This window comes from Pleurodeles waltl, chromosome 5, assembly GCF_031143425.1.
Source record: "Pleurodeles waltl isolate 20211129_DDA chromosome 5, aPleWal1.hap1.20221129, whole genome shotgun sequence".
Taxonomy (NCBI): domain Eukaryota; kingdom Metazoa; phylum Chordata; class Amphibia; order Caudata; family Salamandridae; genus Pleurodeles; species Pleurodeles waltl.
Window position 1 is genome coordinate 970937385 of NC_090444.1, and position 72089 is coordinate 971009473.

Consider the following 72089-nt stretch of genomic DNA (forward strand, 5'->3'; position numbering starts at 1 on the left):
CGAGTAAGACAGAGCATATTATTATTATCATCTGACCACTTGTAAAATATTTGTGCACAAATACTACTCTACTCCATTGTAACACAGTTGGGAACTTCCATTAGGATCTATCAGGAGCAAGGAGATCCAAAGTCAATAAGTCATGTTGTTACAGGCGCTTAGCCATCTGTGATTATTTTGCTGTTACAATGCTGTTCACATAGGAACAAAGCGAGATATATAACTTTCAACTTCATATCTATCTCAGAACGCAATCTCTGATACCTAGGTTTTAGAAGTTTCGAGCAATTGTTTAACAACTGTTCAAGTCCCTCACAAATAGGCTGACACATTATACAAGATGTCCTCCCTATCTACTCTGTTACATAATGCAATTGCGTCTTTCATACTAACTGCCTCATATAGCTCAAAGAGAAGGTAGAGCCACTTAGTTCAAGTTGTGGAATATTTTGTGCAAAACAATAGCAGGTGAGTGATAGTGTTCCCCCCCAACAAAGCAGCTACATAATGATTCCTTCTCTCTTACTCTCATTACGAGCTTGGCGGTCGGACCACCATGCTGGCGGTCCTAAAAAGACTGCCATGTTGGCGGTCTTTCAGACCACCCTATTACAGGTTATACAGGCAGGACCACTGACCACCAACCAAAAGAGGCAGACCGCACCGGCACGGAGGCACGGAAGTAGGTGGTCCGACCTCCAGCCTCAACAGCACAGAGACCAACCACTGACCGTATTACAAGTCCAGAGTCGCAGTGGCGGGCACCCATGGTAGTCAGCCAACAGTGGTCCAAACCACAGTGATCCACGGTCACCAAAGTAATACATGACGGCACATTGGATGGATTTGTAAACAACACTTCTGGCACACATTGCCACACTGAACACATCCACAAAGAACACTATAAAACACACCCCATCACACACCACAATCCTTTGCATTACCAACACAACACACAGAAGCCAGAGCTAATTATTCAACACAGCAGCACAGATATTAAGCACCACTTTCTTCTCACGATCTCTTTTCACACCAGCACACACCTTTGTTCAGTCACACCCTTTTGCACTCCGCCTCTTTAGTAAGTCACTGTCACATTTCTTTTCAAATTCCACCATGTCACGTTCTAAAAATCCACATTTTTCTGAGGATGAGTTAAGGGTCATGGTGGATGAAATCATAAGATTAAAGCTACAATTGTTTGGCACACAAGTCCTGCATATTCCTTTCAGTAGGAAAATGGAAATGTGGAATAGGATAGTCAACAGAGCCAATGCTGTTGGCACCACTATGCATACCATGGAGGACATCAGGAAGAGGTGGAATCACCTCAGGGGCAGGTCCGTTCCCCGATCTCCAGGCACTAGGTGCAAGCCAAGAAGACTGGCAGTGGTCTACCCCGGGCCCCATTTCATCTCTTTCCCTGGGAGGAGAAGGTCTTGGCCATTCTTCATCCTGAGGGCTTGATGGGAATACCTGGGGGAGTGGAGTCTGTCAAGTTACAACACTAAAAATGTCACCAAAATGCAATGTCATACATGCCCTGAGCTCACCTTTTGCCACCTTTACCGTCACTTTACTTACTGACCTAGCGTACACTTGTCCAAAGACCCATGTTTGGTAACTCACAATTGAAGTGTACTCACCTGGGGGGAGAACATTTGTGCATAGTGTGTGTACTACAGGGAGTTACATGAATACAACTCCCAGCAGGCACTGTTTTACAACTCCAAACACCAGACCAGTGTTTCCTTCTCCAAATACCCTTGTTTGTTAACTCCCAATTGAAGTGTACTCACCTGGGAGGAAAACATGTTTATAGTGTGTGTTGTATAGGGACTTACAACTCCCAGCAGGCACTGTTACTGTTACTCAAACCACCAGCACAGTGTTTCCTTCTCCAAATACCCTTGTTTGTTAACTCTCAATTGAAGTTTACACACCTTGGAGGATAGCATTTGTATAGTGTGTGTACTAGAGTGACTTGCCCATATACCCCTGTTTGTCAACTCACAAATGAAGTATGATCACCAGGGAAGATACCATTTGTATAGTGTGTGTAGTACAGGGAGTTACATGACTGCTAAAGCCAGGAGGAACTGTTAAAGTTACTCCACTCAGCCAGACCCGTGTCGTCTTCTCCAAAGACCCCTGTGTGGTAACTCACTCAAGAAGTATACTCTCCTCAGAGGATAACATCTGTATAGTGTGTGTAGTAGAGAGAGTGACATGACTGCATCTCACAGAAGGATCTGTTAGTGTCACTCCAAACAACAGTTCAGTGTTCTCTTCTCCAAATACCCTGGTTTGGTAACTCACAAATGAGGTGTGCTCACCTGGGGAGGATAACATTTATCAAGAGTGTGAAGTACAGAGAGTGACATGACTGCTAAGGCCAGGGGGCACTGTTTGAGTAACCCCAAACACTTCCACAGTGTTCTCTTTTCCAAATACCCGTTCGACATCTCACAAATGAAGTTTACTCACCGAGGGGATAACATTTGACAGGTATTGGGGAGTAGTGAGAGTGACCTGACTGCAACTCCCAGGAGGCACTGTGTCTCCACCTCCAACCACCTGACCAGTGTCCACTTGTCCAAAAACCCTTTTTTGGTAACTCTCAATTGAAGTGTACTCATCTGAGAGGATACCATTCGTATAATGTGTGTAGCAGAGGGAGTGATCTGACTGCAACTCCCAAGAGGCCCTGTTTTACCAACTCCAAAGAACAGTCCAGTGTTCAATTCTCCAAATACCCTCCTTTATGAACTCACCAATCAAGTGTACTCACCTGTGGGATGACAGTTATTAAGTGTATGAAGTAAAGCGAGTAACAACTGCTAACGCCAAGAGGCTCGGTCTCTCCACTCCAAACACAAGCCCAGTGTTCTCATGCCAAAATACCCCTGTGTCTTAACTCTCATATAAAGTTTACTCATCTGGGAGGATAACATCTGTAAGGTGGTTGGAAGTAGAGGGAGGAGTGACTGGAATGCAAAACCCAGTAGGCCCTGTGTCCCTAACTCCAAACACAAAAACAATGTTCACTTGCCCAATTCCATCTATTTATGAAATCTCAATTGAAGTTCACTCACCTGGGAGGATACCATCCGTCAAGTGTGTGTAGTGTGGAGAGTGACATGACTGCATCTCCCAGGAAGTACTCTTTCAGTAACTCCAAACACCACATCAGTGGTCCCTTGTCCAAATACCCTTGCCTGCTAACTCTCAATTGATATTTACTCACCTGGAAAGGACCACAATACAAATCATGCTCATCTCAGAGATGTGTCTCGCCACCTAACTCCATCTTGACTTGTTAACCCAAGATGAAACTAGTGAGGACAGGAAGGACACCTTACCTAGTGTGCAAATCAATGATCCCAAAGGCCTCAAGATGCATCACCAAAATGTTATCAACAGCAGACACATTCACAATGCACTGACCACATGATGACTACAATCATATATACAACAAAGTCATGGGTCTGCCTGTATAACAATCAACTAGGCCTCAAAATGGCCAAGGACATATCTTGACTAGCAACTGTTTTGCCAGCACTTGTGGCAAGCTGCCCTTCTCAGGCCATCTTCCCAAGGGCTAATGATCAGCACATTCCAGCAGCTGCTTGACTTAAATGGAATTGCCATGCTTCACAAATGTCAGGTCTATACAACAAATAGCATTGGTACCTGTCACAATCGGATAACCTGCAAATCAACTATCTACAAGGTCTCTTTGAAATGTCACTGTAAACATTTGGAGGAAGATGTCACAATACAACCAGTAACATTGTATTTTTCACAGCAAAAGGTCGAGCTGTCACTGGCCACACAGAGCCCACAGAAGAGACTGCCACTACCACCGTGTATGAAGCCCTCAGTGACGATGATACTCCTGGATGTCTGGATGTGGAGATGGCTCTGGCCCATCTGGACAACCTGGACAGACACCAACAGTGGGTCTCACTGTGGCCACTGCATCACCTCCCAGCCCGGTTGCCTCCACATCACAGGCAGCCCTTCGCCCCCCAACCTGTGTCCCTAGGACAGTGGCAATCATCTTGTGCCCCCAGTCCAGGATCCTGAGTGACAGCACTACACCTCTAACAATGATGGTCCAGGAACCAGAGCAAGGGGGTACCCTATGGCAAGGGCACAAGGTAGTGGGGGCAGGGTGCGTGGAAGGGATGCTGTGGGCCAGCGAGGTGAGGCCACTGGGGATGCTCCTGGCCAGGACACAATCAGCCATGTCTTGGGGGTCTATCAGGAGTCCCTACAGAGATCTTTTCAGGCTCTGGCCTCCACCTCCTTCTTTCCAGTCCAAATCCCCCTTCCTCTACTTAACGAAATCACACAGACATATCCACATGCATCCAAATCAACACACAAGAGCAGCACACACAAACACCACAAAACACCCTGGCACGCAAGCAAACAATAGGCACCCACAGGCACAGCAACAGTCACCACTTCCCCAGACACCCCCCACCACACCCAGCATCACACACGCAACTTCAAGCATACCCACAGGCAACACACCAACAGTCAGTGACACACCCACCATACCCATCATACCCACAGACACCACCCCACGAGACCCCCCAGACATCCACCACAAGCACCATACCTGCAGACACCACAACAGACACACATACATTCACCACTCTATCCCCCAGTACCTCCACCTCCCAGACACCCAAGGCACACAAACGCACTCACTCACCCACCCAACATAAGGCAACCAAACACAAGAATACATCCCAGAAGCTCACACCCACAACATCCACACCAACACAGCAGACACCCACTCCCTTGACCTCCAAATCCCAACCCTCTTCTGCTGACCGTCCCCATCTCCCTTTTTTGTTAGAGCATAACCTTTCCCCTGTTCCCTCCACCCCGTCCCAAACCCAAGAGGCCCCCACCCACCTCCCAGCCCCTCCCTTCTGCCTCCAAGGCCTCCCATGCCCCCCTGAACACACCCATACCTCTCCCCCCAAGAAGAAGCCCACCACTCACAAAAAGCAGACCACCCCTTCCAAACCCAAGACCAAACACCTCCTCCCAAATCTGCCCTCCCCTCCCAAGGATGATCCCTGATGTGCCTGCCTGCCCACTTGAAGTCCCTTTGTGTGGAGGATCCCTGGCTGTTAGGAATCAAGTGTTGGCACAATACTGTGCAATGTGGACTAATATATGGCCTTGGACTATTTGAATTTGGTTTTGAAATGAACCCAAACAGTTGTCTTGTGTGCCTAGAGTTGTGTGTTTCAGCCTGCTTGCTGATCCATTTGCTGTTGTTTGCAGTATCTGACTTTGTGGGCAGTGCTGGTGTCCCCCAAGACAAGGGCATATGTTGAGTGTATGGATATGTGGTTGTAAATGCAATGGTGGTGTCATAGCATTGTGTTGTGTTTGGTATGGTATGTATTTTATCTTGTGTTGTCCAATGTGGGTGTGTATGGTGTTAGACGTGTCCCCCTGATATGGATTATATATTCATCTAATGTGTGTCAGCTTCAGTTTTGTTTGTGCAGACATGAAGTGTTTTCAGTTGTGATACCTTGGTTTGCATTTGACTGTGCATGTGCCCATTTAGGTGTGTGTACCTTGCAGCTAGTTTCTGTAGAGGTCTGTCCCATGCAGTTGGAGTTGTATGTTCTTTGTTGACTTGCATTTCCACATTGTGCAGATAGGCATGTCATTTGGGTCTAGTATTGTTTGTCCCAGAGATACCAGAGGAGCCAGTTCCTGTGCAATATTCATTTTATGGGCAGTTGCAAGGTGATATGTGTCCCAGTGCAGCCTCATTCCCTGAGTGCTCCTGCTGGCCCCATCCCTATTGTGCAGGTATTGTTTGCATAGTGATATTTGTATATTTGGCTCTCTGTCTTTTCGGCATCCCATTGTCCTTCCATTGTGTTCCAATGTGTGTGATGTGCATGTGCATTGCAGGGCTGTTCACTGGGTGTGTTGTATGTGTTCCATGCCATATCCATACATATGTGTGTTGAATGTGACAATAGTAAATGGCATGTGAGGAATGTAAGGGTGTGAGCGGTATTTGTATATGTGACGTTGGTGGGTTCTTGGTGTTGTGTGAGACAATGTTGTGTACCCTTCACTGTCCCTGTGCCTGAGATGGGCAGACATGTGGTATTGTGTAGTGTTGCAATGCAGTGTAAGTGACCTGCCCAAAGGGGGTGATTTCTGACTGTGCATGTGTCCTTCTTTATGTATAATTCCGACTGTGTACACAATTACACGTGTACTCAGTGGGCGTAGCGTGATCCCCATATCTTGTGGATGATGGTGCAACAATCTGTTGTTATGATTAATGACACAGGTAGGTGTGTGTATTTAAGGTTGGTTGTGTCTACGTTATCATTGATTTTTTTGAACCTTCGATGAGCAGGAGCAGCGGCAGGATGTGTGTGATGGGCTCCATGGAGGCACCAGACGTGTGAGGCTGGCTGCCTGCAGGTCAGTGTCACCCTTTATACTGTTCGTTTCCACCTGCTGGGACGTGGTGGTTGGACCTCCATGGTCACATTGGCAGTGCAACCTCTTAATGTGTCCAGCGGAAACACAGGCTCCGCTGGCCTGTTTGTGCTGCCTCGGGCTGTAGCGGTCTGTGCTGCCTAGAGGTAGCGGTGGGACAGCAGCGGTCTTTGCTCCATAGGACAGCTTGACTCGCAATCTGGCAGTCCGACCGAAATGGCAGTCGACGGACCGCCAATCTCGTAATGAGGCCCTTAGTTTATTTGTTTTAACAAGATCTGATCTTGTTGGAAAGATACCTAATCTAAACAGGATATGTGTCCTAGACCTAAGATATCTATCTGTTATGCTGCCAGCTCACGCATTCCCAACTTTGTTGTCCCTTACTAATGTGCAATACCGTTCTTTGACTAAATTTATGGTATCTGGTCCCATCTGTCCTGGATCTTCCAAGAGAGTCCTTAGACCCCTGGGTACAAGCCATTTCTTTATATGTGCAGTCCAAGAGCATACCCCCTTAATGGTGATTTTGCTCACTTCCTCTACAGCTTTTCAATAACTTGTGGCCTTTATATTCCTAATTAGCTTGATCCAATGTAGGACGGCTTGATTCTTGCTTGATATATTTCCAGTTCCATAAAGATGGGGCTCTTTGGGACACCACGGCCTATAAGCAACAGTGAGCCTATAAAGTTGTTCTCAGCTACCTGGAGTTCCTCTAGTTTTTCAAATATCCATATCTTGCAACGTATAAGGCGGCTGGTACCGCCTTCTGTTTGTAAATTTACAGAATAGCACTAAGGTGCTGTGAGTCTGCCTTATGCCTAAACTTGTGGACTGCCCGGCTAGATTGCTGCAGGATGATAGTTGCCTTAGTTACATGATCTCTCCAATTTAATGTTGTTCAATCAGATACCTAGATAATCATAATATCTGACCACCTCTATCCTCTTCTCATTGACCATTACCTTTCTTTTAAGTTATGGTGATGGTTGCATTGCCATTATCATGGTTTTACTAATACTGATGGCCAGGCCCTTGATACTACAGTACTCCACAAACCTGGCCACCAACTTAAGCATGGCATTCTTGTCCAGGTAATTAGAACAGCTTCATCCGCAATGAGTAGGATGGGGGCCTTACTGCCAGCAATTTTTGGGATATTGAGGGGGATCTCCAGAACACATTTGACTACATCATTCAGGAACAAGCTAAAAGGAAGTGGAGCTAATATGCACCCCTGTCTTATCCCCTTTCCAATCAGTAATGGTAGGGTGCATTCTCCCATTTCCCCATAACGTACTAGGGTGGTAGTTTCCTTATGTAGGCCTTTTATCACATGAAGTAATGGTTCTTCAACCCCTAGCCACTCATGTGCCTGCCATAATTTTGGGTGATTGACCAAATCAAAGGCTGATTTCAGGAATGTAAAGGTTAGATACTGTGAGGTTTTGTAATAACTGTATTTACAACACACTAGGTATAATCGAGATATCTGCTTAACTCTCCCAACCTTTGATCTGAAGCCTGCCTGTAAATTGGTCAAAATGTTTCCAGACTCAACCTTACCTTGTAGACTATTAAGTAGCACCTTGCCCAATATGTTCCCTATTCCATCCAGAAGGAAGATGGGGCAGTAATTTGATGGATTCCCTAGGCTATCTTTTTTGTGACTGGGGATTAGAATTGTTGTGTGCCAAGGTTTGGGCATAAAGACACTATTTATGGCAGAATTGAAGACCCTAGTCAGAACCCAGGACCAGTAGTTTGGCTCCATCTGTAAAATGTCTACCGAAACTGCATCGGAACCAGGCACTTTATTGTTTTTTTCATAGACAGGAGTGCTTTCTCAACATTTGGTCTTAAAATGTTTATTTGGACAGCCTCACTTCTAGTGCTATTCCTACATGTGTGTCCATGTTCTAATAACTGTGCATTTTTCCCCTCTATTCCCTCTCCATACAGACTTTGGGCCGATATGATGATTTAAATGGTTGATGGTTCACCTTTCAACATTGCTGACTACCCTCCAAAAGTGCTTTGTATTCTTCTCGTCTATAGTCTCCTTCAGTTCCTCCCATAGTAAGCGTTAGCAACTAGCTTCTTTAGTTTTTAATAATAACTTGTAGGACCACCTGCATGTCTGAAAATGTATTTTACTCTGCCACTCAAAGTGACAATGGATAAGCGATTGAGAAACAAGCCTTTTTAGGTGGAGAATAGCAGCGCGCAAGCGCTACTTTTCCGACATGTTGTTATCTATTTGGTCTTTTAACAATGTCCACTGCAAGCCCATCACTATCGCTCGTTCATAGACATGCCCTTCAAAAATCCTTTGTTATCATTGGTAAATGCTTTACGTTTGTACCTTCTTGGGGCGGTTTGGTTACCACCTTGGACATCGACCCTGTTACATGGATAATTGCACTTTGCCAATATGTTTGACTGCATGCAAACTTCTTTTTCCTTTTGTGTGTTTCCTTCACACTCATGGCAGTTGTGGCCCTTTGAATCGCCTCGCTTATGTGAAACTGTTTATTTTTCATTTTCAATTTATGTGGCAAGAAAAGTCCGGTTAGTATTCTTCATCATACCAGGCAAGTATGGGCTTATTGACTTGCCTTCGGTTAGTATAATTGACCGGGCATGTCTATATTGATTCAATCTCTGATAGCAATGCCTGAAATGTGTCTAGTATAATTTAATTTGCTACGCCCTGCTCAGTGGAAAAAAAACGCTCCCACCCTGTCTATGAGGGCTTCTAGCTGCAGTATCTCATATAGATATTTCAGGCTTCCAGCGGATAGTTAGTTGGTTAATATGTTATCGAAAATATGTCTGTGTCAAATTACTACTGGAGCTGTATTCACTTGTGCTAGCATACAGGGCAGCGCATTTGTCTAAAAACCAATCAACTCTGTTTTTTCAAAAAATACTACTGAAGCCCAAAGCAAAGCTTACTGGGATGGTGTCATGATCACTTTTGACCAGTCTCACTATGAGCATGTTATTTACATTAGCCTAGTTCTTGAGGTTAATGAGGACATAATCTATAAGTGAGCTCCTAGCACCAGTTCTCTATGCATTTTCTGCTGTACTGCCAAAGGTGGTACAGCCGTTTAGAGATCACAAGTCCTGCTCTTATAGCAGTTTAACAAATGCCTCACCCTTCCTAAATGGCTTGCCCCAGGCAATATTGTGTTCTGGTATGTCAAAACAGCGTTCCTCCATCAAGATCTCAGTGTTAGCCAATTCATCCAATGGGCGGACATTAAAATCCCCACAAATCAGGAACAGATGTTTACCTCTCACAGCCATTGCCTACCCCGAATTATTAGGGGTTAGGCTTTTTATTGACTCTAAGTACGTCAACAAATTATGCCTTACATCCTCAGCCTCCCCTGGTGAAATATATATGTTAATTATATCCATAAAATAACTTCCTCGCTTGGTTTAACAATTTTACATGCAATATATTAGCACACGCTGCTATGGTAGAACAATGAACTACCTCACAATTAAAATTACATGCAACACAGTTTCCAGCCCTTCACATGCACTGCCCCTTTTTTGCCAAACCGCCGGGTTGCTATACTCATGATAGCACTCAAATCCATTTTCGGTCAATGACCATGATTCTTGAAAACAACAAATTGTGTTATTACTTACAAACTGCACCCATTCTCTATCTTCCATTTCTTCCCCCAGTCTTAGGGATGTTCCATGACAACATGTTCATATAAACCAGTTCCATGTTGTTTTCTATAGATGCTTGCTCATTTATCCAATATTCTGGATCAATCTTTTCATGGGTGTCTCCCTGTGGTATAGTTTAATTTCTCCCAATCAAGCACTTGCCTGTGGATCCACCACCCAATACCAGGCTTAGCCTTCCCCAGTCTTCATTGTTGCTTGTCGCTTGCTCCTTAATCACTATACTCACAATTGGGTGGCGTATCAATCTTGAGTTTTTGTGGTTCATTATGAACAGATTTTTGAATCCTTCAGCTACAATCTGTTTATCGTTAGTTGGTATTCCCATAGGCTTACAATTCTCTCTCCCAGATTGCCACTTTATCACTTCTGCTTTGCGAGTAAGACTGTTAAATAGCTTTACAACTTCTTTTGAGTTATTGGTGTTGTTAAGCAGGAGCACGTCCATACCCATCACATGGAGATCACCCATATGTTGCAGTAATAATCTACCAATGTTGCTGGACGTGAATTCAACCCCTGAGGTTATGATGTTTTTGGCCTCGCCATAACCTTCCTTATTCTCTAGTTGCACTCTCTTGATGACACTTGGGTGGTCATTACAACCCTGGTGGACGGTGTTAAAGCGGCGGTAAGACCGTCAACAGGCCGGCGGGAAAAATTTAGCAATTACGACCGTGGCGGAAACCGCCAACAAAGACAGCCACTTTAACACTCCGACCGCCACGGCGGTACAAACAAACAGCACGGCGGTCACTGCCAACAGACAGGCGGAGGACAATGTACCGCCCACACTATTATGACAGGCCAATCCGCCACCTTTTCCTGGGCGGATACACCGCGGATAAAAACACGGCGGAAACAGGCATTTCGAATGAAAAACGCTCACCTCTACCCACTCCACGAGGAAGGAGGGCACCATGGAGCCAGAACTCTATATTTTTCCTGCGATAGTCTTCCTGCTCCTGTACCAGGAGCACCAACGCCGGTGGCGAAGACCACGGTGAGTACTGCACCTATGACACAGGGGAGAGGGGAAGGCAAAAAACAGGGACACACACACGCAACACCCCCACACCCACTACAACACACACACCAATGCATATCTATACATCACAGTTACACCCCCCAACCCCCCCGGAAGAATGCAAAGACAAAAGGAAATGAGTGTAACTATTGTAATATATCAAAATTCAGAATGCAAAAATATACATATATACACTATTAACAAAATATACACCACGATTAGTAGTCCAGGTATTGCACCATTTATAGTCCGTGGACCACTGGGCCCAAAATGCATGGGCGAGGCCCACACACGATACCAGATCAAAACAGAGAGAACACTGCTGGGGCATCAGATAGAAATACAATAGGCACCTCAGGGGGAAGGGAAGGGGGCGCACCTCAGCCAGATCCACAAGGGGGCTCCATGCCCATTGATGTATCCTGGGGAGTGCAAAGCCATAGTCTCTCAAGTCTCTACAGTGGGTGGTTTGCCCACTGTTCAATCCTGAGGAGTGCAAAGCCACAGTCTATCAAGTCTCTACAGTGGGTGGGTTGCCCACTGTTCAATCCTGGGGAGTGCAAAGCCACAGTCTCTCAAGTCTCTACAGTGGGTGGGTTGCCCACTGTTCAATCCTGGGGACAGCAAAGCCGCCGTCTCTCAAGTCTCTACAGTGGGTGGGTTGCCCACTGTTCAATCCTGGGGAGTGCAAAGCCACAGTCTCACAAGTCTCTACAGTGGGTGGGTTGCCCACTGTTCAATCCTGGGGAGTGCAAAGCCACAGTCTCTCAAGTCTCTACAGTGGGTGGGTTGCCCACTGTTCAATCCTGGGGAGTGCAAAGCCACAGTCTCTCAAGTCTCTACAGTGGGTGGTTTGCCCACTGTTCAATCCTGGGGAGTGCAAAGCCACAGTCTCACAAGTCTCTACAGTGGGTGGTTTGCCCACTGCATTATCCTGGGGAGTGCAAAGCCACAGTCTCTCAAGTGGATAACAGTCTCCACTGGTTCTGGAGGGGGACTGGTGCCCAGAGTGCTTCATCCTGCCAAGGACTGAGGTAGTGGATGCATGTCTCCACTGGTTCAGGAGGGGGACTGGTGCCCAGAGTGCTTCATCCTGTGCAGGACAGAGGTAGTGGATGGATCTCTCCACTGGTTCTGGAGGGGGACTGGTGCCCAGAGTGCTTCATCCTGCCAAGGACTGAGGTAGTGGATGCATGTCTCCACTGGTTCTGGCGGGGGACTGGTGCCCAGAGTGCTTCATCCTGCCAAGGACTGAGGTAGTGGATGCATGTCTCCACTGGTTCTGGAGGGGGACTGGTGCCCCGAGTGCTTCATCCTGTGCAGGACAAAGGTATTGGATGGATCTCTCCACTGGTTCTGGAGGGGGACTGGTGCCCAGAGTCCATCACTCACCCCGTGACGGTCCCTGTTGCGTCAGTGCCCCTGCCGCTCAGGGGCTAGCGGTGCTTGACTTGGCGGTGCTTGCCCTGTTCAGCGGTGCTTGACTTGGCGGCCCTTGCCCTGTTCAGCGGTGCTTGACTTGGCGGTCCTTGCCCTGTTCAGCGGTGCTTGACTTGGCGGTCCTTGCCCTGCTCAGCGGTCCTTGCCCTGTTCAGCGGTGCTTGACTTGGCGGTCCTTGCCCTGTTCAGCGGTCCTTGCCCTGTTCAGCGGTGCTTGACTTGGCGGTCCTTGCCCTGTTCAGCGGTGCTTGACTTGGCGGTCCTTGCCCTGTTCAGCGGTCCTTGCCCTGTTCAGCGGTGCTTGACTTGGCGGTCCTTGCCCTGTTCAGCGGTGCTTGACTTGGCGGTCCTTGCCCTATTCAGCGGTGCTTGCCCTGTTCAGCGGTGCTTGACTTGGCGGCCCTTGCCCTGTTCAGCGGTGCTTGACTTGGCGGTCCTTGCCCTGTTCAGCGGTGCTTGACTTGGCGGTCCTTGCCCTGTTCACGGTCCTTGCCCTGTTCAGCGGTGCTTGACTTGGCGGTCCTTGCCCTGTTCAGCGGTGCTTGACTTGGCGGTCCTTGCCCTGTTCAGCGGTGCTTGCCCTGTTCAGCGGTGCTTGACTTGGCGGCCCTTGCCCTGTTCAGTGGTGCTTGACTTGGCGGTCCTTGCCCTGTTCAGCGGTGCTTGACTTGGCGGTCCTTGCCCTGTTCAGCGGTCCTTGCCCTGTTCAGCGGTGCTTGACTTGGCGGTCCTTGCCCTGTTCAGCGGTCCTTGCCCTGTTCAGCGGTGCTTGACTTGGCGGTCCTTGCCCTGTTCAGCAGTGCTTGACTTGGCGGTCCTTTCCTGTTCAGCGGTCCTTGCCCTGTTCAGCGGTGCCTGTTCAGCGGTGCTTGACTTGGCGGTCCTTGCCCTGTTCAGCGGTCCTTGCCCTGTTCAGCGGTGCTTGACTTAGCGGTCCTTGCCCTGTTCAGCGGTGCTTGACTTGGCGGTCCTTCATTGCCCAGCTGGGCTGGGGCTGTAGGTCCTTCATTGCCCAGCTGGGCTGGGGCTGGCGGTCCTTCATTGGGCAGCTGGGCTGTGGCTGGCGGGGTCCTCCTGGGCAGCTGGGCTGTGGCTGGCGGGGCCCTCCTGGGTAGCTGGGCTGTGGCAGGCGGGGCCCTCCTGGGTAGCTGGGTTGTGGCTGGCAGGGCCCTCCTGGGCAGCTGGGCTGTGGCTGGCGGGGCCCTCCTGGGTAGCTGGGCTGTGGCTGGCGGGCCCTCCTGGGCAGCTGGGCTGTGGCTGGCAGGGCCCTCCTGGGCAGCTGGGCTGTGGCTGGCGAGGCCCTCCTGGGCAGCTGGGCTGTGGCTGGCGGGGCCCTCCTGGGCAGCTGGGCTGAGGCTGGCGTGGCCCTCCTGGGCAGCTGGGCTGAGGCTGGCGGGGCCCTCCTGGGCAGCTGGGCTGAGGCTGGCGGGGCCCTCCTGGGCAGCGACGATGGGGCTGGCGGTGGCCTCCTGGGCAGCGATGATGGGGCTGGCGGTGGCCTCCTGGGCAGCGACGATGGGGCTGGTGGTGGCCTCCTGGCCAGCGGGGATGGGGCTGGCGGTGGCCTCCTGGCCAGCGGGGATGATGGCGGTCCTCTCCGCCGTGCTGCTCCTCCCAGACTTTACGGGTTTCTTCTGCCCCTTCCCCACCTTGGGAGGAGTCACAGCTGAGTCCACACTCCCCCCGGGACCCCTGTGAGCGGCTTGGGTGGCTGGAGTCTTCCCCCTCTCCCGCCGGGCACTGGCCAACTTCTGGTGCTTCACAGGGGGGGGACTGGCTGTGCTCTGGCTCCGTGCCACACTGGCTGTCCTGGTGGCCGGTGCACTCAACATACCTGTGACAACAGGTACCACTGGTCCTGTTGTTTTGGTGGCTGAGGTGCTAGATCGGGACCTATGAGTTGGACGGGGGCGGGGTGGTGGGAAATAGGTTAAGGGTGGACAAGAGAAGTTGTTTGGAGACACTGGGACAGGTAGCTGGAGGGGGTTTGGGAGTGGAGGAAGAGGTGGTGGTTGGAGGAGGTGTATGTTTCGTGGCTTTGGGTGCAGGTGCATGTGCTGGAGGCTGTTGTGAGGTGGATGGCTGTTGGGTGGGTGTGTGCCTGCGTTTGTGTATCTTGGGAGGGGCGCCACAGACACACTGGGAGAGGACACAGGGGACGTGTGAATGGTAGTGGGGGTGGTGACTGCACGTGAGCGGGGTGTGCTGGTGGGTGTGCTGGTGCGGGACGTAGTGGCTGTAGTGGTAGTGCATGCAGTTGTGAGTGTAGACGAGACTGGGAGGGATGAGGGAGACGAGGAGGAGGGGGACACAGTGGAGGCAGTGGATGTTGGTGTGTCTGTATGTGTGTGATGCTTGCGTGAGTGCCTGTGGGATGTGTGGTGCTTATGTTTGCCTGAGCTTCCCTTGTGTGGTGAGGTGTGTGCAGGCTGGTCTGATGGTGTGCTTGGGATAGGCAGAGTTACAGGGGATTGGGTCTGGGTGGAGGAAGTTGGAGGGGGGAGGCTAGACACAGGGACAATGGCTGCCATCAGTGCTGAGGCCAGAGTTTGAAAGGTTCGATGAAGGGCTGCCTGACCAGAATGAATGCCCTCCAGGAATGCATTTGTTTGTTGCAACTCCCTTTCTACACCCTGGATGGCATTCAAAATGGTAGACTGCCCAACAGTGAGGGACCTGAGGAGGTCAATGGCTCCTCACTGAGGGCAGCAGAGGTGACAGGGGCAGGGGCTGAGGTGCCTGGGGCGAAGGTGATGCCCACCCTCCTGGGTGAGTGGGCACAGGGCACACGATGAGGGGCTGCTGGGAGGGCGGTGCTGGTAGGGGGTGGTGGCGGCTGTACCTGTAGTAGTGGGGGGCACAGATGTTGCCGCCACCACAAGGGAGCTCCCATCGGAGGACGAGTCTGTGTCGCTGGTTTCAGCTCCTGTCCCCGCCGTGGTGCTAGCCTCGCCCTCTGTCCCACTGGTGTATTCAGAGTCCATAGTGTGGCTCTCCATGGCCATGTGGGATGTAGCTCCCTCGTGCTCCGGTGCCACTGCTCCTCCGCCTGATGATGCTAATGCACACAAGAACATGGAGACTGCAAAAAAAGGGGGGGAACAGAAGAAAGACATGTTGAGTGCTTGGCATACCGCTACCGTTGGCGGACAAGACAGACACAGCAGCCCCCTGCACTACGTCGCGCTGTTAGGCTCTACAGTGCAATTCCTGGGAAATGGCCTACAAGGCTATGGACGACATCTGCACACATAGATGACACAGGTGCATGAATAGCTGTACTTGGCACTCTACAGAGGTGGGGTGGGGGGCCACAGGGCCATGGCTTACGAAGGGGCCTAGCCTCCGGAACTCACCCTGGCCTAGGGAAACCCACAGCCCTCCTCCCCCAACCAGACCCCTCCACTGCGCGCTAAGTCAGCTGAATGAGAGTGTACTCACCCCCTTGTGTCTGCTGTGATGCCCTCAAGCGCCCATCCAACTCCGGGTAGGCCACCGCCAGGATCCGGAACATCAGGGGGGTCATGGTTCGACGGGCACCCCTCCCACGTTGGGAGGCCATCCCCAGCTGAGCCTCCGCCGTCTTCTTGCTCCAGCGGCGAATGTCCTCCTATCTTTTACGGCAGTGGGTGCTCCGTCTGTGGTGGACCCCCAGGGTCCGGGCATCCGTGGTGATGGCACGCCAAATATCCTTCTTCTGGTGGGCGCTGACCTACATGAAATGTACAGGGGAAGAAGAGAAGTCATTACCCCCTGCGCTGTCAAAGTGAGTGGCCCCCATCCCTACCCTTGCCATGTGGCACATGCACCCACCGTCTTTCATGCACTCAGAACTCTGCCCCCTTCCTTCTTACAACCAGCCCTCTCCACACAGGCATAGCCCATACAGCATGCTCCCTGTGTACTTACCTGTTGGTCTGGAGGACCGTATAGTAGCGTGTACTGGGGGAGGACCCCATCGACGAGCTTCACCAACTCCTCCGATGTGAAGGCAGGGGCCCTTTCCCCAGACGCACGAGCCATTGTCTCTTCCAAACCGAGGTCACAGCAGCACTTGCAGTGTAGGTCCTCTCCTGTCGAAGATCAGGTATCGAGTGATTCAACAGATAGAAAATGGCAGTCACGTCCGCGGCGGTGTGTACCATCACCGCTGGCGTACATCGTCATTGGCTCCTGGGACCCATAGGGTCCAATGTTAACCAATGCAGCATTGCGCTGCGGTCTTCGACCGCCTACCGCGACGGTGTACATCGCCAGCGCAGTTACCTCATATCCCATTGTCCCACTTTACAGGTCAGGCAGCCGCCATTTCAGGGGCCCACATGGCTCTAATTTTAACTGCGTCACACATACCTAGGCCTTGCCTCAACACTCATACAGGGCAAATTTCGGAATAGGATTCATGTTCTGTGTAAGCTGTGGGTACATACCTCAGAGTTGTTTGACTCTGTGCTCGCTGTTGTCCTTCATAGGCACTGGGACATGTGAGGAGATGACGGAATCCTCCGGTGTACCGACCGCTGGTGGACCTGTCGACAATGGAGGAAAGAAATTTGATAATCACCTACAGGTTTGACCGTGCCACAATCCAGGAACTGTGTACCCAGTTGGAGCCAGACCTGATGTCAGCAATCCGCCATCCCACAGGAATCCCCCCTCAAGTGCAGGTGCTATCAGTGCTCCATTTCCTTGCAAGTGGGTCATTTCAAACAACTGTGGCCATGGCATCAGGGATGTCCCAGCATATGTTTTCCAACGTATTGTCCAGAGTGTTGTCTGCCCTTCGGAAACACATGCAGAGCTACATCGTTTTCCCTCAGGTGGAGGATTTGCCTACAGTGAAAGGTGACTTCTATGCCCTTGGACATTTCCCCAACATCATAGGTGCCATTGATGGGACACATGTGGCATTGGTACCCCCCCGCAGGAGTGAACAGGAACCGGAAGAGTTATCATTCTATGAATGTACAGATGGTATGTTTGGCAGACCAGTACATCTCCCATGTGAATGCCATGTTCCCTGGCTCAGTGCATGACACTTACATCATGCGGAATAGCAGCATCCCTTATGTGATGGGTCAACCCCAGAGGCACCGTGTGTGGCTATTAGGTGACTCTGGTTACCCCAACCTGTCATGGCTACTGACCCCAGTGAGGAATCCCAGGACAAGGGCAGAGGAACGCTACAATGAGGCCCATGGGCGAACTAGGAGGGTGATCGAGCGGACCTTCGGCCTCCTGAAGGCAAGGTTCCGGTGCCTCCATATGACAGGTGGATCCCTATTCTACTCACCAAAGAAGGTGTGCCAGATCATCATGGCCTGCTGTATGCTTCACAACTTGGCTTTGCGACGACAGGTGCCTTTTCTGCAGGAGGATGGTCCAGATGGCAGTGTTGTGGCAGCTGTGGAGCCTGTGGACAGTGATGAGGAGGAGGCAGAGGAAGAAGACATGGACAACATGGACTCAGTCATCCAGCAATATTTCCAGTGAAACACAGGTGAGATTACATTCCTGCCTACTACATGTACTTTTACACTTCTACCTCTATCCTGTCTGTCTACTTCACCCAGTGTATGGTCACTGAGTTGTCACTTTCCCTTACGGTTTTACAGGTGTGGGTCCCAACATGTGTCATCCGCTTAGATTCCTCATGGACTAGAGCTGTGTGACATAGGTATGTTGACATTACTATTTCAATAACATTTTGTCACTGTAATTGCAAATACACTAAATCGAAATCACAGACTCCAGATCTTTTGGTGCTTTACGTGTGTTTATTTAAATACAAAATATTGGAGGGGTAAGTTAAATGGTGAGGGGAGATGGCGGAGGAGTGTCCATTGCAGAGTCCAGTCTATTAGTCTCACAGGTGCATTGCCCATATGGGCATAGGAAGTGGAGCTGGGGCAGTTACAAAATGGACAGGGTGACAAAGTGGGACAGTGGGATGACAATCAGGGTGGTCTAATTTCTTGACAGGGCTCTTGGCATCATGCTCTGTCTTGTTCCTGGATCTCAGGGACCGTTTGCGGGGTGGTTCTCCGTCTGTAGGGGGTGGGGTGCTGGTGTGGTGGTCCTGTGGCGGGGCGTCCTGTCCACTAGCGCCGGCGGAGGTGGTGGGCAGTTCATCGTCCATGCTAGTGTCAGGGGCCCCTTGTAGTGCCACAGTGTCCCTCATGGTGTTGAGTATTTCCTTCAGCACCCCTACGATGGTGCCCAGGGCGGAGCTGATGGTTCTGAGTTCCTCCCTGAACCCCAAATACTGTTCCTCCTGCATGCGCTGGGTCTCCTGAAACTTGGCCAGGACCGTTGCCATCGTCTCCTGGGAGTGGTGGTATGCTCCCATGATGGAGGAGAGGGCCTCGTGGAGAGTGGGTTCCCTTGGCCTGTCCGCCCCCTATCGCACAGCAGCCCTCCCAGTTCTCCTGTGTTCCTGTGCCTCCGTCCTCTGGACCGTGTGCCCACTGCCACTGCCCCCAGGTCCCTGTTGTTGGGGTGGTGGGTTATCCTGGGTTCCCTGTAGTGGTGGACACACAGCTGATTGACGTGTCCTGGGGACAGAGGTATGGGCCCGCTGGGTCGGTGCTGTGCTGATGTTACCAGAGGGGGGAAGGTCTGTGGTGGCCTGTGCCTGTGTGAGGGGAACCGACTGTCCCGAGGCCCACGATGGTCCGGGCTGGTCATCTAGATCCAGGTGGACAGAGGTGCTGTCATCACTGTGGGCCTCTTCTGTGGGTGGAGAGGAGATGTCTGGACCCTCCTGTCTGGTGACGTTGGGTAGTGGTCCTGCAGGGGTGGAAAAGCATGATTATTGCACCTGTGTGTGTCATGGTGTGCAATGGGTGGGTGAGCATGTACCCCAGTGCTGGCATTCCTGTGTGGGGGCTTGTGTGTTGATGGTTTAGGGGGGTGTATGGGTATGTGCAGTGGGCATGCTTTAGTGATGGGTGTCCATGCGTTGATGTTGCATGCAGGGCTTGGTGTTGGGATGGGTGGTTTGTGATATTGGTACATATGTGAGGAGTTGGACTGTTGGGGGTGAGGGTGGGGGCATGTGCTGGCATGCAGGTAGGGTGGGGGATATAATAGTTAAGATTTGTCTTACCAGAGTCCATTCCTCCACCTACGAGGCCCTCAGGATGCAGAATCGCCAAGACCTGCTCCTCCCATGTTGTTAGTTGTGGGGGAGGAGGTGGTGGTCCGCCGCCAGTCCGCTGAACCGCCTGGTGGTGTCTTGAGACCACGGAACGCACCTTCCCCCGTAGGTCGTTCCACCTCTTCCTGATGTCCTCCCGATTTCTTGGGTGTTGTCCCACTGCGTTGACCCTGTCGACTATTCTTCGCCATAGCTCCATCTTCCTTGCAATTGAGGTGTGCTGCACCTGTGCTCCAAATATCTGTGGCTCTACCCGGACGATTTCCTCCACCATGACCCTGAGCTCCTCTTCCGAGAACCTGGGGTGTCTTTGCCGTACCATGGGGTGGTGTAGGTGATGTTTGGGGTGGTGTGTGGGGTGATAAGTATGGTGATATGTAGTGGTGTGTGGTGTTTTGTGGGAGAAAGTTGTGCGGGTGATGGTGTTGTGTGCCTCTGGATGCTAGTTTGTGGATGGTGGTGTCTCTCTCTGACCTTCTCTCTGTAATACTGGTCGTAGGGGTTTGTGGGTGATGTGGGTGTGTGTTTTATATTGTAATGGGTGTGTGAGAGTGGTGTGTGTATGTGTATCAGGTGTGTGTATTTCAAATTGTTTAATGTGGCCGTGTTTTGTAGAAGTGTGTGCATTTTGAGCGCGGCGGTGTGTACCGCCAATGGAATACCGCGGTTGAAAGACCGCTGCGTGGATTCGTGTGTTGTGATAGTGTGGGCGTATTTCTGTTGGCGTGACGGTGGAGGACAGTTTATCACTGACAGTTCATCACTGACCTTTGGTGTGGCGGACTTGTGTGGGTGTCTGAATTTTGTCGGATTCCGAGATGTGGATCATAATAGCTGTGGCGGAATTCCGCGGCGGTGTGTTGGCAGTCTTTTGCACGGTGGTAAGCGGCTTTTACCGCCAATGTTGTAATGACCGCCTTGATGTGATAAATTGCAATGCAGGAATAATGTGAAAGAGATTTTGGGCCATATTTATACTTTTTGACGCAAATCTGCGCCGACGCAGTTTTGCGTAAAAAATCTTACAGCTGGCTAACGCCATTTCTTTGCGTCGTGCGGGCGTCAAATTTATACTTTGGACGCACGGCGGCGCAAACCACAGGTGTGAGTCATTTATTTTGACTCAAACCAGTGCATCACGTCGTAAAGAAAAACAACGTTAACGCAGCAAAAATGACTGTGAGCTGGTTTACGACTTCTCAAACCGGAAACGCGCCGCTTTTTTGACGCAATAGCGTCAAAAAGCAGCGCAAAGACAGCAAAATGTGCTAAGGAGAGCCAAAATGGATCCCAGATGCCTGCACAGACCCCAGGAAGATGACAACAGACCAGGAACCAGCCAGGAGGACCCACACAAGACCCAGGACAGGGAAAGGAGAAAATAAAGTGTCGCTTCAGTGCAGAGGAGCAGGAAATTCTGGTGAAAGAGGTGACGGAACACCAGCACCAACTGTTTGTCACCTCAAAGTTGCCAATCAGTAGGAGAGAGCCAATATGGCAACAAATTGTTGACAAGATAAACAGTGTGGCAGAAGTACAGAGAACAGTCATTGAGTGCAAGAAACGCTGGCATGACTGCAAGCGCAGGACCAAGGAAAAGATGGCCAGGAACAGGAAGGCAGGCCTGCAGACTGGAGGCGTTAGCCAGCACCGCAGGAGGCCCTGAACCACATGGAGGAGATGGTGGCAGCCGTCATCCCTGAGGAGATCGTCACAGGGATTCAAGGACAGGACAGCGCAGACTACCAGGAGACAACACAGATGCCGGGTAAGTTGCATGGGGAACTAAAATGCCTAATTGTTAAATGCAACTGGGGGGGACCTACCTACTACACAATGCATGGAAGTCATTATTTTCAGGGAGTGGCATGGGTAAAGGGGCAGGGTACGGGGGCATGGCCCGTTCAGAGGAAACCTGGGGCACAGTACTACACTACATCAACAATCTTTGCATGGGGGTATGCTGCCATGCCAAGGATGTTGGAAAGGTAAAGCCAGGCCAGGAGGGTAGGGTACAACGTTAAATTGGCATGCTGTCACAGGTCAACCAGTATTCTCCCTACATGAACTAGGGCCCAATTAAAAATCTCAGGCCATATCTGCAATTGAATTTAACATTGACAACAATTGCCACTACCACCTCTGCTGCATGCGCAGGTCAAGTAGCTAATGGCAGTAACGTCCCCATGGATCAAACACACCCAAATTAGAGGGTTCAGAATGACAACGTTATCAATCCCCTGAAATCAATACAAATGTGCTAATCCTGTCAAATGTGATTGTCCATAGTTGCTACAAACATCAGCCATTGTCATAAACATTATGAGGTACACAGCACCAGTCATACCCATGCTGCATATGTCAGGGTCCACCCTATGCCAGGCTCACAATAGCTCCAATGACACCATGCAACATCCCAAATGTCATATTGCTCAGACAACAGCATTGGGGGGGGGGGCATATGTAACTAGCTACAGAAATGCACCTGCACAGTCAGAGGAGGAAATGGAACACTGCTGGTACCATCAGTGCAATCAAATGTATCACACATTCCCCAACATCAACATTACACACTACCAATGCTGACATATGTAGTGTGCCATGCCAATGCTATACATAGTTATGCTGGGTCTCAGCAGCATATAGCTGGATGTGAAATATCAGAGACTGGGGTAATTCCAGATTGTTAAGTGTGGTGCAAGTGCCATCAGAACACCCACAGCCAGTGCAAGGCCTCACCATGAGAATGGAAGTAGACGGAGGGTTGAGTAGGACAAAGAAGGTGGAACTTCACAAATAGGCCAGAACCAACACCTAGAGAATGTGATGCTGACAAGTCCCCAAACTGCCCACACTACATGTGACATGCAGGTGGGGCATAGGCCTGGGAGAATGCTATAATGAAAGACTGGAACAATGAACAGGAACCAAGATCACAATGTGAAACTAATAGGAAGGCAGGCACGTAACATTACAAATCCCACAACACAGACACACTAATTGTACCATATCTCATTGAAGAGGACGATGGCTCTCCTGCGGATATGCCTGTCCAGGACTACCCTGATGGCATGGATGACGAGCTGACAAACATCAGCCAGCAGACCCTCCAAGATGTCCTTGGGACCCTCCAGACCCCACCTTCAGTCACAAGGAGGAGCACTGAACTAGAAGCCATCACAGAGGACCCACCCACCACCCCAGTTGTACGACCTGCCAGCTCCAACCCAGCTGAGGACTCTGACGACACTGGCACCAGCTTTGAGAGAACTGTAGTTGGAGCTGGCCAATGAGGTGCGGGTGGGGATGGAAAATATGGCAGCCAGCCTAGAGGGGGTGCATTTGTGCATGATGTCAACTGCAGAACAGGCAGCAGCTATGCAAGGGCGAACATCAATCTTGCAGGAACTTGAAAAAAGGTTGAAGGAAATCAGCACAGCTGTAAGAGAGTTGGCACAACACCTACAACAACAATCCTGTCAACGCGTGCACAAATGTGATATTGAACCCCTCAGGGCCGACCTGACTGCCTACCACAGTGATGTGGCTGCTATACTTAAGAACCAGCAGCTCCTCCTTGCTGCAGTACTGCCCTTCATAGCCCCACAGTTGTCAGCTTCCGGGATGTCTGACTCCACGTCTTCAAACACTGAGGTGTGTGTTGCCCCTTCACAACCACTACCACCAAGGGCAGAGGAGACAACACACACATCAGAAGATGAAGACTTGGAACAGATCACCTTCACCCGTAAGAGTACCCGGTAGCACTAGTCCCTGCCACCTGCCCACCTATAACCAAGGTCTTGTGCTTTGTAACATGCCAGTCTTGCAACAGCTGCCCTCAAGCACTATTCTTCAGCTCGCTGTTTATCTTGTCACCCTGCCCTGTGATTGTCTCTCACTAATTAATTGGCAAATCCTTACCCTCTGCACTGTCTGACAATTCACCCCAGCATGTCCAATGACATGTCCTTTTGGACTTGTGTAGGATCACCCCCCACCACATCTTCAACAAAGCCGACTCTATCATCGCTCCCCAACTCCGCAAGATCATCAACGCCTCCTTCGAAACAGGCACCTTCCCGGAAAGCTGGAAGCACGCAGACATCAAGGCCCTCCTCAAGAAACCCAAAGCCGACCCCAAGGACCTCAAGAACTTCCGCCCAATCTCCCTCCTCCCCTACCCAGCAAAAGTCGCAGAAAAGATCGTCAACCTTCAACTGACACGCCACATCGAAGACAACAACATCCTCGACCCCTCACAAACCGGATTCAGACGCAACCACAGCACCGAGACCGCCCTCATCGCCGCCACAGATGACATCAGACGCCAACTCGACCACGGCGAAACCTCCGCCCTCATCCTCCTAGACCTCTCAGCGGCCTTCGACACAGTCTGCCACCGCACCCTACTATCACGCCTCCAAAAAGCCGGAATACAGGAAAAAGCCCTAGCCTGGACCTCATCCTTCCTCTCCGGCAGAACACAGTCCGTCCGCCTCCCACCCTTCCGCTCAGTAGCCAACAACATCATCTGCAGCGTCCCCCAGGGCTACTCCCTGAGCCCGACGCTGTTCAACATTTACATGGCCCCCCTCGCACAAGTGGCCCGCCACCACGACCTCAACATCATCACCTATGCCGACGACACCCAGCTCATCCTCTCCCTCACCAACGACCCCGCCACCGGCACAGCCAACCTCCACAAAGGAATGAAAGCAGTCGCCGACTGGATGAGAAATAGCCTCCTGAAACTGAACACCGACAAGACAGAAATCCTCATCCTTGGGACATCCCCCTCTGCCTGGGACGACTCGTGGTGTCCCACCACCCTTGGAACAGCTCCAACGCCCACCGACCATGCCCGCAACTTGGGATTCATCCTCGACTCCGCACTCTCTATGGACAGACAAGTCAGCGCCGTCACCTCCTCCTGCTACAACACCCTCCGCACCCTCCGCAGGATCTACAAGTGGATCCAGACCGACACCAGGAAGACAGTGACCCACGCCCTCGTCAGCAGCAGATTGGACTACGGCAACGCACTCTATGCAGGTATCCCTGCAAAACACCTCCAACGACTTCAACGCATCCAAAACGCCTCTGCCCGACTCATCACCAACGCACCCCACCACAGCCACATCACCCCCACCTCAAAAAGCTCCACTGGCTTCCCGTCGACAAGAGGGTTACCTTCAAGCTCCTCATCCACGCACACAAAGCACTCCACAACGCCGGCCCCACCTACCTCAACAACAGACTCGATTTCTACACACCGACCCGCCAACTGCGATCCGCGAGTCTCGCCCTCGCCACCATCCCCCGCGTCCAGCGAACCACCTCCGGCGGCAGATCCTTCTCCTACCTCGCCGCCAAGACCTGGAACACACTCCCTACCTACCTCTGACAGACTCAAGACCTACTCGCCTTCAGAAGAGTCCTCAAGACCTGGCTTTTTGAGCAGTAGCAGTCATCCCCCCCCCAGCGCCTTGGAACCCTAACGGGTAAGTAGCGCGCTCTATAAATGTCTGTGATTGATTGATTGATTGATTGAAGGTGTCACACTAATGGACTCACAATCATGGACAATGTACATATTGCACTACAGCACTTTCAAATAAATAGCACTTACACAACAACTTTGTCTCTGTGTAATGAGACACATCAACTGTGAGGGGGATCAGTGATGTTTACCTCAGGTCAATGAGTATAGATTGTCAATACACCTGACCTGAAAGAATGTTGGCTGATAACTATGCACAGTGATCTGGGTCGTACCATCATCTGCCCTTCCTAAGGGTTAATTCTGAGGAAAATATAAACTATACACCATAATGCTGTGTTGGAAAGAATAACGCTTCCTCAAGGGATGTCTAAGCAACAAATTATTGCCTTCAACTTTTTCTTCAAGCCAAAACTTAAGTATGTGACATTTGCCCCAAATTTGAGCTAACGCACACCATACTGCATGAATCGATGTGTATGAGTTTACGTACAAATATGTAACTGGGCTGAACATTGTAACAAATGATAGGTGTGGGTTATGTCTACCATACTACATGAGAGCATACTACCACTCACCTCATAAGGATTTGCTTGGACATCCGGCTGCAGGCAGACTTAACACAGTGTCCTCAAATCCAATTATGGTAGCAAAGTATGTGGCTTTGAAAACATACATCAAAAATTAACAACACTTTGGGATCCATAGTGACCTTGAGTGGTGGGTGCAATGGATGGCAGAATCTTAGCAAAGTAGCTTTGGTGTATCTGACAATGTAACAACTCAGTTGTGATTTGGTTGCAGGATGGGACACAAAAGCTATTACTAAAGAGACACTGTTCACTCATGCCAAGGCCCTGACCCCCAAGCCTGTGACACATACTGTAAAGGGTGACCTAAATATTTATTAAACAGTAAATGCAGAAGCTAAAAGAAGGGTAAACACCTTACCTAACCTAACCTATCCTAACTACACATGACTCACAACTGGCCCTAACTATCACAACTGGCCCTAACTAACCTTACTTATCACATTTAACGAAACAATCTAAACATCAACTCCCCACCCCCCTTATAAGACGGGACACATGGAGGACAACATATACTAACCTAAACACATACTATCTTATACTAAACAAATATATATATTTTTTTTCTTCTTTTTTTATATATATATATATATTTATTTTTTTTTAAACACCAAAACCCCAACATCATCCCCCACCCACATAATAAAAAACAGATATAAAAATGATCATACCCCCACCCCTCCACCCACTACTACTAACTAAACTAACAGCCTATACTAACCTAACACTAAGCCCCCTAAACCCACTAATTAAAAGAACCAGAAAATCGGAGGGAGGGGAGGGAATCATGGCTGAGGGTATATTGTCTACAAGTTCACCCTCCGGGGGGTCTTTTTTATGGCAAGCACCCTCCGATTTACTTGTGCCATCTCCTGCTGCAGCCTGGTCATTTTCTGCAACATACGGACCAAGTTCCGTTGCATCTGTTGAAAAGCTGCTGGGTCAATGACTGCAGCAGGGGTGGTCTGGGTGCCAGTTGAAAAAGTATGTCCCCTTGTCGGTGCCATGCCTGTAGGAGGAGGTGCAGATGGTGCTGTGACAGGTCCTGCAGCAGTGGAGGTTGACAGTCCTGCAAAGGTGCCTTCTAAGGTTGGTGCCACCTGGGTGGTAGTGGTGGTGCTGGTGGTGGTGGCTGTGGTGGACACGGAAGGGCCCCCTTGGGCAAATGCCCTCCACACTCCGGAGGCTCTTTTATGGCGATAACGCCTTGCCATGTTGCGGAACCCCGACCCCAAATCCAGAATGTGGCGGTAACGCATCGCCCTGTGCTGAAACTCCCGAATCTGGATGGGATTCATATTGGCAGCTGTTAAAACAAATAGAAAATCAAGCATTAGGTACTTCATTGTGTGATACGGCTCCAGAAGTAAATCAGACAATACATCTAATGTACCAGAAACAGGCCATATAATCATACAGATCACTGATTGTCTCTGAGGAAGTACATGCCAATGCAGCATACACATGTCCTATCAAACAGCACAGCAATACTATAAAAGATGGGTAACAACTTGAATGACTTATGCATCATTGTTCAGCCATTTGTCAGGTAAAACAAATGCTGCAAGTCCTCCACCACTGACAGGCCAACTAATGACTATCTTCTTGATGACAATCAAGGGCCACAAGATCTACGAGTTGTAAATGGAATTGCCAGGATAGAATGCAGTTGCTAATCATGAGTGTGTATTCTAGGTTTGGATAAGTCACTTACAGATTTACATGTCTGTGTACTAAACTTGGATCATCAGTCCTAGGTACACTTTTCACAACCCCATGCCTGTGCCTGAGGTGGGGGGGGGGGGGGGGGGGGAGGGGGCAGGCAACAAATACTTTCAAACAATAAGGACACCCAGGAAGCTTTGGACAGCTGTACATGGGTTTGGGCAGCCCACCACAGGTAAGGAGGAAGTCCAACTAGGATACAGCCAAACCTTGGACAATCCCATCCACACTTATATTTGGAAATGCAGACAATTGTCAACATCATTTCCTACCAGTAACACATGACTTACAACAAGCAGATAGATGCAAGCACACATCTGGCCATGAGCTGCATGCACACCTAGGCCATTGTACTCAAGTGCCTCATACTCGTAGCACAACATGTGGAGCTACATGCTGCTAGGAAGTCAAACATACAGTCAAACATGTTCATTAGTGAATAGAGAAGCTGAAGTCTGTGGGTAAGACTTTGGCATCCCTATTCTGTGAGAATCAGGGTCTGACTTGCTTACTAAATCACAAATATGGTCCTCTGCTACATGTTCTGATTTTAAGTTTTATCCACAAAAGTCATCCCTATTCACATGGCCGTGCCTACAGGACTGACCTACAATCCCAAAATATGACTATCCGCTAATGATTGGCCAACTCAAAGATGGGAAAAAATGATACTCCACTCAAGGAACATATCCAATCATTGACCAGCGCATCACACCTTGCTATGTGTCCAAGACACAGGAGTCAATCACACAACAGCAGCAAACATAACACAGAACAGAAATATCAACACTTACTGGAGTTGTCTGGGTCCGCAAATCGAGCCACCTCTCTGATAGTGTAGGGGGCAGGTCCACCTGTAAGGCATGGAAGGGAGAAATGTGCTCAATGTCTGTGCACTGCACAACACTTCCAAATACAAATACTATGTGTAATATTAAAACAGAAAGTCAAGCCTCTCAGACATGATGATACTGCATCTGACATACCACTGCAAACATGTACAGACCCGGGGACTCCAGTGAGTGATACACACATATCTGCACACATGCAGTGGCCCTAACTATCATGTGGTGGCAAGCATGCTCCATCATTAGATAGCAGACTAATTTATGGAGTGTATTCCTCTCATCATGTGTATCCAAGAGAGACATGCAAAGCCACTTTCCTGGAGGACTGCAATACCAGTCACCCAGCTATTGTGACTAAGACCAAATTTAAAACACACAGGTACAATGTACAGAGGGCCAGGGACAGTTGTTAGCCATCAATTTGTATCATTTGCTTCATTTTATGTGCCACAGCTATGGTAAGTTGCACCAACCATAGAGATATGAACCTGTGTGCATAACTTTTGGCTTCCATCCCTATTTTAATTGTGGCACTACAAAGTCCAAATATCAGTCCAAGATGTTACCTGAGGTCAGCTATAACTTGTTACGTATATGTCAGAATCCAGTTCAGAAATGTATCCGAAAAAATTGAGGGACACAATATTTCTTGAAAATATCTGGATTTACAACATGTGTTTCCTGGTACACTCACAGACCATGCATGAGACATATGTTAGAGCCACATTTGCATCATCTATTGATGTGAAGGCAGCACTAATTTACAGGCTCCTGTTGTGTTTTGTAAGTTAGTACAGCTGTTGTGTCAACAAGTGACAGTAATGTGTAGGAATTATTGTATATCTCACAGGCAACTGTATGTTTAACTTGCATTCCACATGTCCAAAAACATTGCCTGTAGCATATGAACAAATATGCTACTGTCACTACAGAGCATTTAAATATTCACATTAATCTGATTTGTACTCACCAACAGGGCCACCAATCACAATCCCCAGGTGGTCCAGCAGGTCTTGCTCCCGGGCAACCAGGTCAGCCCAACGGTGTTTCAGCTGTTGGTCGTTGCGCGGTGTGTTGTAGCTTCGCTTGAGATGGTACAGGACCTTTGCCCACCTGAGCCTCCTTGCCTCTGTGTGATACCCCTGTATCACACGCCCACCTGCCTTGATCATTAAGGGTAGGAAGTGGCAAACCAGCCAAATAAATCCACGCAGCTCCTCCTCTCCCATCCTGCCAAGACGAGGCCTACCCAACATGCTTGCACAAAATATAGGGAATAAAGGGGTACAGAGGAGAATGGTCGGAAAGTAGGAGAGGGAAATGAAAAAAAATTAACAGAACACAGCTCCATGTGTTTTAACTGGGAGTGACATGATACTTCCATACACAGAATTAATTCCACAGTGGTGATAACACGCTTGCATCTATATACCCTGGACATCCCATCCAATTTTACATATACAATAGAATTATTTAAACATCAGTGAGACCCTTAGATTTTGCAAGGTGACAATGTACAACACATCTCCGTACGTTGTCAGCACTGACGTGTTGACATTTGACTAGGCACAAATTTCACATGTGTGACTAATTCTCTGCAGACCTATTTCTCTGCCCCTGCCAAGTCGACTCAGGTTGTAACGTGTACATATACTACTGAACATGTTCTAGATCAGCTGGCTAACTTGGTTGTGAGGTTGTAATTTTGAGTGTCAGAAGATCCGTATGCCTGTACATCTGTTGTGTGTGTGTGAAATAGTCTCAATCCGTATGTGTAGGAATGTGCACTTTCAATATTGTCACATCAATATGTGTTCTTCGCACAGTCCACTTGCTTATTGGTAGTGGGCAATGTGAGAGCAGGAGTGATGTGAGATATTGGTACAGCCTCAATGATTCCATGTCACCTTCATTGTATTCATCATCATACTATGTGTGTCATGGTGTTTGACCTGCAGCAAAACACATTACACACCCCTTACACAGTACGTATTGGTTGGAAGGGTGTTTGATTGAGTGTTATTGATGTGATATTGAAAGATTAATCTTCCAAGTTGTACTGCCAGTTGAAGCCATGTCATTGTCATTGTGTTGTATTAAATTGTTCCCTTGTGTCTGTGGAGTGGCATATGTTGTTTTTTGGTTCTGTCATTTGTCCATAGGTGTATATCCAAATGGGTCAGGATATCAAACATGCCTAGCAGTGTCCCAACCTCATTCTCTTCCTGGCCCCGTGTCGATGTAGTGGTGTATGTGTTGTGTGTCCTAGAGGATTGCTGTGCTGTGTGTATATAAGTAGGTTTCTGTACTTACCAACAAGTAGGCCATTTCCGTATCGTCCATCCTGGAAGTGTTTATTGATGGTGCAGTGGCAGAAGATGAATGAATCATGTACACTCTCAGGATACTTTGCCATGATGTTGGTGATCAAACCCCGGTGATCGACAATGTCCTGCACATTGATGGAGTGTGTGTGCTTCCTGTTGCTGTATTGATGTTCAGTTGCAGCAGGTGGCACAATGCGTACATGTGTGCAGTCAGTGGCACCAAGGACGTGTAGGAAGCCGTTGATTTGGTAGAAGCCCTGTTTTGTCTCCTGCTGCTTCAGCTGTGTGTTGGGAAAGCTGATGTGGCGAGGTGTGAGGGAGATGATGGCATCCAATACCTTAGGTAGGAAGGCAGAGAATGAGGGCTGTGAGATCCCGGCAACCAGGGCACCAGTGGTTTGAAAGGAGCCACTTGCCAACATGTGGAAGACAGCTAGCAGCTTGGCTTCAGGTGGAATTGTGCGTGGTGTCTGCAAGCTGGGCGCCAACTGCGGCTTAATGTCGCTCAGCAGCTGCTGAATGGCTTGCCTGTTGAGTCTGTACCTCTGGATGATGTCTTGTTGCCAGAGTCCCATAAGGGTTGACCTGGTGCGGAATATCCTCTCTTGCCTTCTGCGTTGCCTTTGGGGTCCCTGCTGGTGTTGTGGAAGCTGCTGTTGTTGGTCCTGTGCTCTGCGTCTGCGTGCATGCTGGATGAAAAGCACCTCCAGAGCTCTGCTGTTGCTTGTGTGTGTTTTCCTTAAGTACTGGTGTGTTTGCCCCATTTTAACGCCTGCCCAGGCGTTATTTTTTGATGCAAATCGGGCTGTGCGTCATTTTCCGACTCCCGGCCGTGCGGGATTTTTGCGCGATTGGATAAATTAGGCGCACAGGTGTTTAAGTCATTTTTTGGATGGGAACGCCTACCTTGCATGTCATTAACGCAAGGCGGTTTCCCACATCGAGGAAATGACGCACACTGCAGAATTTTGGCGTTCGCGGGCGTCAAAGTTTAAATATGGTGCACGGTTTGTGCCGAATGTGCATCAAATTTTTGATGCACATTCGGCGCAGACAGAGTATAAATATGCTCCTTAGTATTCAAATCCTATTTAATGCGTTATGACTACTCACACCTGGAAACATAGGAATAAATTCATAGTGACACATGGCTTCTGTAACTATATTTCCTATGGATCCTAGTAGGGATATGCATTGTAGTCTGTCATTTTCAATCCCTGTATCAGTTATTCTCACAATCGCAGACTTGTGCTATACAGAGCGTGCTGCTGGGTTTAGATTAATTATTGAAAGCTCAATTATATCATTCCTATCTGGGCAGAGTGCATCTGTCTGTGTTAGTTGGTCCTTTTTTAGGTCGATCGTGCAAGCGCTTTGACCTGTTGTAATTATTGTGGGCTTTTAACCACGCCCATCTTACGCATCACTTTCATCCGTTCCTAGGCTTGCCTTTCAAAAATCACTTGATGTCACTGGTAAATGCTTTAAGTTTGTCCCACCTTGCGGCTGTTTTATCACGCATGTAGACTGCCCCTGCTACATGAAGTATTGCACGGTTGCCAATATACTTCATTTGTCTCTCCCTTTCGTGCTGCATGACAGTCATGGGAATGTATGTTGGAACAACGCATGCTGGAACCACTCATGCCTGAACAACGCGGTTGGAACAACGACCGCGTTGTTACCACTAATGCCTTTATCACAAATGCCTTAACAACGATTTTTCGTTGTAAAGGCATTCCTGGTAAAGGCATGCGTGGAATGGCATGCATGGTTCCCGCATGCGAGCCCCCTGGCCTTCCACCCCTGAAATTACTGTGATCCCCCACCCCATAAACCTAAAACCACCCCAAACCCCACCTCTGCCCCTAAAACTACCCCAACCCCCACCCCACCCCACCCCTAAAACCTAAAACCACCCGCCCCCCCACGCTGCCCCTAAAATTACTGCGACCACCCACCCCGCCCCCAAAACCACCCCAACCCTGCCCCTAAAACCCAAAACCACCCCAAACCCCACCCCCACCCCTAAAATTACCGCGACCCCCACCCCGCCCACAAACCCTAAAACCACCTCAACCCCCCACCCGTGCCTAAATTACTGCGACTCCCACCCCTAAAACCACCCCAACCCCCCACCCTGCCCCTAAACTACCCCAACCCCCACCCCTGCCCCTAAAACTACCGCAACCCCCCCACCCTGCCCCTAAAAGCGAAAACCACCCCAACGTCCCACCCCGCTCCTAAAACCTGAACTACCCCAACCCCCCACCCCTGCCCCTAAAATTACTGTTACCCCCACCGCATCCCTAAAACCTAAAACCACCCAACCCCCCACCCCGCCCCTAAAATTACAGCGACCACCCACCCCCACCCCTAAAACCTAAGACCACCCCAACCCCCACCCCTGCCTCTAAAACCTAAACTACCCCAAACCCCACCCCCAAAATTAAAAATACCCCAACCCCCCACCCCGCCCCTAAAACTAAAAATGCCCCAACCCCCCTCCCCGCCCCTAAACCTAAACGACCCTGACCCCCCACCCCAAAACTAAAAATACCATGACCCCCACCCTGCCCCTAAAACTAAAAATGCTCCTCCCCCCTCCCCCACCACTAAACCTAAACCACCCGACCCCCACCCAAAAACAAAAAATACCCCGCCCCCCACCCATCCTCCGAAGCCGACTCCCTTCTTCTGTGCCCTAACCACACATGTGCGTAATTCAGCACATGCGTGGTTAAGGCACCGAACAAGGAAGTCGTGGTTAACGAAAGCGTTCCGCTTTCGTTGTCTACGACTTCGTTGTTCGGGAGTCGTGTTTCAGGCTGGTTCCCCAGTTATGGTGCTCACAGCACGAACAGGCACAACAGCGTGAACTCGATCTGCAGCATTGGAGCGCTGGTTACATTGTTCACAGTTAGCTAATCAGAGTAATTTCTTGTGGCTCTACCCTTAAAACACTTGAATGAATTTGGTAAATGCTTTACATAAAACAGAAATCCTCAAAGTGAAAGCCGCTTTCCCAGCACTGCAGTAGAGCCGATACTAGAATATTCATTGCATTCGGGAAAGTCGGCCCATAATGCTTTGCAGGGCATTACTTTTACAAAACCTTTTTGCGTATAACTCAGCCTGTGGTGGTCATAGGACAATGGGACCACCTACAAAACTTTCAGCACAATGTGCCCTTTCTGTCTACATCATCTCTGGGTCCCCACACTAGGTTAGTGGGGACTCCAAAATAATAACCCCTTCCACCATGCAGTGTCTTTGTAAGTGCTCTCATGACTGGAAGTTTTGTTTTACAACTGGAAATAGTTTATGTTTTAAGGGCCTTGTTTGTGATATCATTGATATAGGCCCACTACTCCTGAAAAGTGTAATGCACTATGCTCTTTCAGGACTAAATATATGGTTAACCAGCATTATTTAATGCCATTTTATTTTTGTGTTGTTCATTATTTAATGCCATTTTATTTTTGTGTTGTTTTGTCTAGGGGCTAACGATATAATTGTATGACCATGTTTCATGCAAATGCTATTTTCATGGTGGTGTTTTCTAGGGGCTGTTTTAAGCATTACAGTCATATCAACACACCAAAATATTTGTGGCACGGAAGCTTCCCCTATAATGTTTTGCAGGGCATTACTTTCACAAAACATTTTTGCTCATAACTCAGCCTGTAGTGGTCCTGAAGCAATGGGATCACCTTCAAAACATTTCTGCAGTGTGCTCTTTCTGTCTACATCTCTGGGTCCCCACATTATGTTAGTGGGGACTCATAAATAATAACCCCTACCACCATTCATTATTTTTTTAAGCTCTCTCATGGTTGGAAACATTTGTTCTATAGCTGGGAGAAGTTATGTTTTATGGGCTTTGATTGTAATATTATTGCAATAGGCCTGCTAGCTTTGAAAATGTGTAATGCATTGTGCCCTCTAGGAGCTAAGTATATGGTTACACTGCATTACTTTATCCTATTCTTTTTTTTCATGTGGTTATGCTTTTTAACGGCTGACTGTATGGTTACATGACCATGTTTTTTCAAAGTGCTGTTTTTATTGTGGTGTCCTGCAAGGACTGTTCTGAGCATTGCAATCACCACATTATAATATTCGTAGCACAAAAACTCGCCACATAATGCTTTGCAGGGAATTATTTTTGCAAAACAATTTTGCTCATATCGCAGCCTGTGGTGGTCCTAGGACAATGAGACCACCTTCAAAACGCTCTTTCTGCCTACATCATCTCTGGGTGCCCACACTTAGTTAGTGGGGACCCCAAATAATAACCCCTCCCACCATTCAAGGTCTTTTAAGCTTTCCCATGGCTAGAACTTTTTTTTAACAGCTAGAAGTTTTGTTTTAAAGGCCTTGTTTGTAATATCATTGCAGTAGTCCTGCTACACCTAAAAACGTCCTCTAGGGGCTAGGTATATGGTTATGCTGCATTACTTTCTCCTGTGTTTTTTTCATGGGGTAATGACCTGTAGGGGCTAACAATATGGTTACATGAACATGTTTCTTACAAATTATATTTTTGTTATGATGCTCTCTAGGGACTGTTTTGAGCATCACAGTCTAATGCCAACAGTTTATTTCTTATAAAGGTTTATAAGATAATTGTATATATGTTTTGACAATTTCTCCTTATTACAATTATGACCATGATTGAGGCCAACTTAACATCCTTGGGGAAATTGTGTTAGCCAGCCAGCAACACTGATGGTGGATTTGTGAAAGTGGTATTCTATTGTAATTAGCATTGCAGATTTACATTAGGATGCTAAATGGCAACATTTTAAATTTTTTGGTGCAGCTAGAGGAAGAAAGTCAATGGAAGTGCTTTAGTTATATGCAGGGCCACTGGAATTATATGGCAGGAAAAGACGACATTATGAGGCAGGGTTGACCAATTTATGTGGCAAGAAAAGTCCAGTTAAGAATTTACAATCCCAATAGCTCTAAATCAATGAAATGCTAGACCTATTGCATTGCAAATGCTTGTTTTGTTTGTGCTCAAGAGGGTATGTAATATAGCTGTGAATATGGCTATAATGTGATCCAACACGTCAAGTGTCTTTTCCAAGAATATCAGTATAGATGTTAAAACACTGAGCAGTGAATGTAACGCCTCAGACATAACAGTGTCCTTTTTAATCGTGCTTCTGAGCAAACTGGCAGATGGCAATTTACAGTTAGGGAACTCAAAGAAGAATGAGTCTGCCATTACCATCTGTATATTTTCAGTTGCATTTTGATTAATCACGGATTGTTCTAAACCTCTAGGCACTGGATCCCTATGCACTGGGTCTTTCACTCTTAGTATGTCTCCACTAGGCTTCCCTGTGCCCTTGTCAATTGCTGTGGGTACATCTGGTAAGGTAAAATTGTAGATAATGGGGACCACTGTCTCGGATATCAGGGATCTAGGTTTACCTAACTGTACAGGTTGTACTATGCGTTCTCTTTTCTCAATAGGAGCACTAGTTGAAGTTACTCATGTTGTTGTTCCCCACAATCTCTTCCAGTTTACTACTGCTTTGCTTTTCCACTGATATATATTGTGTCTTACTATATAAGTTAACTACATTGACCTAACAGAAGATTCATTTTCTTCTTTGTTTCCGCCCCTCTTGTCCGGTCCTGGATATCCCTGGTATCCCTAGAGTCCCAGGAGGACCTGGTGCACCTCATATCTTGGGCTCTCCTCCAAGTGCTTTACTAGGGGTATACTTGTAAAATAAATGTGTAATATATGCGGTTAAGGAAAAAATAGTGTTATTTTCACTAGTTGCTCCTGTGCTCTCATCCTGCATTACTAGATGATTTGGAGCTCCTGTTGAGAGCTTCCTGCCTTTGGACTGTATTGTCATTAAGCAGCTGTACACTCTCATTAAGCGCCTTGTGACTTTTTGCCTATTTGAGGCTTTTCCTTTATTTGCAGTCATTTTGGGCTGATAGTTGGTCGATTTTCCAGATGGTATTCAGGTGCTAATAGTCAATAGTAGACCATAATAAGAGATGCTGGCAATGGTGGGTAATAATAGGCAATGGCAGCAAAAGAGTGTCCAAGGATAGCAACACACAAAGGGGGCCTGGGGGCACATGAAGGTGGCCTGGGCTGACCACCCACAAGCTGCACTGACACCTAGGCCGGCCAATTTGGTGGGTGACAAAGCCTTTCCCCCGCACCAAGTCCCAGATTTATACTTTTTGATGCAAACCTGCGTTAGCGCAGGTTTCCGTCAAAAAGATTACCAACGGCTAGCCACATTCCTAGAAGCCAGCCGGGCGTCATATTTAAGGAATGACGTTAGCCAGCGGTAAGGCCCAGTTAGCATCAAAATAAATTACACTAACCGGATGGGGGAGACGTAGGGGAAACAGGAGGTTGTGCGTCAAAGAATGGTGTTAGTCAGGTTAGAGTCAGAAAAATGACTTTAACCTGACTAGCATCATTTTTTGATGCACAACCCCCATGGAAATGACTCCTGTCTAAATAAAGACAGGAGTCATGCCTCCCCTGCCCAATGGCCATGCCCAGGGGACTTATGTCATTGGGCACAGTGCCATGTAGGGGGGCCCAAATTAGGCCTCCATGGCACTTTTAAAAATAACAATTAAAACTTACCTGGACTTACTTGGGATAGGTCCCCCCCATCCTTAGGTGTCCTCAAGGTGTGGTTGGGGGTGTCCCTGGGGGCAGGGAAGGGCACCTGTGGGTTGCTTCCATGGTCTCCGACCATGAAAATGATCCCACAGGTCCCCTAACGTCTGCCCTGACCCATGCGTTAAATAATGGAGCTAAGCAGGCTTTGCGCCATTATTTAAGGCCCCCCCTTCTCCCGTGTGGGATTTTTGCACGGGAGGATAATAAGGCGCTAAGGCCTTAAGAGTCCTTTTTGCCCAGGAAAGCCTACCTTGCATCTCATTGATGCAAGGTAGTTTTCCGCAGGCAAAAAATGACGTTAACTCCAATATTTTGATGGTAGTCGGGCCTAGCGTCAAAATATAAATATGGAGATAAGTTTGTGCCGGATTTGCGTAAAAAAAAAAAATTACGCAAATCCAGCGCAAACAGAGTATAAATATGCCCCCTAGTGCGCACTGATGTACTACCCGTCTGGGCTGGCCTCGCCCGCCGCTGTTGCTGAACAAGAGGACACTGGTCAACGCAAACATAAGCATTGTGTAGATGCAATTGCAGTTGACTTTCAGTATGCCGTTATTTGCTGCCCACAGTCTGCCTTCACTTTTGCACTCACACTGCTGCTTATGTCACTCACCACAAGCGGTCAAGCCTCATTTTCTCCAAGGAGCACAGCCAACAATTTCTCCCAGAGACTCCAGAAGTCAATTTGGCACCAGTCACCTTTCCTGGCCACAGGAAGCGCCAACAGGTGTTTCAAAATTAGGGGGAATAATGGAGGCTGTGGGTGGCCTCCACCCAAAACACAGCCATGCCTGACTCAGCTCGGCCCTGCTGCTGATCCCCTCACCCTCTGCAGGAAAACTGCACAGGGGCAACCGTGGCCCTCAAATTTGCAGCAGTCAGTCTCGGAGTACTATGGCTCAATTAGCGGGGCTGACAGGGCTGCTCCCGGGGCAAGGAGCTGGAGGGTTCAGGGCACAACTCCACAGATGTATGACTCCCAGGGCTCCAGCAGCTCCAACAGCTCTGGCCGCCTGCTGACTCCCAGGTCGCACTCCAGGGAAGCTCTGCCACCCACGTCTCATGGCAGCTCTCCAGGTTAGCTCTCCACCTCTCTCTCAGCTCTCTGCCCTCCCTCAGCTCTCCGCCTCTCCCACAGCAGTACACCCCATCCCCAGCATTGAATTGGCCTTTCTATTGCAGAATTGTGAGAAAAATGTTTTTAGCCAAGGTTTGAGATTTATAAGGGCTTCTGGGTAAAAAACCTTGCAAAATCCACAGGTCACACCACCCGGAACTCCCTTGGTTTTCTAGTTTTCAGAAATGTGTGGGTTTGGTACGCTCCCTCTATGGCAACACAGACAATCCCCATCATCCACAACTTACCACGTTGCAACAACAAGGTGTTTTTCAGTGGCAAATTTGATGTTTCCATGTTCTGTTTTGTTCCCTATCCTACTGCAGGGACTTTGCCTAACCACAAAAATTGGGCTCCGTTTTTATGTGGAGACATATGGGAACAATGAGTGGTTGGTAATTTGTGGATTGCAACAGATTCTAGAAATAGCCATCATAAAATGTAAATAAAGGAGTGATCTTAGCCATTTACACAATCTTTGAAGTTTAGTAGGGCATTGTGGGGAAGTAAATGCAATTTAGAACATCCTGGACATTTCCTGGTTTTCAGTTCTCAAAAAAATGAGGGGTTGTTACTAAATTTTCGAATTGATTTTGGCACCTCCAGAAGTGCCAGGTTCAACGAATAAATACTAATCATAATATCACAATATTGAAACCAAGCCTACTGAAGGTGAGCCATAAAGCCTTTACAAGGCAACAATCACATTGTGGACCATTTACATGCCTTTCATGCACTGTACACAAAACTTTAATGCCACCAACCATTGGCCCAATCCATTACAGCAGTGCACTCACATCAACATCAACTGCTGCCATTCAAGGACACAACACATTCATACGCCACTGGACGAAATACGCCAATCAAACCGCTTCTCATCCAGTCATCAAGCAACTTGCATACAAACACACCAAAGCAAACCTTTCACACATATGGCCAGACATGTTGATGGTTGGTGCCTCAACATGCGTCACAAATTAAACAATCTTTGGCTAAGGTTTTTCTACCTGTGCCTCTTTCATCGTTCTGAGCCTTAAAGAATGCATCCCGATTCGACCTTTACTAACAGCTCCCATGTGTCTTTCATGTGCCTTTAGCACACTTGCTGTGCTAAATCCAACACTTTCCAGTTTGTGGATGTTAGTTGAGGGTGTCCAAGGAAGCCTTGAGGCCTAGATTCTTCAAACTGAGTGAGCATGTCTACCTTTGAAACTAAGGTAACGATGCTAGAGAAGACCATCCTAAGTTCTCTAAAGAGCACCTCCAAAACTACTGAGGATATTCGTTTTGGACATACAAGTTACTCAGTGGCACTATGGTATAAGTCCCAGCCATGGTTATGTGCTTTACTATGACTGTAATGCACTTGTAATATGGCGAACTGAACATTTACCACATTCTGACAGAGGATAAACATGGCAAGCAGGCCACAAATATCAGCCATACATGCTGTGTTGGGTGCAGAGTTCCATAAAATATGTGTATTTATAAAGCACGTTATCACCTGAGAGCCGGAGCAGTCTAGGTTGATCCATGGACTCACCTAGCTGAAGAACCAAGGCCCACATTTATACTTTTTTAGCACCGCATTTGCATCGTTTTTTTACGCAAGATCGGTGCAAACTTACAAAATACAATTGTATTTTGTACGTTTGCGCTGTTTTTGCGTCAAAAAATGACGCAAATGCAGCGCTAAAAAAGTATAAACATGGGCTCAAGTCTTCAACTTCTTGCGGAATACAAGAATTATAGAGGCAGCACAGATGTGTAGTGGTAGATTGTTGCAGGTTTTCTGAGCAAGGCGAAAGAAAGAACTAACACCTATTCTGGTGCTGCATATGCATGGGATGTGTGCGAGTAAGATTCCGGTTGAGCGGAGGTTTCTGGAAGGCTTCTGAAAGCTGAGGTGGTTGTCAAGGTATGTTCGGCCTGTATTGTGTAAGGCTTTGAATATGTGTGTCAGCAGTCTGAAGAGATCTTGCTTGTGGATGGGGAGCCAGTGAAGCTCTTTGAAGTGCAGGGTGTGTGTGGTGGGAGGTTGTGAGTAAACCTGGCTGCTATGTTCTTTATGGTGTGGAGTCATCTGGTTAGTTGAGTGAGGGTGTAAATGAGAATCGGGGTATGTTACACCGATTGGATTGAGTCCTTGATGAAGATAAAGTGATGATATATGTATCTCTACTTCCTTGACTATCTGCCTTCTTCCTTCCCCCTCCTATGCTAGCTCTGTGAAAGCATACCCAGCCTAAGCTTTTCTTACCTGTTCATTTCGCTGTCTCCTTCAAAGTCCTCACTAATCCCATGTACTTGGTTTGTGAACCTTCACTAACGCCTTATGTGGCAGCTACCAGAAGTTCAAGGAGACAAATCTTTCATGTGCCTGTAGCACACTCAGGGCCAGATTTATACTTTTTGACGCAAAACTGCGCTAACGCAGTTTTGCGTCAAAAATGTTAGCACCGGCTAGCGTCATTTCTTAACACCACCTGTGCATCAAATTTATATTTTGACGCTGGGTGGCGATAAAAATAGGTTAGAGTCATTTTTCCTGACTCTAACCATTGCGCCTTGTCTTAAGACAAAATGGCGTTAACACAGGAAAATTGACTCTAATCTGGTTTGCAATGTGGAAAAACATCGCAAAACGGATATTTGCCATTTTTCACTGCAATAGCGTCAAAAAGAGATGCAAATAGTGCTAAAGAGCCCCAAAATGGATCCCAGAAGCCAGGGAGACCCAAGGGAGATCCCACACAACCAGGAATCAGCCAGGAGGACACAGACAAGACCCAGGCAAGAGACAAGAAAAAGATGAAGTGTCGCTTCAACGCAGAGGAGCATGACATTCTGGTGAGAGAGGTGACAGAGCACCACCATCAACTCTTTACCACCTCTAAATTGGCAATTGGGAGGAGAGAGGCTATTTGGCAACAGATTGTGGACAAGATAAACAGTGTGGCAGAGGTCAGGAGAATTTTCACTGAGTGCAAGAAATGCTGGCATGACTGCAAGCGCAGGACAAAGGAGAAAAAGGCAAGGAACAGGAAGGCAGCCCTGCAGACCGGAGGTGGGAGAGCAGCACCACAAGAGGACCTGGACGAGATGGAAGAGATGGTTGCAGCCGTCATCCTGGAGGAAATGGTCACTGGTATCACAGGACAGGACAGCGCAGACTACCAGGAAACCACACATATGTTGCATGGGGGACCAAAATGCCTAAATGTCAAGTGCAAGAAGGGGAAGGCACATACCTACTACACAATGCATGTCAACCCTGAAAATCAGGCAGTGGAAAGGGCAAAGGGGCATGGCAGGTTCATGGGCTGTGCAGGGGCATCGAGGGGCACAGCACAACACAACACCAACAACCTTTGCATGGGGGTACACCGCCATGCCAAGGCTGCTGGAAATGCTGAAGCAGACCAGGAGGGTAGGGTAGAACATAAAACTGGTCTGGTGTCACAGTACAGCTGGTATTGTCAGAATGTAAACTAGAGGACAATGCCCAGTCTCAGGCCATTGGCTCAAGCGGCATTTACCATTGACAACAGTTGCCACTACTACCTGTGCTGTGTGTGCTGGACAATTAGGAAATGGCAGTTAGGTGCCCATTGCACAAACACACTCAAAATGAGGGCTCAGGATGACTACGTGATCAATCCCCATCAATCCCTATCCAAGTGCAACTCCTGTCAACTGCTCATGTCCATAGACTCAATAACCATCAGGTATTGTCACATACATATGATGTACACAGCAGTAATCTCATACCCATGCTGCCCATTCCTGGGTTTACCCCTGTGCCTGTGTCACAATAGCTGCAATGCCACCATGCAAAATCTCAGGTGTCATAGTGCCTAGACAACTGCATTGAGGGGGAGGACATATGTGTGTAGGTAGGCAAACACACCCGCACAGTCACAAGAGGAAATGGAACTCTGCCCGGCCCATCAGTGCAATGCAATGTAGCACACATACGCAAACATCAACATGAGATACTACCAATGGTGACACCTGTATTGTTTCATGGAAATGCCATACATAGTATGGTGCTAGGTCTCAGCACCGCATAGGTGTACGTGAAAAATGATAGACCGGGACAGGGCCATATTGTTATGTGTGGTGCTGTGGCATCAGCACACCAACAATCATTGCAAGGCCTAACCATGCTAATGGAAGAAGAGGGAGGGTTGATGAGGACAAGAAGGTGGCAAGCCACAATTTGAACAGAACCCACACCTAGAAGATGTGACGCAGACAATTGCCCAAACTGCCCACACTACATGTGACATGCAGGTGGGGAATAGAGCTGAGAGACTGCAAACATTAATGACAGGAACAATGCATGTGAACTAAAATAACAATGTACCACCAATAGGAAGTCAGTGACACACATTACAACTAGTACAACACAGGCACACTAATTGTACAATATCTCATTGCAGAGAATGATGGCTCTCCTGTGGATCTGTCTGTCCTGGACTACCATGATGACCTGGATGACCAGCTGACAACCATCAGCCAGGAAACCCTCCAAGATGTCCTTGGAACCCTCCAGACACCACCTCCAGCTGCAAGGAGGAGCATACATGTAGCAGCCATCACAGAGGACCCACCGACCACCCCAATAGCACGACCTGCCAGCTCAAACACAGCTGAGGACTCTGATGACACAGGGACCACCTTTGAGAGGATAGTAGTGGGAGTACAGCGGGAGCTGGCCAAGTAGGTGCGGGTGGGGATGCAAACTATGGCAGCCAGCCTTGAGGGGATGCGCATGTGCATGATGACGTCCGCAGAACAGTCAGCAGCCATACAAGTCATACAGTCCCTACTGCAAGGAGTCCAACAGTGTGTGAGGGACCTCACCACTGATGTGAGGGAGTTGCACAACACCTGCCCTCCCAATCTTGCAGCTGCATGCATGACAACAAGCTGGACTCCATGCACAGGGAACTGGCCTCCCACAGCGCAGATATGGCTGCCTACCACAGGGATGATGCTTCCATACTCAATAATCAGCAGCTCCTCCTTGCTGCAGTTATGCCATATCTAGTTTGACAGATGGCAGCTGCCGGGAATTTGGTGTCCACTTCTCCAATCACTGAAGTGTGTGTTGCCCCCTCAAACCCACCATCACCACCATCAAGGGCAGAGGAGAAGACACACACATCAGAGGATGAAGATGTGGAACAGATCATCTTCGCCCGTAGGAGTACCCGGTAGGACCAGCCCATGCCACATGGGCACTGATTTTCCTTTGACCTGTGCTTTACACCATGCCAGTGTTGCTACAGTTGGTGACATGCACTCTTCACCGACACACTGTTGACCTTACAGCTATGGACTGCAATTGTTTCTCACTACTCAATTGACAATTCATGTTCCTCTGCACAGAACAACACTTCATCTCAGCATGTTAAATGACATGTCCCTCAACCTTGCACTTGTGTTGCGTCGCAAAAAAATACTTTACACTAATGGGGTCACAGACCTGGACTATGTAAATATTGCACTACAGCACTTTCAAATAAACAGCACCTACACACCCACTTTGTCTCTGTGTAATGTGACACATCTACTTTGCTGGAGATTTTTGATGCATGTAACATGTCTATGGTCACAGATTGTCAAAACCAGAGTGCAGAACTAATGTGGGCAGATATCTACGCACAAGGGCCCTGATGTTTACTTTTTCTGCGCTGCATTTGCGTCATTTTTTAAGCAAAAGCAGCGCAAACTTACAAAATATCATTGTACATTGTACGTTTGCGCTGCTTTTGCGTCAAATAATGAGGGAAATGCAGTGCAATAATAGTATAATTCAGGGCCAAGTTATATACAAGATGAAAGTCAATGCCTGCCACATCCCCTACAAGCAAGTCATTGTGTATGTGACAGTTGCTTCAAAACATACATGCCTCACCCACAACATACAGCAGGAATGGCTGTGTAAGAGTGTTTGGCCAATAACATCATCTGTGAGTACAAGTAAAACACATAGGAATGAAATATGTATACTTGACCTCATATGAAATTGACACTACTCAGTTTAGTAGTGTTGACATGAACTTCAGGCTTCAGGCAAATGCCCCACAGTGCCCAACATTCCGACACAGGACATAAAAACAATGACAACTTTAAAACCACACCTACCTGTCCAATACATGGGAACCATGGGAACCATAGTCACGTTGAGTGGTGGGTACAATGGATGGCAGATGCATTGAGATTTAGATTTGTTGTAGCTGCCAATGTGACAGTTCAGTTGGAATTGGGAATTAACATGTCAAGAGAGGGATGTGGATGCAGTACGGAATAACAGGCCAACAGGCAATTGGCACTGTACACTCATGCAAAGACCCTGAGCCCCAAGCACATGACACATGCAGTAAGGGAGTACCTAAATCTTTAATAACTATGTACAAAACTGAACTTAAAACTAAATAACACACCTATACTAACCTAATCTATTCTAAGTAAACATTACCCACAACTGGCCCTAACTATCCTATGCTAAGTTTACTTATCATATTTAACAACACACTCTAAACATTTGCCACCTACCACCGCCTTATATTACGAGGCACATGTAGGACAACATATACTAACCTAAACATATACTAACTAATACTAAACAAATGTGTATTTAAAAATATATATATATATTCATTTATTATTTTTTAATACACAAAAGCCCCAACATTAACCCCCACCCACCCACCCACAAACTAACATGTAATAATATGACCCCCCAACCTACTTATCCTATCTAAACTACTATACTACTTTAACCTATCACCAAACCCCCCTAAACCCACTACAAAAAAGGATGAGGAATGAAGAGGGAGGGGACTGAATTAGGGGTGAGGGGAGGCAAGAGTTCACAGGTTTGCCCTCCTCAGTGTCTTCTTTGAACCTCTGGATATTTTTGGCCACGTCCCTCTGCATACTGTCAAGTTTCCTCCACACCTTCCTCATGTCCCTCTGAAGTTCTGAAATTGTGGCCATGTCCAATGCAGCAGATGTGGTGGTCTGTTTTGCAGAGGTTATTGGTCCAGCAGGTGTGGTGGTCGGTGGTGCTGATGTTAAAGGTGCAGCAGGTGTCGTGGTTGGTGGTGCCCAGGTTGACGGTGCAGTAGGTGGGGCTGTTGTGATGGAGGCCGCTGTGGTACTGGCTGCAGTTATGGTGATGGCTCCAACATTTGTGGCCAATGCCGGTCCCCCTTTGCGGAAAGCCCGCCATTCTCCTGTGGCTCTCTCTCTCTGATAGCGTCTTGCCATCCTTCGGTACCCAGACTCGACATCCAATATGTGTCTGTATCTCACTGCCCGCTTCTGGAAAGCCCTGATCTCTGCTACATCAATGTTGGCAGCTTTAAAAAGTAGACAGGCAACCATCAGTGTCATCATTGTGTGATGCATGTACAGATGATAATCTAACACTCTGCCTCAATTTGCACATGCAGTCCAAATCACAGTCCAGATGATATAATGTCCCTGACGAATGAAATGGCAATGCTGCCTACCCATCAAGTATTTAACAGCACAGCAAAGCACAACAAGAGGTGGACCAAATAAAGTGATCTGTGCATTCATGTAGTGCAATGTGTCACAATGCAAAGCCAGCAACTACTTCACATGGGCCAGGCCCACTAATCTTTATCATCTGAGTCAACTTCAAGGCACCCAAGACCAGTGATTTGCAGATGTAATTGGCAGGATGGTATACAGTTGCTAATCATAAGTGGTCAGTGTTGTTTGGGACACATGCATGCTTGAACAAAATAACTGTCATCTACACTGTGACCATCACATCTACCTGAATATATGTTTGTCCCCTACCCCTGTGCCTTACACATTGTACATTACAATACACGGATGCGCAATTTTGGGTGGAAAACTGACGCATCACTGTCTTGTGAAAATGAGGGTATGACTCAGTGACAATATTCTGACACTGGAGCACTTCTAAGTCACATGTAGGCCTACGTGTGGCTACTAATCACCTTATTGTTCAGCACAAGACTCCCAAAATATGACTCTCTACCTGTGAATGTCTAACCCTTGCACGGATCACTATGTCAACATCCAGTCAAGTAATATATCCGATCACGTGCCAGCTCATCATATCTTGCAGTGAGTGCAACACACAAGAGTCACTCACACAACAGCTGCAATCACTACACAGGACAGACATTATCACACTTACTGGATACGTCTGGGTCCTGGAATCGAGCCACTTCGCTGATGGTATAGGGGGCTGGACCACCTGTAAGACAGAGAAAGGAAATATATGCTCAATGACAGATCACTGTACAAATGTGTGGACAACATATCACAGTGTGTAGCATTTTATATGAGTGAGCTGCTGATCCTGCATGTAGACACTCCAATAGACATACCAATGCAAACTCACATTGACACTGACACTCCAGTGAGTGATAGACACACATCTGCACACATGCCCTGGGCCTAACAATCATGTGATGCTAAACCTAACTACAAACTTTTGTGGCTAATCCATTTCAGATGGTACTCCGTGTCATGATTTGTATACGGGTGACAATTTCAATGGCACTTCCCTGGTGCACTGCAATACGAGTGACTCAGGTATTGTGGCTTGTGTATCAATGAGATGGACATTTGGCTCAATTTTCAGTCTGCAATTATCATGAATTCAGTGGTCCATAACAGATGTGGCACAGTTGTATGTACGTAACAAGTGCCCCATTAGCAGTGTCCCCTAAGCCGTATATGCCCCCTTTGCCAACATAATGGCAGGGTATAATGTGAGTGTAATGATGACAATGTAGCGCTAAACATGGATGGCCCACTTTGCTGAAATGTGGTATGCTGACAGTGTCTTACCTGCTCATCATTGACAGAATGCATGGGCACAGGTGTTGTCATTGCACCTGAAATGTGTTACTAAGGGCCACATGTACCAAGATCAAGTTTTGTGAGTCACACATTGCGAGACTTAGCAACTCACAATTTGCAATTCGGATGATCTGAGGTACAACACTGTCAATGACACTGGTTGCAAATTACAATTGTGGTAGCAAATGACCTACCTCATGAACTTTGATAAGGTAGGTCTCATTTAGCAAACCCCTTGGGAATGGCGGCACTCACATGGATGCTGGCCTGCTGGGCTCAGCAGACAACCATGTCTGTGACTGCTTTCGAATACAGATGTATATTTTCTTTCAAATGCAGCCTTATTTTATAAAGGGTAAACAGAAAGCATTTCAAAAACCAATATTATGACTTTTATAATTTGTTTGAAGCAGTCAGTGGTCCGTGGGACCACTTCCTGCTCTGAAACAATTTTTGGGCATGCATTCACAAAAGGGACGGGATCCCATGGGGACCCCTCCCCTTTTGCAAATGGGTTAGCATCAACTTGAAACGGCTGGTAACTGCCATTGTTTAGTGCCAGCATTTACGGTCAACAAACAATCAATCATCAGACTGCGACTCGCTAATAAGAAAGGAACGCTCCTTCCTAAATACCACTAGCAAACCCTGTTTTGTGATTGGGTAATGTGATAGCAGAATGGAAAAATTGGGGGTGTGCATTAGAATAAACATTTTTTCCTGACGTAAACACACAGAATCTGAAAACTAGGCCGTTTGTGACAAATAAAAATAGCTTGGTACATGTGGCCCTATGTAATAGACGGACATGACTCAACAAAGCTTAGGACTGCATTGTTAACATGTATAGACATGTGGAATACATCTCAGTACTGGGACAATAACAGTTTGTTCTACTTGCATTCAACATGGCCACAAACATTGCATGCAGCATGTCAAGACATCTGCTACTGTCGCTCAGAAGCATTCTACCGTACACATATGTCAATGTGATACTCACCAACAGGGCCACCGATCACAACACCCAGGTGGTCCAGCAGATCCTGTTCTCTAGCCATCAGGTCAGCCCAGCGATGCTTCAGCTGGTGCTCATTCCTTGCGTGTGGAATACCCGTTTGAGGTGGAAAAGCACTTTGCCCCACCACAGCCGCCTTGCCTCTGTGTGATACCTCTGTATCACACACCCACCCATCTCCAGCATCAATGGCAGAAAGTGGCACACCAGCCACACAAAGCCCCCAAGCTCCTTCTCCCCCATGCAGGTCAGCCTCGCCCTTCCTAACGTGTCCTTGCACAACAATGCAAAACTGAAAAAGTGAAAAAGGAAGGAAAATAAATGTCAAAAAAGGAAACTTACAGCTCAAAGTACAAACCACAACTGACCCAACTAATGTAACCCCAAACAGACACCCGACAGTACAAATACAATCCAAAAGACACTAAACTACACAAAAGCACATAAACAGGTACAATATACAAATAGAATACACAAAAGACACAAGAGAGACACCACAAGATACAAGAAACGCAATCCAGACACCAGCAACACCGAGACACAGCCACACAGTCAAGAAAGAGCAGACTGTAAAGTGAAAGTACACCCACTACCATGCCTGTAAACAGGATTTCCTATTACATCACTTCCTGTCCCCTTTGCGGCCCGTGTTCCATCTTGCGTGTATTTTTTGGACGCATACGATGTTTGTGGGAATATTTTCGATGCATAACTTGCATGTGGGGCAAAATACCACGCATTACCGGTAAACCTCTATTTCAATGGATATCCCTAGGCGTGTGGTGCGCTTGTGGGATTAAAGCTAGTTGCCCATGTATGTTTAGTTTGTGTTTGCGTGATTTTTTGACGCATTTGCGTCAAAATGTTTGACTCAAACTGTGATTGCGTGATTTTCGATTATTTATCATGCATGCACCCTGTATCAAGATGGACATAGGATGGTATGGCCTGCAGTGTGTGGTATAGTGGTTGGCCACATGTGGTAGAGCATGCAACTGTGTGTTTTGTGTGTGAATGATCTGTAACAACAACATGTGTGCTTCTGAAAGAACGGCATGCAATACATTGGACGTAATGCTCATGTATGGATGTGTTACAAATGGGTATCTACATTAGATGGCAATCAGTGATGTACAACAGTCATGATATGTGTTTGTAACATGTGTTGACTCATTTGATGTGTGTAGTTGTTTGAATTTGGGGACGTTACATTTCACACGACAAACAAAACTCAGGGATGATTGAGGAAGGCTGAAGAGTGTTAGGTTGGATATGTTACCCCTCATATGTCATTAATTGTTGGCTACGACTTCATGGTGACTTGTGTGTGAACTATCCATATGTCGGCCATGTGTACATGTTTGGTACGTACAGTGTTTAAGACTGTGCCTGAATTCCACCCATAAAATTTTTATGTACACGTCAGTTTGACTCATGAGAATTACCTATGATGCTCATGTTGCTGTGGCAGACCTGCTGCCCTGGCTGCATGAGTTCACATATTTTCAGATGTGCATTCCACAGAAGTGACCAGTTCAAGTGTGTGGGCATGTGTACCCTGTGTCAGGATTAGGTTTCATGGTGTTACGGTTTTGTGCGGGTCTATTCAGGGGTCTGTTAGGGGCAACCCTTGAGTTCACAGAGTATCTTGCAAGGAAGTAGTGTACCAGAGCAGAAGGGCAGCTAAAGGCATACAAGGGGAAAGGCCAGCTATGGTAAGGCAGAAAAAAACAGAAAAGTGAAAGCAGAGCAACATTAGTGTGAACAAATATGAAACGGGTCAGTAATGGACAAACATGCAGGGCTTATCACTTAGATTGTGTACAGGGTAGGGCTCAGAACTTCCCACAGCAACAGGGAATGTCAGTGCCTCTGTGCAGATTAATCTTACAGCTAGTCACCATGCAAGCCCCATAGAAAGAACGCAGCAAAAGTGAATTTGAGTCTGGACCCTTAGGGCACAAACAAGGATTGTACTTACATGCACAAAACTAGCCCTTGTTGGTCCGGCTGGAGACACAGCAGCAGTTCCTGGAATACAGCCATAGCACACTGTCACTGTTAGGCACTAATAACTACATGCAACACTAGACAAAGGATGGGGGCTGGATTTGCCTCCTGGAAACCAGGTGCCAGACCAAATACAAAGGAAAACACTTCTAGACAGGTGAGGACTGATAGGACACTTACCAGACATGATAACCCAAGAGGAAACATAAAGCGAGGGAACCAACTAGGAGGCAAAGCCAGGCACAAGGAACAGGCTCATGTTGACGCAGAGGCTGTAAAAGGTCTAGGTAACAGAAAGCAGGCTCTGGCAGAAACAAACATGATCAAGGCTGAGAAAAGGGAGCAGACTCTGACTGGAACAAGCAGGAACAGGACTGGGTAAACAGAGAGCAGGTTCAGGCGTAATCAGGGCTGTAACACAATCCAAAAAGGGGTCTGGAACACAAATGAATCATGCTCCAATGCATGACGAGGAGCTTCAGGGAATGGCAGCTTCTAAGCAGTTTCAGGCAGCAGCAAGGCCAGGGCAGAGTCACATGGCTGGGCTGTACAAGAGCGGTCACAGGAGTGTGCAGCTTCAGTCTCTCACAAGTCCTGGAGGAGAGAATCCAGATTAAAGGTACAACTGGACTTTCCCATAGGAAGCAATGGACAGAAGATTACATGTCTTACCGACTACCAGGCAGTGCGTTATGGGACATGAAGTCCATGGATGCTAATGTAGTTCTTTTATAGCATGTCATATGGAAAAGGGAAACAAACAGGAGTCAGAAAGGGACACTGGGTGAGTGTTAGTGATGATTCCCAGGGTACAGATAGTCCATTTATAGCGCCCTCTAGAGATGGGAGGGCAGAGACTTAACACATGGCAGTAGCAGGACTTATTTCAAGGGATGGACTGCACAGGGCATGTGTTTTGAACATTGCTTGTCATACCTGGGACACTCATGCTATCCATTTTTAGAAATGATGCCCCTCTTGTCACACAAGCTCCTTGCAGAGATTGCAAATGTCTCACTTACTAATGTCAGACGTCTGTTCATACATTCCTGTTTCCACTGATATTTCACATCCACTACCTCAAATATGGTGCGCTTATCTACTTTATGATTGGAGATCTCATAGTTGTGTGTCATGTTCTACAGTAGACCATGTTGGCAACGTGGATGTGTATCATATGCTGTGGTCCTTTGATTTTCTCCTTGATATGTGAAATTTAAAAGATGAGTCTTTTTTATATGTGTGTGATGTTTGCTGTACAATCATACGCATCACATGTGATGTTGCATCTGAAGTAGTTAGATTTGTCTTTTTAACATACTCGCTGAGGTAATACTCACATTCCTAAAGAACATGTGATGGAGGAAGACGAAACCAGAGCAGGGTTGTGTGATCAAGTAAGGTGTTTAATTACATATCTTAACAAGGCGTGTAGAGTGACTATTGGTTAAAAAGGCTTTGAACAATCTGCTGTCTGCGGCGCATTCCTGCATCTGTGTTTTGATGTCCCCCCTCATTTTCCCTGTCACCATCCTCCTCCTCAGGCAGTTCTTGCTCAGGCTCATATAGGGGGGTGTTCCTCCTCAAACAAATGTTGTGCAGGATAGCACATGTAAGTAAGATTTTGCAAACAATGTGTGAGGCATATAAGAGGCTGCCTCTTGTGATGTCCAGGCACCTGAATCTGGACTTCAGGATGTGAGTCAGCATCATCATGCTATGTGTCTCATGGTGTTAGACCTGCAGCAACACATATTGCACACCCCTTCCACGCTACATACTGCTTGGGAGGGTGTGGGATTGACTATGTGGCCTAATGTAATTGTAAATGGTTCATCTTCCAAGTTGTACTTCCAGTGCAGGCCATGTCATTGTCATTGTGTGCTTTGACATTGGTCCCTTGTAGCTCTAGAGTGGCAGCTAATGTTAATGGCAGCCGTCCTATGTCCATAGGTGTGTCAGTGTGTACAACATAACTACCTGTGTCACACCTCAGTGTCTTTCTGCCCACGTGTCAATGTAGTAGTGTATGTATTGTGTGTCCTACAGGGTTGCTGTGCTGTGTGTATATTGCTAGGTTTATGGACTTACCGACAAGAAGGCCATTGTCATATTGTCCATCGTGGAAGTGCTGACTGATCGTGCTGTGGCAGAATATGAAGGAATCATGTACACTCCCAGGATACTTGGCCAAGATGTTGGTAAAGAATCCCTTGTGGTCAACTATGACCTGCACATTAATGGGGTGAGTGTGCTTTCTGTTTCTGAAAAGATGCTCTGTTGCTGCAGGTGGTACGATCCGGACATGGGTGCAGTCAATTGAACCAAGCACATGTGGGAAGCCATGGATCTGATAAAACCCGTTTGATCTCCTGCTGCTTCTGCTGGGTGTGGGGAAGCTGATGTGGCAGGATGTGAGGGAGATCATGGCATCAAAGACCTTGGGCATGAAGGCGGAGAATGAGAGCTGTGATACCCCAGCGACCAGGGCACCCGTTGTTTGGAAGGAGCCACTTGCCAACATATGCAGGACAGCTAACAGCTTGGTCACCGGTGGTGTATTGTGTGGTGTCTGCAGGCTGACTGTTATTTGTGGCTCAATTTGGCGCAGCAGCTGCTGTATGGCTTCCCAGTTGAGTCCATACCTCCGGATGATGTCCTGCTCCCTGAGGCCATGGAGGGTTGTCCTGTTCCTGAAGAGCCTCTCCTGCCTTCTGCGTTGCCTTTGGGGGCCTCGTTGGGGTTGTGGTGGCAGCTGCTGTTGGTCCTGTGCTCTGCGTCATCTAGCATGCTGCATCAGTAGCACCTCCATGTTGTCTGGTTGGGCTATGATGTTACTTGTGTGTTAAGTAGTGGTGTGTTTGCCTCATTTTAACCCATGCCCTGACCTAGGCTTAAAATTTGACGCAAATCGGAGTTAGCGTCATTTTTGAGGTTTGCCTCCCAACCGTGTGTCATTTTTGCCCTGTTGGATAAATATGGCGCTAAGGTGTTTGAGTAATTTTTTGGACGGGAACGCCTACCTTGCATCTCATTGACGCAAGGCGGTTTCACGCATCCTTAAAATGACACAAGCTCCAATATTTTGCCGCTAGACGGGTCCAGCGTCGAAATTTAAATATGAGTTAAGTTTGCGCTGGATTTGAGTAAAAAGAACTATGCAAATCCGGCATAAACACAGCATAAATATGGGCCTCACAGTGCTAAATCAAACTGTTTTTAGTTTGTGGATATGAGTTGGGTGTGTGCGTGGGGGGGGGCAGATGAGACCTAGATTTCCTTAACAGAGTGAGCATATCTACCTTTGAAACTCAGGTAAACAGGCTTGGGAAGATTGTCCTAAGTCGCCTAACAAGAACATGAAAAACTACTAAACACTTCAGGTATTGCTGCACAGTGTACTCTGTGACAATGTGGCCTTTGTTCCATCCACAGTTTATGTGCAGTGTGGTGACTGTACTGCACTTGTCGTACATCTACCTCATGCTGATGGTGGATAAAGGTGTCAAACAGCCCATAAGCAAGTTAAATATTTTCTGACCTGGATGAAACAATTTCAAAGGGTGCTTGCCTAGTGACGTAGTGGCAAATGGAAGGTATGTATTGATGCACAGCCACTGAAAAGTATATACTAGGACAGTTCCACCTCAGACATTTTTTCAATACTTTACGTTTGTATAGTACAACATAAAGCAAGTTGGAAAACATAGGCCAGGCTGAGATTGGTACTGGGCACAGTAGCAGCAAGTCTCCTCCCTCTTTCCCTGCTTAGAGCAGACTCTACAATGACAACATGGCTGAATCTTTCTTGCTGTTGCAGGAATGTGGTCCGCAAAGTGCCGATCCTGCAGCCTTGCCAGATCCTCTACAGCAGATGAAGTGGGGGCTACTGCTTCTTCAGCAGTAAGACTTTTCAATGACAGTCAACTCAAAGTCAAGAAAAGACATCGGTCTTCCTGTGATGGTCTGTGGGTAAACAACAGATGGATTGTAGGTTGCCAGCTGGACCAGGTGGGTAAACAGCTTTTTATACCATGTGTGAGTTTTATGACTCGAGTGATATGGCTGAAGTACCTGGTCATTCTTATCTACTCACTCCATGTACATGTTGTAATCAAGTACGCGGGAGAGCATGTGAACTTCGGACAATGGATTGCAAACCATGATCGGGTAAGTTCTCTCATCATGGATTGTAAAAATAATGTATAAACTTCCTTCCTATTGGAGAATTTGACTGCAAGCAATTCACTGTGATGCAACGCAAAACTCTGGGATTTTTGGAGCTCTTACAAACAAGCTCCAGTGGGAATCCGTCAAGGCAACATCAAACTGGACTGCATGCCACAGAACGAGCTTTGTATAGCTTGCTGAACAGCTCTACTTCTGTGATGCAATTACAAGCTCTTTTGGTTGGTAATTACTGCCTAAAGAACAAAGGATCAAGGACTCATCAGTGGCTATAGTCTTTACAGGAGTATAAATCAATGGAGACCTGGCAAACAAATGTTCCTTGACCTGTCCAATTTTGCACAGCTTAGCATAGTCTGGATGGTCCAGGGGCAATTCACAGAATTATCATTGAAATGCAGCATTCGCTGCAATAGCAAAAACTGATCTCTGCTCATGACCGGTAAGAAGCTGGATGTTACTCAAACCATGCAAGTATAGCAGTAATAAGCTTGGTTTTTGCACTATCCCTACTTTGAGCATAAGAGGCAGACCTTTCTTCAACTCCCCAAGTGTAGTGGGAGTCCACCAGTGTGTCCAAGAATGAGGCCTTAGAGTGCCTCCATTCTCTCACACAAAGTGTGCGGCATGCAGATTTGTTCAGTGCACAATTCCCACAAGGAAGTAAGCATCCAAAAGGAGATGAACGCAGTCAATAGGCAGAATATTAGCTCTATTGACCTTACATCCAGTATCTGCAGTGAATGGGGAATTTAGGGCTGCACTAAACGGGGGGCTGCCAAGTGAGTACTCGGTCTGTGCTTGCCGCCACATGTGACTCCTCTCTGGGCTGGTCTACCCTGCCACTATTGTATTATGTGTAATTTATGAAATGGTGATTTAACACATAATCATGCAGTCCATCCCAATCCACCCCACTTCAATCCGCCCCATTACAATCTAACCCACTTTACCCCACACCATTCCACCCCACTCTACTCCTCCCAACCCACTTCAATCTAATCTGCCCCGCTCCAGTTCCCCCCACTGTAATACAAAACAATCTGCACCCCTCAAAAACAATCTGCTGCACTCCAATTCAAAACAATCTACCCCACTCCAATCCAAAACAATATGCCCCACTCCAATCCAAAACAACATGCCCCACTCCTGTCTACCCCACTCCAGTCTGCTCCACTCCAATCCAAAACAATCTGACCCAATTCAAAACAGTCTGCCCCACCACAATCTGCTGAACTCCAATCTAAAACGATCTTCCCCACTCCAATCTGCTTTACTGCAATCCAAAACAATCTTCTGCACTCCAATCCAAAACAATACACCCCGCTCCAGTCCACTTCACCCCAGTCTACCCTACTTCAATCCAATACAACCTGCCCCACTCCAACCCGCCCCACCCCAGTCTGCCCCACTCCAATCCAAAACAATATGTCCCACTCCAATCCACCCCACTCCAGTCTGCCCCACTCCAATCCAAAACAACCTGCCCCAGTCCAATCCATTTCAGTCTGCCTCACTCCAGTCTGCCCAACTTTAATTCAAAACAACCAATCTGCACCATTACACCCTGCCCCATTCCAATCCCAAACAACCTACTCCAATCCAAAATAATCCACCCCACTCCAATCCAAAACAATGCACCCCACTCCAATCCAATAAATATGCCCCACTCTCATCTACCTCACTCCAATCTGCCCCACTCCAATCCAAAACAATCTGTCCCAATTCAAAACAGTCTGTCTCACTGCAAACTGCTGCACTCCAATCCAAAATCATCTGCCCCACTCCATTCTGCCCCACTCCAATCTAAAACAATCTGTCCCACTCCAATCCAAAACAATCTGCCCCAATCCAAAACAGTCTGCCTCACTGCAATCTGCTGCACTCCAATCCAAAATAATCTGCCCCACTCCAATCCGCGCCACTCCCATCTGCCCCACTCCAATCTAAAATAATCTGTCCCACTCGAATCCGCCCCACTTCAATCTGCTTCACTCCAATCCAAATCAATATACCCCACTACACTACCCCACCCCACTACAATCTGCCCCACTCAATCTGTCCCACTCCAATCTGCCCCATTCCAATCCAAAGCAATACACTCCACTCCAATCCAATCCACCTCACCCTAATCCAATCCACCCCACTTGATCTCAATTCAAACCATTCCAATCCGCACCACACCAACCAAATCCACCCACTCCAATCCACCCTAATACAATTTGCCCCACTCCAATCCAAAACAATCTGCCTCACTTCAGTCTGGCTACTCCAATCCAAAGCAATCACTCCCACTTCAATCCGCCACACTCCAGACTGCCCCATTCCAATCCAAAACAATCTACCCCACCACAATCCAAAACAGTCGACTCCACTTCAATCCAAAACAACCTGCCCCACTCCAATCCATTTCAGTGTGCCCCACTCCAATCTGCCCCACTTTAATTCAAAACAACCTGCCCCACTCCAATCTGCACCACTCCACCCTTCCCCACTCCAATCCCAAACAACCCACTCCAATCAAAAACAATCTGCCCCACTGCAATCCAGTCCACTCCACTCCACTCAATCCCATTTCACCCCACTCCAATCTACCACAATCCACCCCACTGCAATCCAGTCCACCCCAAGCCAATCCCGTCCACCCCAATCCAGTCTAATCCACCACAATACACCATAGTCTAATACACCCCACTCCAATCCAATACACCTCACCCCAATCCAATACACCCCAGTTCACTCCAGTCCAATACACCCCATTCCAGTCCAATCCACCCCACTCCAGTCCAATCCACCGACTCCAGTCTGAGCCACCTCACTCCAGTCCGATCCACCCCACTCAGTCCATCCCACCCCAATCCAACCTACCCTAGTCCAAGCCAACCCACCCTAATCTAATGCAACCCACCCTACTCCAAGCCAACCCAATCCAATCCAACCCTCTCCAAACAAACCTGCCCTACTCCAATCCAGTCCAGTCTACCCACACCACCTCAGTTCATCTCAATCCAATACAATCCACATGAATGCTCCTTACTACAGACCAATTCACCCCAATCCAAACCATCTTAATCTACACCACTTCGATCCAGTCCACCCCTCTCCAATCAATCCACCCCACACCAATCAAATTCACCCCACACCAATCCAGAACAACCCCCAATCCAACTTAATTCAATCTACCCCACTCCAGTCTGCTCCACTCCAATCCAAAACAATCTGACCCAATTCAAAACAGTCTGCCCCACCACAATCTGCTGAACTCCAATCTAAAACGATCTTCCCCACTCCAATCTGCTTTACTGCAATCCAAAACAATCTTCCGCACTCCAATCCAAAACAATATACCCCACTCCAGTCCACTTCACTCCAGTCTACCCTACTTTAATCCAATACAACCTGCCCCACTCCAACCCGCCCCACCCCAGTCTGCCCCACTCCAATCCAAAACAATCTGTCCCACTCCAATCCACCCCACTCCAGTCTGCCCCACTCCAATCCAAAACAACCTGCCCCAGTCCAATCCATTTCAGTCTGCCTCACTCCAGTCTGCCCAACTTTAATTCAAAACAACCAATCTGCACCATTACACCCTGCCCCATTCCAATCCCAAACAACCTACTCCAATCCAAAATAATCCACCCCACTCCAATCCAAAACAATGCACCCCACTCCAATCCAAAAAATATGCCCCACTCTCATCTACCTCACTCCAATCTGCCCCACTCCAATCCAAAACAATCTGTCCCAATTCAAAACAGTCTGTCTCACTGCAATCTGCTGCACTCCAATCCAAAACAATCTGCCCCACTCCATTCTGCCCCACTCCAATCTAAAACAATCTGTCCCACTCCAATCCAAAACTATCTGCCCCAATCCAAAACAGTCTGCCTCACTGCAATCTGCTGCACTCCAATCCAAAATAATCTGCCCCACTCCAATCCGCGCCACTCCCATCTGCCCCACTCCAATCTAAAATAATCTGTCCCACTCGAATCCGCCCCACTTCAATCTGCTTCACTCCAATCCAAATCAATATACCCCACTACACTACCCCACCCCACTACAATCTGCCCCACTCAATCCAATCCACCACACTCCTGTCCATCCAGCCCACCCTCCTCCAATCCATCCAGCCCACCCACTCCAACCCACCCCACCTTACTCCAGTCCAATCAACCCAACTTCCATCCAATCCACTCCTCTCCAATCCAATCCAATCCACCCCAATCCATCAATGCCACTTCAATCCTATCCACCCCAGACCTGTCCAATCCACCCCACTCCAATCTAGTGAATCCAGTCCACCCTCCTCCAATCCAGTGCGCCTCACTCCAGTCCAATCTAATCCATTCCACTTCAATCCAATCCACCTCACCTCACCCCAATACAATCCACCTCACCCCAATCCAATCCACCCCATCCCAGTTCAGTTGACCCCACTCTAATCCAATCCACCCACTTCACCCCACCACACTCTAATCCACCCCACCTCAATGCAATCCACCCCAATCTAATCCACCCCAACACACCTCACCCCAATCTTCCCTACCTCATTTCAGTCCACCCCACTCCAATCGACCCCACCCAATTCCAATCTACCCCACTCACTCCATTCCACCACACTCTACTCCAGTCCACCCACTCTAACCCAATCCAGTCCACCACACTCCAGTGCATCCAGCCCAGCCCACTTCAATCCATCCACACCACCCCACCCCAGTTGACCCCACTTCACTCTAATCCAATTAACCTACTCCAGTCCAACCCACCCCACTCCAGTCCAATCCACTCCACTCCAATCCAGTAATCCAATTCACCCCACTTGAACTCAATCCAATCCACTCCACTCCAGTCCAATCTAATCCACCCCACTTCAATCCAATCCACCACACCCAAGTCCAATCCACCCCACCCCAGCCATATCACTCCAATCCAAAGGTCTCACTCCAATCAAGTCTAATCCATCCCACTCAAATCTATCCCAATCCCATCCACCTCATCCCATTTCAATCCACCCCACTCCAATCCAATCCACCCCTCATCAATCCACCCCATCCACCCCACTCAACCCCAATTCAGTCCACCCCACTCTACTCCAATCCAATCTACCCCACTAACTCAATCAACTCCAACTCAATCCACTCTATTCCACCCCACTCCACTCTATGACACTCTCTGCTATTGAACCACTGAACTCCACTCAACTCTACAACACTCTTCTCATCCTACTCTACGTTATGGCATTCCAACATATCCACTTTGACAATCTACTTCCCTATTCCACTCTGACACTCCATGCTACTAACGGTTAGCCATGTTGAACAGCACCCACACTAGTTTACAACATGGCAAAACACATTGCCAAAGACAGTAGCTGTTGTATAGGTGAGCCCTATTGGTTTTTCCAGTGCTTGTTTTTTCTTCTGATATCTCCCCCACTCCAATTTTCACCCAACTCCACCCCATTCCAATCTATCTCATTGACTCCAATCCACCACACTCTACTCCAATCCACCCATTCTATCCCAATCCAATCTACTTTACTCCAATGCATCCAGCCCAGCCCACTCCAATCCATCCAGCTCACCCCATTGCAATCCACCCCACCCCACTTCATTCCATTTGAATTCACTCCAATCTCATCCACCCCACTCCAATCCTATCCAACCCTCTCTAGTCCAACCCCCACTCCAACCCAGTGAATCCAATCCACCCCACTTGAATCCAATCAAATCCACTCCACTCCAATCAAGTCTAATTCACCCCACTCCAATCCAATCCACCACACCCAAGTCCAATTAACTCCACCCCAGCTATATCACTCCAACCCAAACCACCCTCCCCAATCCAGTCGTATCCACCCCAATTGCATCCACCTGATCCCATTTCAATCCACCCCACTCCAATCCAATCCACCCCAGTCCACTCAATCCACCCCACTCAACCCCAATCTAATCCACCCCACTCTACTCCAATCCAATCTAACCCACTAACTCAATACACTCCAACCCACTCCAACCTATTCCACCTCACTCCACTCTACGACACTCTCTGCTATTGATCCACTGAACTCCACTCAACTCTACGACACTTTTCTCCTCCTACTTCACTTTATTACATTACAACAAATCCACTCTACGACACTCTACTCCCCCATTCTGCTCTGACACTTCACACCAGTGTCTTTTGGCAATGCTGAACAGCACCCACACTGGTTTACAACATGGAAATCTTGCAAAGCCAGTAGCTCTTGTGTAGGCGAGACCTATTGGCTTTGCCAATGCTTGTTTTTACTTCTGATTTCTCTGATGTTACCACAAGCACTGCCTGCATCAAGCACAAATGGATACAGTCTCCCATAACTTGCAAAGCATATATTCAGAGTTTATTTACGAGTTCAGTACTGCCCTGATTTGTAAATGTGGGCCACTCTTTTTTAGCTATTTTATTTGCTAATGGAGGCCACCTTTCTTTAGTGAGCGTTCATTTCCCCTGTGGGGAGTAATCACGCTCGAAACAGGGGCACAATTGAAAACAACATTTTGGATTAATACATTTTCCCCTGAGGGTCAGCCTGTGTCTCAGGATGAACAACCCCTAGAATGTGTGAGTGCCATTTTATGTTCGCTGGGAGGAGGGATTTGCGCCCTTCCTGGGAGGAGGGAAGGCGGGGCACAATCACGCCTGAAAGGGGAAAATATACATTTTATTTTAGATACATTTTTTAATACCCCGCGCTCCTGATTGGGTCAGACTCGCCAAACTAAATGAGATTATAGCCACCATTTTGTTTTCCATAGAAGTCCATAATCTCACCCTCCACGGGGTAAGATGGCACCCACCAGGGGAAACCAAACATTATGCTAGCAATAACAAAGGCACCCCATGATTTTGTGGCCCGCATTTTGTTTTCTCCTGGGGAAAACAAATATTATTCTTTGAAATAAAATGCCCCCATGGGAGTCGGCCTATACACCAGGAAGTGCAACCTCCAAAATGACAAAAGTCCCTGGTGTCTACTGGATCCTGCTCATGGTTAGATGTGCGTCCATGATCACAAGCAGGAAATATTTTTTACAAAGGCATTGCTGGAAAGGGGAGACTCTCCCCTTTCTAGTAGTTGCCTCCCCCAAAACCGGGGAGGCCACCTAAGGCCCAAAATCCCCAACGGGCATGGCAGGGAGCATTGACCTGTTTCTCCTGGTCACTCTGTGAGGATTATTGATGGCATTGTGGCTCATGGTGTGCTGACTTCACTGATGGGCAGGAGGAGTAGCTGAAGTAGCAGGGATTCCACTTCAGCCCCACCCTTTACTTAGAAGAAAGGAAATGTTTGATGCAAGTACCAGAGGTTTCTTTTAAAACCTGTCCAGTGTGAGGCAGTGGTCAACAGATGCACTGGCGAGGTAGGGTAGGTGTCGGCCACAGGCTGACAACCATGCTCAAATGGTTAAAGAGGTGATTCTTCATCTCTTTCCTAAGTTAAAGCAACTTTGGGCGGTTCTGATAGATATGGCTGTGCTGCTCTGTTTACTGGGGACATAGATAAAAAAGGTCTGCAGCCTTGTTTTTCTTTTTACACGTCTAAGTCTGCAGTCTGATCGTATCCTGGTTGTGAGTGTGCTGAGAACCACTAGAGATGTGAACTTGTCTGCAAGATAAGCAGGGGCACTGGTCATGTAAATGATGTGGCTGGTTTTGCTGGTGCAGGCCAGCAAGGGGGGGCAATGAAGTTCTATCAGGATGGGGCTGATGTGATCATATTTCTTCAGGTCCTTGATGAGATATGCTGTAGCATGTATGATGTCATTAATTTATGCCAGTGTAGAATCAGAAAGGCCATGTAGTAGGGTGCTACCACCAATTATATGTAAACATATGAGGGGTTAAAGAGGGGTTCTGAAATCACTTTATGGAAGAAATGGTTTCACTTTTTTTAGAAGAGAGAACTGGTACCAGTCCATCTGTTTTTTGGCAGTGTGTTTCTTGGGGGTTATGTCAGTGTCCTGGATGAAACAAGTGACTTGGCATTCAGTGAAAGTTGGGGTGTGAAGCTATCAAAGTTCACGTCATTGAGCCAGGTTTGTGTGGTTTCTTCTATGCTGCTCTTGGCAAATAACAGGAATTCTGTTATGGTTGGGCTGAGTTTCAGGTAGACGCTAGACATCCAGATTTGGATGATGTGGAGGCAGTGTTTGAGGCATTGGATGCCAGAAGAAGAGAAGAATTTCAAGTAGAGTTTTTTATCTTTGGCATATTGGTGAATCCTTTTGCTGTTATCTATGAGTAGACTACCAAGAATCTCCAGATAGAGGTTGAAGTGGCATGAGACCCTATGGAGTCCTCAGGGACTCCATTAGTGTTGAAGCTATTTTATCAGAAAATCCAAGATAATAAGCCTACACAGGATCGGAGATGGTGTTAAGCTGAAGAACAGATGAGGCAACGTAACCCAACAGATAACAATTTGACAGCAAATCAAATTAACATAGTCAATTAAATAAGACTTAAGTCAAAAAGGACTCCCGCCTTCTAAGTTTTGAAACTATGAAGGTTTATTAAATTACTGAAATGGAATACAGAAGGCAAAAATGAAAGTCAAAATGCAGGGCAAATCAATAAAGTGAATTAGTATAAGGCGCAATCAGATGCAACAAAATGTTTGATATGCAGTCAAGTCTCAGAGCAAATGTTTGTTTTCTATATCCTACGCAAAAGACCGACCGGCATGGGTCAGCTCTCTAATTTGGGGCTAACCAGACCCATGGCTCATCCCCAAAAAGGAGTATTTTTATAGAAAAATCCACAATGAAAATCGCATTGCCAGCATAGGGTGATCACATTGTTATACTGATTGAGAAATCAGAAAACAAAATGTAATGCAGCATCATTTAACACCATCCCAATTCCATCCCCTAACTAAATATTAAAATCGCCTCTTCTGACCTTATGTTAGCTGATGTGGCTGTATAAATCTAGTTGTGCTCAAAACAATGGCAGTCTTGAAAAAAGTATTAGCCTAAAGTAGCATAGGCAGGAAGAGTCTTGAATCCAACAAAAGGCTTCCTCTAGCGTTCTTCAAGACAGCATTGTTAGCACACAGCATTTCATAGTGCATGTCTTGTCAAGTGGGATGTGAGAAGAAATGAAAACACACACATCATGGCTGCTTTCACAATCAAGATAGAGGCCTAGTTCGGGCCTTAGTCAAGAACAAGAAAAACACAGTTTTGCAAAGTGCAGTGTTTTCAATTTTTGGTAAAAAAACAGTTGTAGGGTTAGGCACTTTTTTTTAATATATCAAAATCTTTTGGGACCTGGAAGTGCCCCTGCGCACAAACTGGTGTCAGTTGGAAAAGTAGGACATTGCCAGTAAAACCCATTCAAGACTCCAGGCTGCATATAAGGGTGGGATGATTGACTATGCCAAAGGCAGCTGAGAGGTCCATCAATATGAGATGACTGGGGTCATCTTCAACTGTGGCCATAGGCTATTGTTTACAATGTGCTGCAGCATAATCTGATGCAAAGCTAGCAGTCAAGCAGATTATAATTAACTGATGTGACCCTGGAGTTGAACATAGACTGTTTTTTACTGATCTGTCTGATGAATAGTAGATGTGTGATGGGCCGGTAGTTGGCGAGGTCGTCAGAGTTTAGTGTAGGTTTCTTTTTTTCAAGTGGGAGAATCGGGCCTATCTTGGGAGCTTCTGGAAAGAAGCCTTAGGGGAGGGAGGCATTGCCAATTCTGAGTAGAGGTGTGAAAGCATCCTCAGAGAGAACTTTGATGAAGAACAAGGGTAAGAAATAATCTTTATGAGAAGTGGCTTTGAGGAAGTTGAATATATTGGTCATATTTGTAAATGATAGGGCTTTGAAGGCTGACCATTATAGGATTCAATTGGAAGTGGTGGCATAAGAGATGTAGCAGGCGTGGTGTTGAAGATGTGCTGTTGGATTTTCTGGATTTTCAGCGGGAGAAGAGGTGGGTGATGGCATTTTTTTTTTGTGAACTGAGGAATTGGGAGGCCGGGCAATGGGCTGATGCAGTGATTGAGTGTCTTGAAAGATGTTCTGCTTCTGTTGATGCCTTTATTGATGGCATTGGTAATGTACTTTTCTTTGGCTGATATGAGGATCTGTCTGCATGTTGTGCAGAGGGACTTCAGTATCACATTAATTGCATTTTCTTTTCTGTCTGCTGGTGGATCATTTATTGTTAGCAAGATCTTTAGGGAACCAACATGCTGAGGGCTTTGGCTTGCCCTTGCGTGTGTTACTTGGGGGGTGGATGTCCAATGCTTTTAGGCATTGTATTTAAATAAAGGAGGTCAGATGCATCAATTTCTTACTGATATCTCTCTTTCTGAAAATGCTCCCTTTCTTGGACTTGGTAAGGGCGGGCATTTGTTGGATCAGGGTACATTAATCAGTTGGTCAGGTGGTCCCATAGAGGTGCTTTGAGGGAGAAGGGAACTTATAAACCTGTGCAGTCCTTTTTTTTCCATAATCTTTTTTTTTTTTTTGCAGTGTACAATGGGAGAAAAAGGAAACCAACCGATAACACGTACAATACAGCACATTAGCATACAGGCATTTAGTATTGAGTTGTAATCTCAGATATCTGTTTTAAGTAATGCAGACATTGGGCAGGTTTGTGAATCCAAGGACGGGTCATGCTCTGCAGCCACTCCAGGTGTACCTCTTAGCCCTCAGTGGGGTAAGCGGGCATAGGAAGTGGAGAAGGTGTCCCAACCAGACCCCAGTCTTGTGTGGAGCAGACCCCTCTATCCACAGTTCATGGCCCTGCCAGTTCAGGCCCCAGCTCGCCCATCAGTTCCTGGGCATGTGCGTCAGCTGTCTGGCAGCTCCTGGGCTTCGGCCTGAATCATCACTCCTTCAGGGTGGTGACCCACCTAAGTCAGGTTCTAGTGCTAGCAGAATCATGTTCCATCCCGTCATGTGGCTGGTATTTGGACAAAATATTGAGTTGAAAATATTGAGAGACACAAATATCGATACAAAATATTGTGATGAAGAAATATTGTTGCCAAGAATATCGTTTTTTCAGGTAAGTAATATTATTGTTAAGAATATTGTCGCTATTAATATAGTTTTCATTATTATAGTTGTACAAAATATTGTTTTTTCATTATTTTAATGTGTTTCAGTTCATATATCAGTTTTATGTTTTACTATTGTTTGTATAATTGTTATTATTTTTTTCAAATATAGTTTATACTTTTAAGTGATTTCTAATTTTAAATGTAATAGCTAATAGTAATATATAGTGTTGTGTAGGGTTGTTGAGTTTGTGGGGGTATGGAGTGGGAAGTAAATTAATTGATAATTAGTTATTAATACATTAATTATTTTTAAGTAAGTGTATGATTGATAACATTATGTATTTTATGTACTATTAATTTATTTTACTTAGATTTAAGTGTGGGCTGCAACATTTAAAGTGGTATAGGGTGGGAAGCTAATTAGGTAATTATTAATTTGCATTTTTAAAAATTTATTATGAAATATATAATTGATTATTATTTATGTTAATTGTGCAATAATCATATATTTTAGTTATATTTTAGGTGTGGACTGCTTGGGTTTGTAGGAATATAAGGTGGGAACTATGAACTAAAAATTAAAGAATACTTTTTTCAATCACCTAATTGAATTTTAATTATGTACATTATGTAATAGTTTAGTTACATGTCAATTGCGATATGCTAGGTTTGTAGTGGTTAGGATGGGAAGTCAATTAATTAAGAATTGTAAAATAATTATGATTACTGTATAATTAACTATTTAATTAAAAACGATGTAAATTCTGCAATAATTATACAGTTTAGTTATATTTTGGGTGTGGACTGCTAGGTTTGTATGGTTGTAGGGTGGTAACTTAACTAAGTAATAATGAATTAATTATTAATTGATAGTTAATTATGTAATTGAGAATCAATATATGTAAATTGTGTTATTTCTATTTATTTTAGTTATATTTCATGTGTGGATTGCAAGGTTTGTAGGGACATGGGGTTGCAAGGTAATTAAGCAATTACTAAATAACCATTATTTTTAATAGAAAATTAATTATTATGTTGTTTATGAATTTTGTAAATTGGTTAATTGTTTTTTTTTAAATATATATATTTTATGTTAAGTAATAAAGTTTATATTAAGAGTTTTATATGTTTTCTAAATAAAGAGGGTTATTCAAATATGTAATATCTTTAAAGTGAAGTATTTTACCTACTGTTGCTTAGATTGGAGTGGGAATAGTCAATCGTACCCCTCTGACGTCCAAAGCATTCACTACTGTTGTGCTGGTTGGAGTGGGAAAAATACAATCAACCCCTCCAAAGTCCCACACTTTCTCTACTGTTGCATAAACTGGAGTGGGAATAGTATATCTATTCCCAGACTTTAACGCATTTCCTAATATGAGTTAAATATATATATTATTATTTATATTTGTTTACAATTTTACTTTTATACTATTTGTATTTTTATTTATTTTTACATTTCTATAATAGTTTTTGTAAATTTCTTTTTTTTTGGAAATTGAATTCTTAGTACTTTTTGTTCACATATAAACAAACATATATTTTACATTCTGTTATTTTATATATATATATATATACATATATATATATATATATATATATAGACTGTAAAATATATAGTTTACATTTTTGTATAATGGTGCTACAGTCTATATGTATGTGTGTACATATATATATATAATCATACACGCATATTTATGTATGTGTGTTTATGTAAGTATACATGAATATATAGTATTGATATTAGATTTATTTAACTAACATTATAATATTGGAATATATTGAATCATTTAAGATTCACGACTTTGAGTCCAAAATAAGCTGAGCTTGTATGTGGCAACTGCCTGTCCCCATGTTCTGACCTCATGGTCCAAGAATTAACGAAAAAGCAATGAACTTTGATGTAAAGTGGAAGAGAGAAAGAAATACTCATCTAGTAGCTAAATTGCACAATGTGAAATCAGAAAATCTGTTGTCAGTTCCAGCTTCCCCACTTGAGAAAATTATCCTAGGCAAATATTTTATTTCACCAAGCCTTCTTTTTCACCATTATCAAAAAAATGAGAGTACCCTTTAATGTGAGTTCATGAAATGCACTGTACAAAAAAACAATTGTGTTAAACAGATCATAATGTTGCTCAATCTATAATAAGAATCTAAGCCACATATCAGTTACACTTGACAACTGACTTGCCTCTGATTCGATTGGTGGCATTGTCAGGGTGTAGGGAGGCATCAATATCTGTACCTTATGTTTTAAAACGTACTTTAAATTAATGCCTCTCAAAGCAGTGATATCATATGAAGTCTTAGGCCCATATTTATACTTTTTTAGCCCTGCATTTGCGCCGCTTTTTGATGCAAAAGCAGCGCAAACGTACAAAATACAATTGTATTTCGTAAGTTTGCGCCGCTTTTGCGTCAAAAAATTATGCAAATGCGCGCGCTAAATAGTATAAATATGGGCCTTAGAGTGAAAAGTATCTACCTGTGAAAGAAATACACTAATTTTAAGCAACTTTATCATATTTTTGCATGATGTCGCATGATTTACCTGCGAATTATTTTCATGTCTCGTGCATGGCTCTTAGTGCTAAGCTCAACCTTTGGCTCAGTTCTGACTCGACTTTCCCTGGTAATATGTTGGCTCGCATATCTCTAACCAGTCTGCAGCAGCAGTGAGTTGCTTTTAATGTTGCTAAAGACAGCCGATCTGACTGACACTGCCAGGCCAAGATCGACTAAGCAATTATTATTAGGGTAGTGTCCCACCCAATAAGCCCTTTTCTCCCAAAGCTATGTGTCTCGGTATGAGGTAAGTTTTTAATTCCATGTTAGGCCCTTAAGTTACAGCCACAGCCTTAAAACTCCCGTGAACCTACAGGCCTAACATGAACTAAAGAACTTATCTCCTACAGAGTGTCTCGAGACTTGTGTGAGATGCTGCCCTGCACTTACAACATTGGCCACGATTAATAATATGGTGTTCCTTTACTCTAGTAATCTAGGCATGGCACACCCAAAACCTGAAGTGCATAAAGAGGTCTGTTCATTGGTTTGACAATATTGTAATAATCCTACTAATGACTTGCAGTATTGTGTGTGATGCTTGTATCCCTTATGCTTTCCCCTGTCCTCCTTCCCTTCTCATTATGTGTGAGTGCAGGTGCGGCGCAGTAAGCACTTTTGTTGGAATGTCGGGGACTGAACATTTGTGGGATGTCAGTTTGCATCATTCAAATGATGGCGCTCATGTAGTACAGAATAAGGATAATTGTCCTCCTCACCTCAGCTAAGAGGATCGGGTGATGCTTTCCTCCCAGTGCTCGGTTCTGTCCTGATGTCTGCAGGAAAGAATAGTTTCAAAGTTACATAAAAATAGATGTGTTTCATTGCCCCTGCTTTTTATTTTCTATGTTGCAGATTTAGGGCTGCCCTGAGAAAAGATAAATCTGCCCCCTTCCTCTCCCAAAATTAGGCCCCCAGCATGTCCAAGTGCCCCAGTATGTTGATAACATCCTGATATTAGAACATACTATTGAGAACCATACGGGAGCTAAAGTGATCAATAAATAAAGTTATCAAAAATCTTCACAATTAAGATCTTGATTTTAGAAGAAGGCAAAAAATACTTTGGTAGGGGGCATCAAACAAGAAGAGTTTGACACTAACTACTGATCCTACGGGGAAACCTGAAAAATTTACACCCCAAAATATTACCTCAACAGATCGTACACCAGCTGAGGAATCAGAGACAGTGTTAAATCTCAATTTCATGAGGCGATGTGCACGCAAGGTAAGGCACCTCCCAACACAGCAAAATACGCTCAATTAAATAAGGATCCACTCAATAATTGAGTTCTAGATCAGTGGAATAAGTTTAAAATACTTATTAGAAAAACTCAGACGATGCGGTACAGTATTGTAAATGCAAATACATAAAGTCATGGCATGAAGACTCACAGCAAACAAAGCAATACAGAGGAGTGCAAAATCAGAATTATTTCCAAGAGCACAGCAAACTCAACAGAGAAACATCATTCCTAGTTGCATTAGAAAGAATCTCTGGCTCACCTCCAACTGAGTATTTATATACACTTCTTTCGCATCTTAAATCAATACAACCTCTAAATCAGTGTGGTATGATCTAAAGTGTTAAATTCTCAGCAAACAAAGCACAGTTTTATGAAACTTTGTCTTGCTTTGGCACTTACTGTCCTACTAAATGAATATTGATTCTTCCTACTCTATCCTAATATCATCCGGAGACAGCAGGATAAACTAGTTACATGAACAACAGCAGATTATTATGAATGATTAGGGCACAGTGAGCTAGCAGAAGTTCCCTGGTTTTATTACATTATTGTGACCAAGCTGGAAGATTTCATTGAGAACAGCAAGAACTATGTTAATGGAAATAAATAAACATGACTTTGCTTGCTGTGCTGCAGAAATTCGTAACACTGAAATGTGCAGGACGAAACATTTGTTTTATAAAATATAGCCACTAGGCCCAAAATAAGGCCTAGTTACCAAGAACAATTAAAACACACTTCTACATTTTTAAAGACAATAGCACAATATCAGTGAGGGCATGTAAAATAAAGAGTATAACTACATTCTGCACATTGTTAATGATGAACAAAAGTGTAAATGAAGAAAAACAACTTCCTCTCTCATATTATTTTATAATCACTAAAACTCCCAATTAATCTAATAACTCTATTAGTTATAACACAGTCTGTATCACTTTCTGTTTCTTTCAAGTCGATTCTTCCATCAATTACAGTTAATTATAAACATGATCTCCATTTCAGTTATCAGATGGAACCATAGCTACTAATATATTTAATGCTATCTGACCAAAACCATGTTCCACCCTCTTCAAATCAACAGCATCACTCACCCCATTGACATGATAGACTCTAGGAACACTAAAGCTAAGTAACAAGAACCCACCCAGTTACGAAGCAGGTTGAAATATGCAGTCGTACCAAACACATAATAAATCCCTATCAAGATTGGTTCTTCACCAGCTAGACAATCTCCACAAACAACATAACTTCTTTTACACTCAGTGTAACAGAGTGGCTGTTACGGGCGCCGCTGTTGTTTACCCAAGACCGAAAGACAGGTCCCCCAGGGGAGCCTCAGAAGGGGACGCAGCGCTTCCTACATGCGTGAACCCGGAAGTAGAGGGTCACGCAGAGAGGAAAAGAAAAACAGGACAGACGCCGGGGAAAACGGACGCCATCGAAGACGGAGAACAGAGGACCAAGAGCGACCTCATCGGACCGGAAGACAGAGGAGACATCACAGTAAAGGAGCGCTGTGGGAACAACAAACCGACAGAGGAGACCTGCGACGTGGAGTCTTCCACCAAAGTCGAAATACAGAAGGACAACGCCAACACCGCCCGCCGCCTGCCAGATTTATATAAATTGGTTTTGGGGAGGAAGGAAGAGGGATGAGAAGGGTCATAAAGGGGAACCAAAGCACTTGAAAAGAGATTATTTTGAGCACAGCACCGGCACTGAAGCACTTAAATAAAAAAGTTAAGATCTTCACTTGGTTCAATCACAGACCCCCACACCCCTCCCCCTTAGATAGAATGAAAAAGCCCAGAGAAGAGTAAAAGGACTTACCTTTTCCCTATTTTTGTGTCCCTTGGGTGCCATACCACGGAAAGTGACACACCGAACACAAAGAGACCTGTAAAAGAGAAGAGATAAAGGAGTCAGTCACAATAAGGAAAAGAGGAGCACTAATAAAAGGCAAAGAAAGACAAGAGTAACTACAAAATAAGAACAAGAGAAAGAGAGTCCATAAGAGAAGAATGACAAAACTGTTGAGTTGTTTATCGTCAATAAAAGAAGAAGAATCAACAATAATTTGCATAATCAGAATTTCTTTATATAACACAATCCTGACCCAAATATACACCAAAGACATATTGGTGTCAGAAGTGGGATAATATACATATCATATCTAAAAGTATATATCCACCAGGCGTACAAATGGATACAAAGCCTACCCTGGAGGACATGATTCAGCAACTAGCTGAGGGACAGAGACACCTTCAGATGGGCTGGGAAGAACAAGCACGGGAAGCTCGAAGTGATAGAGAAACCTTACAAAATGCATTGAAGAGTCAAGCCACTATAATTGCCAACAATCAGTTAGTACACGAAACAGCTTTACAAAAACTAACAGATACCATTGCCACCACTAGAGTACACCCCAATGTACATAGCTCAGTGTTGCACAAATTCCAAGAAAGGGAAGACC